The sequence below is a fragment of the Bufo bufo genome (genome assembly GCF_905171765.1).
Source record: "Bufo bufo chromosome 2 unlocalized genomic scaffold, aBufBuf1.1 SUPER_2_unloc_1, whole genome shotgun sequence".
In the NCBI taxonomy this organism is placed as follows: domain Eukaryota; kingdom Metazoa; phylum Chordata; class Amphibia; order Anura; family Bufonidae; genus Bufo; species Bufo bufo.
Window position 1 is genome coordinate 1,242 of NW_024399972.1, and position 72,089 is coordinate 73,330.

General features: G+C 49.7%; 4 protein-coding genes across 4 annotated transcripts; 2 read left to right on the forward strand and 2 right to left on the reverse strand.

Annotated features, from left to right (window-relative positions):
- The first annotated feature begins 20,461 nt into the window (after window positions 1-20,461).
- Window positions 20,462-20,773, forward strand: LOC120982818 (histone H4). The gene has a single exon (XM_040412999.1). The coding sequence runs from the start codon at window positions 20,462-20,464 to the stop codon at window positions 20,771-20,773; it is 312 nt and encodes a 103-aa protein (XP_040268933.1).
- Window positions 20,774-23,258: 2,485 nt separating this feature from the next.
- LOC120982811 (histone H2A type 1-like) lies at window positions 23,259-23,716 on the reverse strand. Its single transcript, XM_040412992.1, has one exon. The coding sequence runs from the start codon at window positions 23,650-23,652 to the stop codon at window positions 23,260-23,262; it is 393 nt and encodes a 130-aa protein (XP_040268926.1). The 5' UTR covers window positions 23,653-23,716; the 3' UTR covers window position 23,259.
- Window positions 23,717-59,744: 36,028 nt separating this feature from the next.
- LOC120982807 (histone H2A type 1-like) lies at window positions 59,745-60,207 on the reverse strand. The gene has a single exon (XM_040412989.1). It carries the CDS (start codon window positions 60,141-60,143, stop codon window positions 59,751-59,753), a length of 393 nt encoding a protein of 130 aa, XP_040268923.1. The 5' UTR covers window positions 60,144-60,207; the 3' UTR covers window positions 59,745-59,750.
- Window positions 60,208-61,527: 1,320 nt separating this feature from the next.
- On the forward strand, window positions 61,528-61,915 carry LOC120982815 (histone H2B type 2-F). Its single transcript, XM_040412997.1, has one exon. The coding sequence runs from the start codon at window positions 61,528-61,530 to the stop codon at window positions 61,906-61,908; it is 381 nt and encodes a 126-aa protein (XP_040268931.1). The 3' UTR covers window positions 61,909-61,915.
- The last annotated feature ends 10,174 nt before the right edge of the window (window positions 61,916-72,089 follow it).

Consider the following 72,089-nt stretch of genomic DNA (forward strand, 5'->3'; position numbering starts at 1 on the left):
CACATTCCCGTAGGCGGGCGCCTACAGCACTTTCTACCTTGTTGGCAGGATCATATCCAGGACAGTTGGGTCCTGCGTGTAATTTCTCAGGGCTACCTTGTGGACTTGAGCAGTCCGCCTCCGGACAAGTTCGTCCAAACAAGGCTTCTTCCCAGCAACAAGCAAAAGATTCTAGAAAATTAAGTGCTAGAATACTTCCAGAAGGGGGCCTTAGAAGAGGTTCCTCTCCAAGAGAGGGGAACAGGTATCTACTCCCCAGTTTTCCTGCTACCCATGAATACCGGAGGTTGGAGGATGATTATAGATTTGAGGTTCTTCAACCGTTTCATAAAACAAAAGAAGTTCCGTATGGAAACTATCCAGTCGGTGACCAATCTTCTTATGCCGGGAGATTTCTTGGCAACCTTAGACCTCAAGGATGCTTATCTCCATATTCCCATCCATCCTGGGTCCAGAAGATTCTTAAGGATCGTGGTAAACATCGGGGGGGGGGGGGGGGGTCCTAAAACATTTTCAGTTTCTGGCCCTCCCGTTTGGGATTTCTTCAGCCCCACACACTTTCACCAAAGTGGTGGTCTCTGTGGTGGCCGCGCTAAGGCTTCAGGGCCTGAGTATAGTATCATACCTGGACGACTGGCTCCTCAGAGCTCCTTCCCAAGCGATCCTGTCCCAACACATCCAACAGGCTGTCACATTCCTGCATCTGTTGGGATGGATAATCAATTGGGACAAATCCCAACTTCAACCAGCCACCTCGGTAAGGTTCCTCGGGTTCATGGTGGTTTCAGTCAGGATGACGATTCATCTCACTCCCGAAAGAAGGCAATCCGTGCAACAGACAGCCCGTTCTCTTTCTGTACCAAAACAGGTAACAATTCGAACATGGATGAAAATGTTGGGACTAATGTCTTCAACCGCTCAGGCGGTACCTTGGGCATTATGGCATCTACGTCCGCTCCAGTCAGAAGTACTAGCCAAGTGGAATCACAGTCCAGTGGGACTCAATTCCGTGCTCTCCCTGCCTTACAAAGTCTGATCCTCTCTAAGGTGGTGGTCCCACCTCAAGGACGGCAAGTCCCTGATCCAGCCCTCTTGGATCATACTTACTTCAGACGCATCCCTAGTAGGCTGGGGTGCGCATCTTCAGGACATGACAGTCCAGGGAACTTGGACACCTCAGGAGAGGTTATTGTCATCAAATCTCCTGGAGATCAGAGCAATCAGACTAGCTCTTTTTCATTTTGCTCCCTTCATTCGAGGGAAGGCAGTGAAGGTACAATCAGACAGCATGACCGCTGTGCTGTATATCAACAAGCAGGGAGGCACGAGGTCACAAAGTCTCCTGAGAGAGATAGGGGTGATATTGGATTGGGCAGAACTGAACCTCACTCACTTATCAGCCTGTAGCGGAGAGCGGATATTCCACAGCGAATCTCCACTTAAGATCCCAGTGAGGCTCAGGAACAAGTCTTATAAATCCATAGAGTAGTAATTCCAGCAGGCAAAGTAATCCAATAATATCTCAACAGCAATCCCAATGACTGGACGACACACAGCATCAGGAGCAGAACTCACTTTATTTTGACACAGCACACCTACTTTAAACCCCCCAACAGCCCCATTTACATACAATAGGGCACATAGAAGATTATGGTACAAGGAAGGGTAGGACCAGACAATAGCAAGGGCTGATGGGAGATGGCGGAGGGACAGAAAAGCAATGCATTTAACATAGTAAACATTGCAGTTTACAATACATAGCAATACAATTAACCGAATGCCGTTTTACATGAATTAAACAGGCCAGGCTAAATACAATCCGCTACACTGCTCCCCCTTGCCCACAAGCCGGCATACACAGTCTGATCCAGCACGGATCGGCTTGGGGATGTCCGGGGTGCTCACGGATAATTTCTCCAAATCAGTTTGTCTCGACAACCCGTCAGCGTTTCCATTTTGTTTGCCCGGGCGGTACTGAATATTAAAGTCAAAAGGCTGCAGCGCCAAACTCCAGCGCAGCAGCCTGGCATTGTCCCCAGCCACCCGGTTCAGCCATACTAACGGGTTGTGATCCGTGAGCAGGGAAAAGGCCTGTCCATATAAATACAGCTGTAACTTCTTTAGGGCCCACACCACAGCCAGGCATTCCTTCTCGATGGCGGCGTAGCTTACTTCTCTGGGTAATAGTTTGCGACTGATGTAAGCCACGGGAGGTTCTCCGCCATAAGCCCCAACTTGGCTCAGCACTGCCCCCAATCCAAACATAGAAGTGTCTGTGTGAACAAGAAAACGTTTAGTTGGATTGGGAGCTGCCAAGACAGGGGCGTTAATAAGTGCATTTTTCAGATGTTGGAAGGCCTGCTCACACTCCGGGGTCCAGGTTACTTGGCGGGGAAGATTATTACGGGTCAGGTCAGTAAGGGGTTTGGCCAGGGCGCTATAATTGGGGCCAAACTTTCTGTAATATCCTTCTGTCCCTAGAAATGCCAACACCTGAGTCTTAGTCCTAGGGGTAGGCCATTGGGCTACAGCCTCTACTTTGGCTGGTTCTGGCTTCTGTTTCCCACAACCCACTCGATGGCCCAGGTACTGTACCTCGGCCATTCCTATACTGCATTTGGCCGGTTTCAACGTCAAACCGGCCTCCCTAATCCTGTCTAGAACCGCTCCTATATGGGTCAAGTGCTCCTGCCAGGTATTGCTAAAAATTGCAATATCGTCGAGGTAGGCACAGGTGTAGTCCTGGAACCCATCTAGAAGTCGGTCCACCATCCGCTGGAACGAAGCGGAGCATTTTTCATCCCAAATGGCATAACCTTAAAGTGGTATAGGCCGAATGGGGTGACAAAGGCTGACTTAGGGATGGCGTCCGGAGCCAGGGGTATCTGCCAGTACCCCTTACACAGATCAATAGTAGTGAGGTATTGGCCTCTGGCCATCTGGTCTAGCAGTTCATCTATCCTGGGCATCGGATAAGCGTCTGATACAGTCTTTTCATTCAACCTCCGGTAGTCTACGCAGAAGCGGGTCGTACCGTCTCGCTTCGGTACGAGGACTACCGGAGATGCCCAGGGGCTGTCTGAGGGCTCAATCACCCCCAGCTGGAGCATCTCGTCGATCTCCTTACGCATATTCTCTCTCACCGCTTCAGGGATGCGGTACGGGGTCTGGCGCATGGGTAGTTGCCCAGGGGTTTCTACTCTGTGAGTGGCCAGAGGAGTGTAACCAGGCACATTGGAAAAAGTCTCCTGCTTCTCTCTTAGCAGCTGTTGTACCTCGGTACGTTCCTGTGGGCTCAACCGGTCCCCCAGTACAACTTCTCCTAAATCCCCAGACAGCTAACCGTCCCCCAGTAGATCCGACAGGGGAAGACTGTCAAACTGTTAAGAGCTGGGTGCACAAATAGCGGTCACCTCCTCTGAGCATTCCTGCTAGGGCTTCATCATGTTCACATGGAGCATGCGTCGCCCTCCGGTCCCTGCGCAGGGGCCAATTATATAAGTGGTGTCACATCTCTGTTCCACCACTTTATAAGGGCCTTGCTAGGCGGCCTGTAACTTATCATGTCGGACAGGTTTCAAAATTAAAACTTTCTGCCCAATCTGGAAGCTACGGTCCCTGGCGCCCCGATCGTACCATGTGCGCTGGTACCGTCTTGGTTAGAGCTTCCAAGCGATCTCGGAGCGCCAACACATATGGTACAATGGGGGTGCCGTCTGCGCTCCTGTCTCCCTCCCAATGCTCCCTAATTAAGTCCAGCGGTCCCCTTACTCTCCTCCCAAACAACAATTTGAATGGGGAGAATCCTGTGGATTCCTGCAGCACCTCCCGGTAACCAAAGAGGAGGTGAGGCAGGAATCGTTCCCAGTCTCGGTGGGTCTCAGCAAAGGTTCGGAGCATTTGTTTTAAGGTGCCATTGAATCGCTCGCAGAGCCCATTGGTCTGAGGATGGTAGGGGGCACTGATTATAGGTCTGATTTTGCAAAATTTCCAGAGGTGCTGGGTGACCTCTGCAGTGAATTGAGTACCCTGATCCGAGATGATCTCCCTGGGTAACCCCATCCGGGAGAAAATCGGCATCAGGGCCTCTGCCACGGTTTCTGTGTGGATGTTTGTCAAGGCTACGGCCTCTGGGTAGCGGGTGGCGTAATCCACCACCGTCAAAATATACCTCTTGCAAGAGGGGCTAGGTTTCCGGAGGGGACCTACTATATCTACGGCTATTCTATGGAACGGTTCCTCGATTATAGGTAGCAGGTGTAACTTTGCTTTCCGCCGGTCCCCCCTCTTCCCTACCCTCTGGCACGTATCGCAGGTGCTGCAATATTTGCATACTTCCTGGCTAATTCCTGGCCAAAAGAAACTTTGGGTCAGCCGATATCTAGTACGACTGACCCCCAAATGTCCGGATAACGGAATATTGTGCGCTATCCGGAGCAGTTCGGCTCGGTACCTCTGTGGTACAACTAGCTGTCTCATAATGATCGGGTCTGACCCAGCTACCTGCTTGTCTGACTCCCTGTATAATAGCTGCCTATCCCATACAAATCTTTCCCCCTCCGCCCCCGGTTGGTCAGAGGTGACTTTGTCTCTATATACCTGTAGAGTAGGGTCAGTGATCACCTCTGCCGCAAATTCGTCAGGAGGGGCCCAAGGGACACAGTCTAGGGAAGGGGAAGGTTGTCTTACCTGGACCTCCGGCAGTGTGTTGTAGTCCTGGGTGCGGGCCTGTTGCCTGGTGACCACTGGATGTGCTTCCTCAGTGGTTGTGGTTTGCGGCTCAAACGCAGATGTGACCTTTCCCAGGTCATTTCCCAGTATCACCTCTGCGGGTAATTGGGGCATCAACCCCACCTCCACAGTCCCTGACCCCGCACCCCAATGCAAATGAACCCTTGCTGTATTCAGACGATATACGTCTCCCCCAGCAACCCTGACAGCCACAGTCTTATTGGTTTTAGCTTTGTCCGTGACCAAGTGGCTTTGGACCAAGTTGCTCCCGAATCTCTGAGTCCCTGCATAGGTTTCCCCTCCAGGTATACTGTTTGCCTGTGGTGCTGCCGATTATCCGCCTGTGCTTGTAGTGGGTTGGGTTGGCTTCGTGGAGTACTTCCCACTGTTCTATAGTGGTGACTGGAACTGCAGAGCCATAAGCGGTGGGTGTCTCCTCCTGATAGTGGTGTGCTGCTGCTCTCGGTGGTGGTGGTGGTCCTGGTCGGATCCAGGTGGATCGGTCTCTAAGCTGCGGGCATTCCCGCTTGTAGTGTCCCCACCTCTAGCACTGGTGGCATTGCACAGAGGAGGGTGGGCGAAACCTCGGTTGAGCCGCTGTAGGAGCTGGTGGGGGTAGCGGTCTCAGTGGTGTGTTGGTGCTAGCTGAAAATTGGTTTCCCCCTAGAGGTCGCACAGCTGGTTTAACACCCACAAGCTTGTGCTGCCTGCGGGCATCCATATAGTCATCGGCCTTTTTAGCTGCTTCTGTGATAGACGCGGGGTTACGGTCTTTCACCCATTCCTGCAGGTCTGCGGGTATCCCATCATAGAACTGTTCTAGTAGCAGCATTTGTAATAGGTCCTCCATGGACCGTGCCTGGTTCGCCTGTACCCATCCGAGGGCTGCCCTTTGTAAACGGCAAGCCCATTCTGCATGCCAGTCTTTTTCTGCTTTTTTCAATTCCCTGAACTGTCTCCGGTATGCCTCTGGTGTCATAGCATATCGGGCCAGGATAACCTCTTTGACACGGCTGTAATTCCTCATTTCGGTATCTGGTATCGTACGGTAGGCTTCAGCTGCCCTCCCAGTTAACCGTCCTGCTAGGATGGGTACCCAATCTTCCATATGTATTTTATGTAACGTGCATAGTCTTTCAAAGTCTTAGAGGAATGCATCTATATCTTCCTCCGCTTCTACATACATTTTAAATGCCTGGTATGGGATTTTTGGCTTAACCTCTTGCACCATAGACACTGCTGGGCTTGGTGTTTGTGGTCTCCTTTGCCGCGTTATAAATTCTTGAACCTCTGTCATTGTCTTGGAGATAATTTCCACTGGTGGGTTCTCCCCATAAAATGACAGTCTGAATTGGAGCTGCCTTTGGAACTCTGCTTGCTCTGTTCCGTCCGTCTCGTCCCTCTGTGACCGAATCATCCTCTGTTCGGATTTCTGCCATTATTTCAGAGATAAGTGTTGCCTTTGTTTTGTTGCTGGCTGAAATACCTCTTGCTTCCAGAAGATCTTTAAGTGTGGATCGTTTTAAAGTGGAGTAATCAATCTCCATTAACCCTTGTTCCTCTGTGCGTCTGGATCCCAGCGCTGCCAACCAATGTAGCGGAGATCTGATATTCCACAGCGAATCTCCACTTAAAGGGACTCTGTCACCACTTTCTAACCCCCCCTTTTAAAAGTATTGTTATCTCCATGGCGCCCCTGTGATTACAAAGGTGTTGTTAGAAGATAAATTCGCCGTCTCCTTTTGATAAAAAGAGCTTTTATCTAACCTGTCAATCTTCTTGATAAGGTGCCCAGGGCGTTTCTGTTGGTCTCAAGCTGCCGCCCGCCGCCGCCGCCGTTGGTGCCCAGCTCCTCCCCTGATGCTTTCAGCGCCGCCTGAATGTAATGAAATACGCCTCCGGCTCTCGCTCAGTGCCCCCTCCTCCTTTTCAAAGATCCCGCGCGTGCGCACAGGCCTGTGCCTGATGCGCCCGTGCGGACATTTACAATCAGCCTCATTGAGCGAAGTGCGCATGCGCGCACTTCGCTCAACCTCCTCATCAGACGAGCACTGCACCTCCTCCCCCATGACCAACGCCCTGCCATTAAATTGCCCCAAAAAAACGTCCCAAACCTCCAGATCCCTCCTCAATTCTTTTCCAAGCCGAATAAAATGGTGGCCCGACACCACACCTGCTGTCACCGCCGCCAACCTCCTACAAAATATTCTGCCCATCGGAATAATCCTACAAGCAAAATTCAACTTCCCTAATAAGGATTGCAACTCCCTCAAACGAATCTTCGCCCCCCCCCCCCATCCTCGCCGACCGCACCGCAGACCGCACATCAATCAATTTGTCCTCAGGTAACCATGCAGCACGCCAGACCTGCAGGGTATAGCGAAGTGAGGTCACGGTTATGGGCAATCGAGGGTTACTCACTGTATTGGAGAACCCTGGGCAGGCATGCGGCAGTGAAAGAGAGGTAGACACAGTTCCTCTGGGGCACACTCGGTATGTAGGGACCAGGCCTGATGGTGGATGAGGTGCCCTGGATGTTACAGGTATTTTGTGTACCTGGGGCAAGGTCCCTTTTGGATTCGTGACGCCAGTGCCTGTAACGGTGGCACACCGATTTATAGTTGGAATAAGTGAGGTACACAGGTGGTATAGTGAACCAGTCCAACTTTGTACAGCAAGATAGTTATACAGTCCTTTAGATCACAAGCTTCACAAGCAGGCTTATTCCACAAGATGGCAGGTATTGATCATGCAAGATACTCAGAGGGTAAATCCACAACACACTCAGAATCAGGTTGTACCTTTCCTCAGAAATAGCGTACACTGTCCTTTTCTAGAACTCCTGTCTGGTTTCAATCCCAAGGCCCGGATGCCTAAATGGTGGCTTATATCCTTGGTAAATATATCTTCCTCCCGTATAAATCCTTGCTTTTCTTTATAGTTCCTCTGCCTATTAATGTACTTATCTTGGCTGGAAATATCCTTACTTGGCTTGAGAATGACTTTGGGTTTCTCCCAGGAGGTTCTGTCCTGCTACTGGGGTGACTCAACTGAGCTAATCCTAGCCTCAGGAGCTTCAGGAAGACGAAGTAACTCCTCTAGTCCCCTGGAATGAACTAACTTCCCCTGTCTGGGCCTACCTATATATATCTAGGGCTCTCTGGCTCCCTCTAACGTCTGGGAGGCTAAACTGCACCCTGACAGGCCTGACACCCAGTTAACACAGGGAAAATGCATACACATGACATTAAATGCAATTAAGACACATTAACCCCTTTTGTGCAGTGCCCACCTTTACCTAGTGGGACACTACACCTACATTCCATCCGAACCGTATCCAGCACTATGCCCAAAAAACATAACTCAGTAGTGGGGCCGACCGCCTTCTCAGCCGACAACGGCACCCCGAACCCTCTAAACACCGACTGCAACGAAGCCAACAGCAACCCACACACCCCGGAACCAGCCGGCCCCAAACAAAGGAAGTCATCCAAATAATGAATGAGTAACTGACACCCCGCCACCTCCTTCACCACCCATTCTAAGAAGGAGCTAAACTTCTCAAAATAAGTGCAAGAGATCGAACACCCCATCGGCAAACACCCGTCCACATAATACCCCCCTCCCTAAAACATCCCAACAAGCGCAAACTATCTGGATGAATCGGCAACAGACGAAACGCGGCCTCAATGTCCGCCTTTGCCAACATCGCACCCGGCCCCAACTTCCTAACCCAACTAACCGCCGTATCAAAAGATCAAAAGAGGTGTAAACAACCGAACACAATTCTGGATCAATCCCATCATTTACCGATGACTCCTTTGGGAAAGATAAATGGTGAATCAGCCGAAAAGCATTCGGCTCCTTCTTTGGAACCACCCCAACGGAGAAACCACCAAGTTCCACAAAGGTAACTCCACAAACGTCCCGTACATTCTCCCTAAACTCACCTCCTTAGCTAGCTTCTGAGAGACCACTTCCGGGTGCATCAAAGCCGACCTCAAATTCTTACCTCTTCCACCCCCAACATCCTCACGACAAGACGGAATCACAAACCCCTCCTCAACAGCTCCGCCCCCACCCTATCCGGGTACCTACTTAAATACGGCCCCATCACGTCCACCCTGACCGGAGTCCGCCCCTTTTCCAACCGTCTCTCCACCCCTTGGCCTATGCCCCCGGAAACACCGGCTGGCCCCGTGGCTCCCCCCACACCCCGAACACTCGTGCTTAAACTTCCATTTTTGACCGAACTTGCAACTCCCCTCATTGAACAAAAAGCACAAGCCCTTTGCCGAGGCAGCGGAGGAGGAGGAACCATGTTCACAGCAGGGTGGCACCCAGACCAGCTCATGGCCATCACTGGTGCGTGGCTGGGGGGATACAGAGGATACAGACGATACACCTCCCACAGAGGACAGCTTTTCGTTGCCTCTGGGCAGCCTTGCACACATGAGCGATTACATGCAACGCAACGACCGCCGAGTTGCCCAGATTCTAACTTGTGCTGATTCCTGGGTGGCCACGCTGCTGGATCCCCGTTACACGGACAACGTACCGTCCTTAATTCCCTCACTGGAGCGTGATAGTAAGATGCGCGAGTACAAGCGCACGCTGGTAGACGCGCTGCTGGTGGCATTCATTGTCCCCATTGACTTCAATGGGGTTTGGGTTCGGGGTCAAGTTCGGGTCCCGAACTCGAACTTTTTTGTGAAGTTTGGCCGAACCCGAACATCCAGGTGTCCGCTCAACTCTATTTGTCACTAAACATTTTGGAAGGAAAGGCGAGTTCTCTCAGGGGTATCTGTGCCCCCAGCCGCACCGAGCACCCGCTCTGGCCGGGCAGGAAAGCATGTCCATGGAAAACTCGCCCAGTTGGGGCCACACATCAAGTTTGCATGCCCAGAAGTCCAGGAGATCTTGGATCATGGGTTACAGGGTGCAGTCCAAGTATGTCACCGCCTGCTGGTTCAGGTTCTGCTGGATGTCCTGCTGCTGGAGCTAGGCGGTTTCTTCAGAGGGCGGCTGAAGAAAGCTGCTCATTATAGACGGAAGTTGATGCATATGATGCTGGTGATGCTTCTATCCCCCCCATCCCCCCCACACACAACAGCCCCCACAGTAAGACCTTAATGAGGACCGCCTGGTAATATGGAGGCTGTACTATAGTGTGAAGGCTGAAATCTGTAGGCTGTAATATCATGTGGAGGCTGTAATATCATGTGGAGACTGGTAATATGGAGGCTGTAATGTAATGTGTAGTGTTGAATTTCGAATTTTTATCGCGAATATAGGCACTTCGAAAATTCACGAATATTTCGAATATAGTTATATATATTCGTAATTTCGAATATTCTAATTTATTTTCTGATTATTTTCCGTTTTTTTTTTTTTTTTTATCAGTACACATGATCCCTCACTGCTTCTAGCTTGTGGGCCAATAAGAAGGCTGCAATATACTTGACTTTACGAGTAGTAGTGTTTGCGAATTTTGCTCTATATTTGTTTTTTTTTTATATTCGATATATATTGCTATATATTCTTGTTTTAGAATATTACGAATATTCGAAAAAATCGAATATAGAGCAATTTAGCTAATATAGTGCTATAATCTTCTTTGTCTAATAGTTGTAAGTTGAAAAATTCTCAATAAAAAATTTGAAAATTCGAAAATTCGAATTCCGAAAATTCGCATATTACACAATCATTACCTTTCCGATTTTTCAAGAAAAAAAATCGTGAATTTTCGAATTGTCGACGAATATTCTACAAAATATTAGCGAAATATCGCGAATCCGAATATGACCCCTGCCGCTCATCACTAGTAATGTGGAGGCTGTAATATAATATGGATGCTATAATGTAATATGAAGGCTATTGTGGCGAAAATAACCTCGCCACTGGGTTTTGGAGGGGCCTGGTTGCCAGCCTCTTGCCCCAGGATTATGGGCCCTCTGATCAGCCCATGCAAAACTTAAACCCCATGGCGATTTGACTGTGTTTGTGGCATCTGAGCGCTCAGATCCAAGCCATATGGGGATATGTGGGGTTTTGAGGTGTGTGACAGAACCATCTGTCTGTGGAATTGTATTGTATGTTATGTGAGGGTACCCAGTTAGCTCATTTTATTGTATTCATGTTGTCTGAGTGCCATTCACCTAATGATATGCCCTAAGACTTGAGCTATCTGGGAATAGGTTAACTGTCTGTGTTTGCTGTGAGGGTGTGACATTGTGTGTTTGGGTGGTGACTTCTGTCCTGTTGTTCCCACATGTGTATTGGTGATTTCCCTTTCATCCTAACCACCAGCACAAGTGGGGTATTTGCCCCTGTGAAGCTGGTCAGGACAGGCGGAATTTTTAATGAACACAAAAAATTTCTGCCTAAGTATCCTAATTAGTAATTAATTAATTAAGCCCCTACCCCATATAACCCGGCCCCTAACTGGACGGGGTTGCTTTTTTATTGTCCTGTGGACTCCAGGAAAGGCTAGACTCCTTACTGGAGTCTCCCATTGTTAGCCATAGAGTTATTATATGGTTATTATAATCTTTAATTTTGCCTTTTCGTTTTTTCTAGGTATCCTGAACCTGCCCTCTCCTACCTCTGTGGGAGCGTGCCTCCGGTGGATCACTTCGGAGTCCATCTGTGTTACAGTCATATCAGATGCAGGGGGAGATGGCGGCGGTTTGGCTTCCTGCCTTTCACCTCGTGTGCCGCTGAAGCGGTCGCTTCGTTCCTCCGGCGTCTCGCGAGTACCGGAAGTGCGTCATTGTCGTCACTTCCGGTCAGCGGCTCCGACCTCCAGCGCTGTGTTCAGCGCTTCCCCTGTTCAAAATACACCTTAAGTTCGTGCCTCAGTTTTGCTGGGGCACCTAACGGGGGAATTAGGAAGGTTATGTTATATTTATTAAAATTGTACCTTTTAACCGGGAATCCACCCCCAGGGTGGGGGAGTGATTACAATCTCCTCCCCCTTGCTCTATTTAAGGCCCCTGTGTGAGGCAGGTCAATGTTGCTCTCAGTTTTCTGAGCTCAACTGACTTCTGCTGTTGGTTACTCCTGCGCTCAGGAAGTTTTCCTTGAAGTCACCTTGCTTTCTAAGTCGCACTTAGTCCCCTCAACCACGAGAACGTTCTTGGGGTTTGTGATCGATTCACAACTGATGACCCTGTACCTATCCCCACAGAGGAGGGACAGAGTAATAAAAGCCGCACAGTCTCTTATACCGCCCAAACGAGTCTCCATAAGGGTTCTTATGAGGATGTTAGGCCACATGTCAGCATCTGCAGAGGCAGTTCCTTGGGCCTTATGGCACTTACGCCCCCTTCAGGGGGAGGTCTTAGCAGCTTGGAGTCGCAAGCCCAAAGACCTAGACAGAATGCACTCCCTGTCGGTAGAAGTCCGTTCTTCGCTCAAGTGGTGGAAGAACCTAAAAGATGGGAGGTCTCTGATCCAACCTCGTTGGGTCACGCTGACCACGGACGCTTCACTGCGGGGCTGGGGGGCCCATCTGGAGGACAACCCAGTACGAGGTACTTGGAATCCCCAGGAGAAAATCCTCTCATCCAATTGGAGAGAGCTGAGAGCGGTCAAACTAGCCCTCCTTCAGTTTGCTCCTCTCATCCGCAGTCAGGCGGTGAGAGTCCGGACAGACAACACAACTGTGGTCGCTTACCTGAACAGACAGGGAGGGACGAAATCCCAAACCCTCCTGAGGGAGGTGGGTTCTATTCTCTCTTGGGCAGAGGTCAACCTGTCCCACCTAATGGCAGTCCATATCAAAGGGGATCTACCAGGGAGTCGGGGTCTACCAGTTCCAGGGGAGTGGTCCCTGAACAAGAGTATCTTCTCCACGATTGTCCAGCGGTGGGGCACCCCGGAAATCGACCTGATGGCTACCCGATTGAACGCCAAGGTGAGCAAGTTCTGTTCCCTTTACAGGGAGGACAACCCGGTAGCAATAGACGCTCTGTCCATAACCTGGAGGTTCAGGCTGGCATACATCTTCCCTCCAATTTCCATGATACCGAGGGTATTGATGAAGATCAAGCAGACCTCGGTGATCGCCATCATGCCATTCTGGCCAAAGAGGTCTTGGTTCACCCAGCTCATGCAGATGAGTCAGGGCAATTATTGGAGACTTCCTCTAATACAGGACCTTGTGTCTCAGGACACAGGTCCCTGTCTAGATCTGAGGAGGCTCAATCTGACAGCCTGGAGATTGACAGGTCCCTTCTAGAAGCTAGAGGGTTATCTGTGGAGGTCCTGAGAACAATTTCTCACTCCAGAGCGGAATCTACAAGCAAGAAGTATTCTAGAATCTACAGAATATTCCTGCAATAGTGTAATGACAGAGAGGTAGTTGCCTCAGACCCTCCTCTCTCCGCTATTCTACAATTCCTCCAGGATGGTCTAGACAAGGGTCTAAGCCCATCTACACTCAGAGCTCACGTCTCTGCCTTATCAGCATGCCTTGGCAGACCGATTTCTCAGGACCCCCTAATCAAAAGGTTCCTGAAGGGAGCCGAGAGGCTTAAACCCAGAATCCTGAGACCAGTCCCACAGTGGGACTTAACAGTGGTTCTAAAAGGGTTATGTGTTTCCCCCTTTGAGCCTTTGAATGAGGTAGACTTGAGGTTCCTATCCCTAAAGATCACCTTCTTACTGGCTATCACATCAGCTAAGAGAGTTGGGGAACTTCAGGCTCTGGGGGCTTCTGAGCCCTATTTAAAATTCCTTCAGGACAAGGTCCTGTTAAGGTTTTTGCCAACCTTTTTACCAAAGGTTCCTACTTTTTCTAATATCAATCAGACGATATGTCTGCCCACTTTTTCACCGGCTGCGACTTCTCCCGAGGAGTAAAAGCTCCGTACATTAGACATCTCAAGAGGTCTTAGGATATATTTGGACAGAACAAGCGAATTCAGAAGGTCGGAAAACCTCCTTCTGACCTATTCAGGGAAGAACAGGGGTCTGAAGGCCTCCAAACCCACTCTGAGCAGGTGGATTAAAGAAGCAATCCGTCTGGCCTTTCTGTCCCAAGATTTGACGCCTCCTTCTTTTGTCTCCGCCCATTCTACCAGGGCTGTATCCACCTCTTATGCAGAGAAGAAGCTGATCCCCTTAGATCAGATTTGTGCAGCCGCTTCTTGGAGTTCTCTGAACACCTTCATCTCGCATTATCGTCTAGAGGCTAGGCAGGCGGAGGGAATGGCCTTTGGACAATCCGTTTTAAGTGCCGCCCTCTCCTGAGAGGGGAGTAGGGAGTCCTCCCAATTTGGGTGAGGTTTCTTGCTACTTCCCCACTTGTGCTGCTGGTTAGGACGAAAGGGATGCGTCAATTTTGACGTAAATTTGTTTTCCCTTAGTCCTAACAGCAGCACACAAATATCCCTCCCCTTGTGTGATTATTATCATTTACTTGTTATAAAGCAACCCCGTCCAGTTAGGGGCCGGGTTATATGGGGTAGGGGCTTAATTAATTAATTACTAATTAGGATACTTAGGCAGAAATTTTTTGTGTTCATTAAAAATTCCGCCTGTCCTGACCAGCTTCACAGGGGCAAATACCCCACTTGTGCTGCTGTTAGGACTAAGGGAAAACAAATTTACGTCAAAATTGACGCTTCCCTTTGTCCTGAGAGATAATTGAATTTCTCCTCGGGTGTCTCCAGGGCAGAGAGGAGGAAACCATGATGCATTGTGGGGATGTGTTGTGTCTGTGTATCCTGAGTGCTACGTATCTGTCCTGTGTCACAGTCTTCCTTCTGGTCCCCTAGAGGCGTGTACACCAGATGGGGACCTGCATAAATACGGGCGGGTAGCCCTCAATAAAGTGTTCCTGTTTTACACTCAACATAGAGCCTCGTCTCATGTCTGTGGGGATTGCTATACTTGTATACTCCCCTGGCTATTACTCCTAGCTCTTGTAAGAGCTGTTCCTGGTTCCTGTGGTGGTATCTGTGTCGAGCGGAGTGCTTGGAGTCCTCGGGAGGCACTGGGAGCATTTATCAACGGAGCTACCCGGTCGGGGTGCTAGGAGATCCATTACAGCTATAATATAATATGGAGGCTGTAATATAATGTGAAGGCTGTAATATAATATGGAGGCTGTAATATCATGTGGAGACTGGTAATATGGAGGTTGTAATTTAATGTGGAGGCTGTAATATAATGTGGAGCCTGGTAATATGGAGGCTGTAATATAATGTTGAGCCTGGTAATATGAAGGCTGTGATATAATGTGAAGCCTGGTAATATGGAGGCTGTAATGTAATGTGGAGCCTAGTAATATGGAGGCTGTAATATAATGTGGAAGCTGTAATATAATGTGGAGCCTGGTAGTATGGAGGCTGTAATAAAATGTGGAGCCTGGAAATATGGAGGCTTAATATAATGTGGAGCCTGGTAATATGGAGGCTGTAATATAATGTGGAGCCTAGTAATATGGAGGCTGTAATATAATGTGGAAGCTGTAATATAATATGGAGGCTATAAAATAATATGAAGGCTATAATGTAATGTGGAGGCTGAAAATATGGAGGCTGTAACAGAATGTTTAAGCTGTGATGTGATGTAGATGTGATGTAGAGGCCGGTAATACAGATGCTGTAATATAATGTGGAGGCCAGTAATGTAATATACTATAAAGACTGTAATGTAGAGGGCAGTAATATGGAAGCTGTAATATAATGTGTGATGTAATCTGGAGGCTGAATATATGGAGGCTGTAACATAATGTTTAGGCTGTGATGTAATGTAGAGGATGGTAATATGGAGTCTGCAATATAATGTGGAGGCTGCAATGTAATGTGGAGGCTGTAATATAATTTGGAGTCTGTAATGTAATGCAGAGGCTGGTAATATTAAGGCTGTGATGTAATGTGGAGGCTGGTAGTATGGAGGCTGTAATGTAATGTGGAGGCTGGTAGTATGGAGGCTTTCATATAATGTGGAGGCTGTGATGTAATGTTTAGGCCGTGATGAAATGTAGAGGCCGGTAATATGGAGTCTTTAATATAATGTGGAGGCCGGTAATTTAACATGGAGACTGTAATGTAGAGGCCGTTAATACGGAGGCTGTAATATAACATGGAGGCTGGTAATATTTAGGCTGTAAAATAATGTGGAGGCTATAATCTAATGTAGAGGCTGTAATATGTTGTTGAGGTTGATAATATAATATGGAGGCTGGTAATATAATTTGAGGGCTGTAATGTAATGAAAGGCTGGTAATATGGAGGCTGTAATATAATGTAGAGGCTGTTAGTATGGAGGCTGTAATGTAATGTTTAGGATGTGATGTAATGTAGAGGACGGTAATATGGAGTCTGTAATATAATGTGGAGGCTGGTAATTTAACATGGAGACTGTAATGTAGAGGCCGTTAATACGGAGGCTGTAATATAACATGGAGGCTGGTAATATTTAGGCTGTAAAATAATGTGGAGGCTATAATCTAATGTAGAGGCTGTAATATGTTGTTGAGGTTGATAATATAATATGGAGGCTGGTAATATAATTTGAGGGCTGTAATGTAATGAAAGGCTGGTAATATGGAGGCTGTAATATAATGTAGAGGCTGTGATGTAATGTGGAGGCTGTTAGTATGGAGGCTGTAATGTAATGTTTAGGATGTGATGTAATGTAGAGGACGGTAATATGGAGTCTGTAATATAATGTGGAGGCTGGTAATGTAACATGGAGACTGTAATGTAGAGGATGGTAATACGGAGGCTGTAATATAATGTGGAGGCTGGTAATATTTAGGCTGTAAAATAATGTGGAGGCTATAATCTAATGTAGAGGCTGTAATATGTTGTTGAGGTTGATAATATAATATGGAGGCTAGTAATATAATTTGAGGGCTGTAATGTAATGAAAGGCTGGTAATATGGAGGCTGTAATATAATGTAGAGGGTGTTAGTATGGAGGCTGTAATGTAATGTTTAGGATGTGATGTAATGTAGAGGCCGGTAATATGGAGTCTGTAATATAATGTGGCGGCTGGTAATTTAACATGGAGACTGTAATGTAGAGGCCGTTAATACGGAGGCTGTAATATAACATGGAGGCTGGTAATATTTAGGCTGTAAAATAATGTGGAGGCTATAATCTAATGTAGAGGCTGTAATATGTTGTTGAGGTTGATAATATAATATGGAGGCTGGTAATATAATTTGAGGGCTGTAATGTAATGAAAGGCTGGTAATATGGAGGCTGTAATATAATGTAGAGGCTGTTAGCATGAAGGCTGTAATGTAATGTTTAGGATGTGATGTAATGTAGAGGACGGTAATATGGAGTCTGTAATATAATGTGGAGGCTGGTAATGTAACATGGAGACTGTAATGTAGAGGATGGTAATACGGAGGCTGTAATATAATGTGGAGGCCGGTAATGTAACATGGAGGCTGTAATGTAATGTGGAGGCTGGTCATTTTTAGGCTGTAATATAATGTGGAGGCTATAATGTAATGTAGAGGCTGTAATATGTTGTTGAGGTTGATAATATAATATGGAGGCTGTGATGTAATGTGGAGGCCATTAATATGGAGGCTGTAATTTAATGTAGATGCTGTAAATATGGAGGCTGTAATATAATGTTGAGGATGATAATATAGAGGCTGTGATGTAATGTGGAGACTATAATGTAATGTGGAGGCTTTAAATATGGAGGCTGTAATATAATGTTGAGGTTGATAATATAATATGGAGGCTGTAATATATTGTGGAAGCTGTAATATAATATGGAGGCTGTAATATCATGTGGAGGCTGGAATATAATGTGGAATCTGTAATATTATATGTAGGCTGTAATATAATATGGAAGCTGTAATATAATATGGAGGCCGTAATGTAATGTGGAGGCTGTAATATAACGTGTAGGCTGTAATATAATATATAGGCTATAATGTAATTTGGAGGCTGTAATATAATGTGGAAGCAGTAATATAATATGGAGGCTGTAATGTGGAGGCGGTAATATAACGTGTAGGCTGTAATATAATATGGAGGCTATAATGTAATGTGGAGACTATAATATAACATGGAGGCTATAATGTAATTTGGAGGCTGTAATGTAATGTGAAGGCTGTAATATTATATGGAGGCTATAATGTAATGTGGAGCCTGGTAATAGGGAGGCTGTAATATCTTGTGAAGCCTGGTAATATGGAGGCTGTAATGTGGAGGCTGGTAGTAGGGAGGCTGTAATGTATTACGGAGGCTGTCAATTAATATGGAGGCTGTAACATAATGTTTAAACTGTGATGTAATGTAGAGGCCGGTACTACGGAGGCTGTAATATAATGTGGAGGCCGTAAATGTAATATGGAGACTGTAATGTAGAGGCCGGTAATACGGAGGCTGTAATATAATGTCCAGGCCAATAATGTAATATAGAGGCTGTAATGTAATGTGGAGGCTGGAATATAATGTGGAAGCTGTAATATAATATGGAGGCTGTAATATCATGTGGAGGCTGGAATATAATGTGGAAGCTGTAATATTATATGTAGGCTGTAATTTAATGTGGAGGCTGTAATATAATGTGGAGGCTGTGATATTATGTGGAGGCTGTAATGTAATGTAGATGCTGGTAACAGGGGCGTAGCTAGAAATGCATGGGCCCCATAGCAAAAAAAAATTATGGGCCCCCCCCCCCCATAACAGTGTCCCTGACAGTGACTGACCCCCAACAGGGGGTGGAGGCCGACAACTATTGTAAGACGGACCCTGCGTTCCTTATGTAAGTGAGCTTAAAGGGAACCTGTCACCAAAAAATCACTTAATAAGCTGTTAATAGTACCTTTTAGTGCTGCAGAGTAGTTTCCTAATGCACTTTTTCTTCATTTAGCCTCCTTGAGAAATCGATGTTTTATTCAGCCGCTGCCCCGTGCTTCAAGTCAGGTTTGAAGTCAAGGGGGCAGCGGCCTAGGCGTCTCCAATCCTGCTCTCCCCGCCTCCCGCCGCCTTTATTGACACGCCGGATCTCAGTGCCGGGACCACGCTCCCAGCCCGCATGCGCAGTAAAGGGCTGCTGTAGCCTGTAGCGCAATCCCGGCTCCGGCTCGTACACTCAGCCGGCTTCAGTTTCGCTACTGCGCATGCGCCCGCCAGCCTTACATACTAGCGCAGTTACAGAAGATGCTGGGCACATGCGCAGTAGCGAAACTGAAGCCGGCTGAGTGTACGAGCCGGAGCCGGGATTGCGCTACAGGCTACAGCAGCCCTTTACTGCGCATGCAGGCTGGGAGCGCGGTCCCGGCACTGAGATCCGGCGTGTCAATAAAGGCGGCGGGGAGAGCAGGATTGGAGACGCCTAGGCCGCTGCCCCCTTGACTTCAAACCTGACTTGAAGCAGGGGGCAGCGGCTGAATAAAACATTGATTTCTCAAGGAGGCTAAATGAAGAAAAAGTGCATTAGGAAACTACTATGCAGCACTATAAAGGTACTACATACTAGTAGATACTTTGCACAAGTTTATTAGTTACAACTTAAAGGGAACCTGTCACCAAAAAAATCGCTTATTAAGCTGTTAATAGTATTTTTTGGTGACAGGTTCCCTTTAAGTTGTAACTAATAAACTTGTGCAAAGTATGTACTAGTATGTATACTACTATCTAATAATCCTTATCTATCACTTGACACTTCACTAACTTACTGGGGACAGTCAGGACTCCTCTCCACGCCAGACTTTTTCTTTTTACTGTGGCAGACTGCTGGCAGTGCACAAAAGATCAGAATCCATTCACTTCTGTATTGATGACTGATCCTGAAGATCAATTAGGCACACTGGGCGCGGGGGGGGGCGGGCAGGCAGGCTCCCGCTCTTCACATTCAAAATAGGCAGCCGGCGGCAGCGTAACGTGACGTCACTTCACTCCGTCACTCCGCACGTGCATGGCTGGCAGTGCAGGAGGCGGAGCACAGGGGTGTGATTAGGCTGTGCCCAGGCACACCTCGTGCGCACGCCTATGGGTACGCCCCTGTTCCGGCCCCCTCCACCACCTACCTCATCTTCTGCCCCGGGCCCGCCTGCTCCAGTCCTGAGTCCTGACTTGACGCGGCTTCCCCCCAGCCAGGCCTGAGCCGCGGACCGCCCACGCCCCACCCACTACACTGGGCGGGCGGTCGGGCCTGGCTGTCAGTGCCTGTGTGTGTGTTAATAAAAAAAAAAAAAAAAAAAAAAAAAAAAAAGAATGCGATCCGGACGGGCCCCCAGTGGCGTAGGGCCCCATAGCCACTGCTATGGTTGCTATGGCGATCCCTACGCCACTGGCTGGTAATATTTAGGCTGTATTATAATGTGGAGGAAGATAATGTAATATGGAGGCTGTAATAGAAACATAGATGTAATATGGAGGCTGTAATATAAGGTGGAGGCTATAATGTAATGCAGAGGCTGTAATAGAATGTGGAGGCTGGTAGTATGGAGGCTGTAATATAATGTTGAGGTTGATAATATAATATAGAGACTTTATTTTAATGCGAAGGATATGATGTAATTAACAGGCTGGTAACACGGAGGCTGGAAAATGAAAACCACCAGCACTTCTGAGCTCAGCCAATCAGAGCTGGAGGGCGGGGCCTGGAGTTCAGGAACAGCCCCGCCCCCAGAAAGGCAGCCTCTCCGTGCAGTTCTCTTTCAGGTCCGCCCATGCTCCATATAAAGGAGGGCTCTGGGCTGAGCAGTCACTGCTCTCTGCTCCTCACACCTAGAAGATGTCTGGTCGCGGTAAAGGAGGGAAAGGGCTCGGGAAAGGCGGCGCCAAGCGGCACAGGAAGGTGCTCCGTGATAACATCCAGGGCATCACCAAGCCTGCCATCCGCCGCCTAGCTCGCAGGGGAGGCGTCAAGCGCATCTCCGGCCTCATCTATGAGGAGACTCGCGGGGTGCTGAAAGTCTTCCTGGAGAACGTCATCCGGGACGCCGTCACCTACACCGAGCACGCCAAGAGGAAGACCGTCACCGCCATGGACGTGGTCTACGCGCTCAAGCGCCAGGGCCGCACTCTCTACGGCTTCGGGGGTTAATGCTGCCGCCGCCTCCGTCCTCACAGCACAAAGGCTCTTCTCAGAGCCGCCGACATCTTCCCGGGGAGAAGCTACAATTCCTTCTGCGCTCCGCCATTGAGGGGTTAACACCGCCCGCACATCAGGAGATCAGCGGCGCCCTGTGCTCAGTACAGCCGGAGGTCTACAATACAGAAAGCCCCCAGTGATCGGTGTAAATCCCGAGCCCCGGGTGTTCTCCACCGCTCCTGTCCCCGCAGCTACGAGACGAGCTGTGCTCGGAGTCTGAGGGGTTAATCCACCAATGAGCGGCGCTGGTACAGGTCACATGACCGGCTTCTCCTGTAAATCAGCAGCTCAACTATAGGCGGGAAATTCAAATGAGCGACGAGATCCTGAGCTCTTCCAGAGAAGGGGGCGGAGCTATAGAACAAGTGCTTTACAGTGATTGGCTGATCTCTGGCTTTTGAAATTCCCGCTCAATTACAGTCCGGTCAGAATTCAGCGGCCGTGGAGGAGCAGTCCATTACACACAGGGGCACTTGCCGCTCCTGACATGCTGCGAGTACGGGCAGACATTGCTGCTGTAGAGGGTTCGTCCCTGTGTGTAATGGACTGCTCCTCCACGGCCGCTGAACGGGAATTTCAAAAGCCAGAGATCAGCCAATCACTGTAACGTACTTGTTCTGTAGCTCCGCCCCCCATAGCCTGCTCAGTATTAACCCGTCAGTGGCCGCCTTCTCCCGCCCCCCACCGGAGAAGGGGAGAACAGTCCCGTATTCACTGTGCGGAGAAGAGCGGCTTCATCGCTGCGCTGGTGTCCAGGGATAGAGCGCACGACCCCCCTGCACGCACAGTACACTCAGCGGCGGCATCACTACCAGCAGGGGGCGGGGCGCAGTGAGGGGCGGGGCCCCCCTGATAGACTGAAGAGAGCGGCGCTGACAGGGTTAACCAGCCCCCTATTCCTGCCCGCAGAAGAGCCGGAGCCCCCGCCCGCTGTGAGCGGAGAACGAGGGCAGAAGGGCGGAGTGGAGCTCGTCTGAGGAGGAGGCGGTGGGAAGAGACTGACCTCCCGCTTCATGTAGGAGGGGCTTATTACCTGGAGAAACGCCCATCAGCTGGGACTGGCGGATAGGATGAGCTCCGCCTCTTGTGAACGATGATTGGTAAGTTTTGGCGGGCACATCACTGTACGAATAAACCAATAGGGATGTAGGGGTGTGGTTTACATGAGCCAATGAGGACGAGGCCGGGAGTATAAATGATCTGCGCGGTCCGTTCTTCACCTCATTCTCTTGCTGTGTACAGATCGCTGCAGAGCCATGGCCAGAACCAAGCAGACCGCACGTAAGTCCACCGGCGGGAAAGCTCCCCGCAAGCAGCTGGCCACTAAGGCCGCCAGGAAGAGCGCCCCCGCCACTGGCGGAGTCAAGAAGCCTCACCGCTACCGGCCCGGGACCGTCGCTCTCCGGGAAATCCGGCGCTACCAGAAGTCCACCGAGCTGCTCATCCGGAAGCTGCCCTTCCAGCGCCTGGTGAGAGAGATCGCCCAGGACTTCAAGACCGACCTTCGCTTCCAGAGCTCGGCCGTCATGGCCCTGCAGGAGGCCAGCGAGGCTTACCTGGTCGGGCTCTTCGAGGACACCAACCTCTGCGCCATCCACGCCAAGAGGGTCACCATCATGCCCAAGGATATCCAGCTGGCCCGCAGGATCCGAGGGGAGAGGGCTTAGATCTGCGCCCCGCACCCAACAAAGGCTCTTCTCAGAGCCACCACCTCCTCCAGAGACGAGCTCCACTCCGCCCTTCATTCTCCACCTCTGCTCACAGGAGGCGGGTTAACCCTTTCAGCACTCTGATTAGTAAGAGCAGTTCCTTTATTTAGAAAGCGCTCTCTGTATCTCCCCCGTCTATCAGGGACTCGCTGAACGTGACCGATAACCGCCTCCATCCTCCCTGCCCACCGCCATCTCCACTCAGCTGGGGGATCGAGAAGGGGGCGGAGCTATAGGACAAGTGCTTTATAGTGATTGGCTGATCTCCTGGCGCTTGAAATTCCCGCTCAATTACAGTCCGGTTAGAATTCAGCGGCCAAACCCTCTACAGCAGCAATGTCAGTATAATGCCCAGATCAGGGCCCCCAGCCCCCCACTCAGTATAATGCCCAGATCAGTGCCCCCAGGCCCCCCCACTCAGTATAATGCCCAGATCAGGGCCCCCAGCCCCCCACTCAGTATAATGCCCAGATCAGGGCCCCCCCTTCCTGTTCTAGTCCTCAGTCCGGTCACCACTGATCCAACACTTATTACCTATCCGGCTCCGGTTCACTTGTCAGCAACTGAAGCCAAAGATCCAAACTTCCCATCTCTAGTCAGGAGCGGTAAGTGCCCCTGTGTGACGCCTCCTCCTCCACAGCGGCATCGCCAGCTCAGTCGTACAGAGCATGTGGGGGGCTCTTAGAAGAGCCTTTGGTTCCGGGGGGCACAGCAGCAGCACAGCCGGGCTCACTTGCTCTTGGCCGCCTTGGTGCTCTCGGTCTTCTTGGGCAGCAGCACGGCCTGGATGTTGGGCAGGACGCCTCCCTGGGCGATGGTGACGCCGCCCAGCAGCTTGTTGAGCTCCTCGTCGTTGCGCACGGCCAGCTGCAGGTGGCGGGGGATGATGCGGGTCTTCTTGTTGTCGCGGGCGGCATTGCCGGCCAGCTCCAGGATCTCGGCGGTGAGATACTCGAGCACAGCGGCCAAGTAGACGGGAGCGCCGGCGCCCACCCTCTGGGCGTAGTTGCCCTTGCGGAGGAGCCTGTGCACACGGCCGACCGGGAACTGGAGCCCTGCCCGGGAGGAGCGGGTCTTGGCCTTAGCCCGGACTTTGCCTCCTTGTTTGCCGCGTCCAGACATGGTTCTCTTCTCTGTACAGATGAGACTGACAGCCCCGCTCCGCCCGTCACCTCTTATACCCGGATGGCGCAGGAGAACTCCTCTGTGATTGGCCGAATCCAAACCCAGTTTTCAGCGCTAAATCCTGCAGCCAATGAGGAAGCAGATGACCTGGAAAGGCTTGTGAGGACACGCCCCCTTTTCTCCACCAATTGCCGGCCGCCCCCATAGCCCCGGTGTATCCCCGAGTGCCCGGCTCTGTGGATCCATCCAGCCGCTCGTCCTTCACTACCTCCTCCTCCTCAAGGGTCCAACCACTACTCCCCCCATCCTCCTCAGTGTCCAATCACTACTCCCCCCATCCTCCTCAGTGTCCAATCACTACTCCCCCCATCCTCCTCAGTGTCCAATCACTACTCCCCCCATCCTCCTCAAGGGTCCAACCACTACTCCCCCCATCCTCGGTGTCCAATCACTACTCCCCCCATCCTCCTCAGTGTCTAATCACTACTCCCCCCATCCTCAAGTGTCCAATCCCTACTCCCCCCATCCTCAGTGTCCAATCACTACTCCCCCCATCCTTCTCTCTGGCCAATCACTACTCCCCCCATCCTTCTCTCTGGCCAATCACTACTCCCCCCATCCTCCTCAGTGTCCAATCACTACTCCCCCCATCCTCCTCAGTGTCCAATCACTACTCCCCCCATCCTCCTCAGTGTCCAATCACTACTCCCCCCATCCTCCTCAGTGTCCAATCACTACTCCCCCCATCCTCCTCAGTGTCCAATCACTACTCCCCCCATTCTCCTCAGTGTCCAATCACTACTCCCCCCATCCTCCTCAGTGTCCAATCACTACTCCCCCCATCCTCCTCAGTGTCCAATCACTACTCCCCCCATCCTCCTCAGTGTCCAATCACTACTCCCCCCATCCTCCTCAGTGTCCAATCACTACTCCCCCCATCCTCACTGGCCGATCACTACTCCCCCCATCCTCCTCAGCAGTGGCGTAGGGATCGCCATAGCAACCATAGCAGTGGCTATGGGGCCCTACGCCACTGGGGGCCCGTCCGGATCGCATTCTTTTTTTTTTTTTTTTTTTTTTTTTTTTTTTTTTTTATTAACACACACACAGGCACTGACAGCCAGGCCCGACCGCCCGCCCAGTGTAGTGGGTGGGGCGTGGGCGGTCCGCGGCTCAGGCCTGGCTGGGGGGAAGCCGCGTCAAGTCAGGACTCAGGACTGGAGCAGGCGGGCCCGGGGCAGAAGATGAGGTAGGTGGTGGAGGGGGCCGGAACAGGGGCGTACCCATAGGCGTGCGCACGAGGTGTGCCTGGGCACAGCCTAATCACACCCCTGTGCTCCGCCTCCTGCACTGCCAGCCATGCACGTGCGGAGTGACGGAGTGAAGTGACGTCACGTTACGCTGCCGCCGGCTGCCTATTTTGAATGTGAAGAGCGGGAGCCTGCCTGCCCGCCCCCCCCCCGCGCCCAGTGTGCCTAATTGATCTTCAGGATCAGTCATCAATACAGAAGTGAATGGATTCTGATCTTTTGTGCACTGCCAGCAGTCTGCCACAGTAAAAAGAAAAAGTCTGGCGTGGAGAGGAGTCCTGACTGTCCCCAGTAAGTTAGTGAAGTGTCAAGTGATAGATAAGGATTATTAGATAGTAGTATACATACTAGTACATACTTTGCACAAGTTTATTAGTTACAACTTAAAGGGAACCTGTCACCAAAAAATACTATTAACAGCTTAATAAGCGATTTTTTTGGTGACAGGTTCCCTTTAAGTTGTAACTAATAAACTTGTGCAAAGTATCTACTAGTATGTAGTACCTTTATAGTGCTGCATAGTAGTTTCCTAATGCACTTTTTCTTCATTTAGCCTCCTTGAGAAATCAATGTTTTATTCAGCCGCTGCCCCGTGCTTCAAGTCAGGTTTGAAGTCAAGGGGGCAGCGGCCTAGGCGTCTCCAATCCTGCTCTCCCCGCCGCCTTTATTGACACGCCGGATCTCAGTGCCGGGACCGCGCTCCCAGCCTGCATGCGCAGTAAAGGGCTGCTGTAGCCTGTAGCGCAATCCCGGCTCCGGCTCGTACACTCAGCCGGCTTCAGTTTCGCTACTGCGCATGTGCCCAGCATCTTCTGTAACTGCGCTAGTATGTAAGGCTGGCGGGCGCATGCGCAGTAGCGAAACTGAAGCCGGCTGAGTGTACGAGCCGGAGCCGGGATTGCGCTACAGGCTACAGCAGCCCTTTACTGCGCATGCGGGCTGGGAGCGTGGTCCCGGCACTGAGATCCGGCGTGTCAATAAAGGCGGCGGGAGGCGGGGAGAGCAGGATTGGAGACGCCTAGGCCGCTGCCCCCTTGACTTCAAACCTGACTTGAAGCACGGGGCAGCGGCTGAATAAAACATCGATTTCTCAAGGAGGCTAAATGAAGAAAAAGTGCATTAGGAAACTACTCTGCAGCACTAAAAGGTACTATTAACAGCTTATTAAGTGATTTTTTGGTGACAGGTTCCCTTTAAGCTCACTTACATAAGGAACGCAGGGTCCGTCTTACAATAGTTGTCGGCCTCCACCCCCTGTTGGGGGTCAGTCACTGTCAGGGACACTGTTATGGGGGGGGGGGGCCCATAATTTTTTTTTGCTATGGGGCCCATGCATTTCTAGCTACGCCCCTGCTCCTCAGTGTCTAATCACTACTCCCCCCATCCTCAAGTGTCCAATCACTACTCCCCCCATCCTTCTCTCTGGCCGATCACTACTCCCCCCATCCTCCCGATCAGTGATCTATAATGAGGTAATAATCCGCCTCGGACATGAGGCTTCCATGTATTCACACAATGCGGCAGCTCCGTCCTAGAGAAGGTGGGGGCTCTGAGAAGAGCGGGGGGCGGAGCAGCAGGAGGGGCGGGGCTCACAGCCATCTAATCAGCCGAGCCGGGGGCGGAGCAGCAGGAGGGGCGTGGCTCACAGCCATTCAATCAGCTGAGCCGGGGGGCGGGGCTCACATTTATCTATTCAGCTGAGCCGGGGGCGGAGCAGCAGTAGGGGCGGGGCTCACATCCATCCATTCAGATGAGCCGAGGGCGGAGCTAGTCCACGGCCGCTGAATTCTAACCGGACGGTAATTGAGCGGGAATTTTAAAAGCCAAGGTACTAGTTCTATAGCCCCGCCCCCATAGCCTGCTCAGTATTAACCCGTCAGTGGCCGCCTTCTCCCGCCCCCCACCGGAGAAGGGAGAACAGTCCCGTATTCACTGTGCGGAGAAGAGCGGCTCCATCGCTGCGCTGGTGTCCAGGGATAGAGCGCACGACCCCCCTGCACGCACAGTACACTCAGCGGCGGCATCACTACCAGCAGGGGGCGGGGCGCAGTGAGGGGCGGGGCCCTGATAGACTGAAGAGAGCGGCGCTGACAGGGTTAACCAGCCCCCTATTCCTGCCCGCATTGGAGCCGGAGCCCCCGCCCGCTGTGAGGGCCCGATGGCTCCGCTGCGGGGGCTCGTTCCCTCTCTTCCCGGCCCTCGTCCCCATCCCAGGGCTCTTTCCCACAAGGTGGGGCCGCTGGAAGCTGCTTGGACGCTGCGGGGAGGAGCTGGAGCCGCGGAGAGGCCGGGAGGGTAACACAGGCGGCGGCCTCCGCTCCCTGCCGGCTCCAGTGCTCCGTGTCCCCGCACATTCCCCGCCGCAGTGATGCCGCCTCATGTGTGTACAGGGCTCTCAGGGAGCAGAGATGCGTCTTGTGGTCAGGGCTCCTGGCTGCAGCAGTGGGGGTGCCGGTACAATGGGGCAGAGTATGGCCCCGCCCCCCAGAAGTGTGGACCCCCGGAAATATTCTGGGGAGTAAGAAAAGTAGAGAAAACTGTCCCTATAATCCCCCCCATTGCACCTCCGTAATCTCAGTACAATACGGCAAAGTATAGTATAGTGCAGTATAGTATAGTACAGCACAGTATAGTACAGTATAGTATAAGACAGTGTAGTATAGTACAGCACAGTATAGTATAGTGCAGTATAGTATAGTACAGCACAGTATAGTACAGTATATTATAGTATAGTATAAGACAGTGTAGTATAGTACAGCACAGTATAGTATAGTGCAGTATAGTATAGTACAGCACAGTATAGTATAGTACAGTATAGTATAGGACAGTATATTATAGTACAGCACAGTATATTATAGTACAGCACAGTATATTATAGTATAGTACAGCACAGTATAGTATAGTGCAGAACGGTATAGTACAGGACATTATAGTATAGCATAGTATATTATGGTATAGTATAGAACAGTATTGTACAGTACAATATGGTATAGTACAGTATATTATAGTACAGTATAGTATATTATAGTATAGAACAGTATTGTACAGTACAACACTGTATAGTACAATATGGTATAGTACAGTATAGTATAGCACAGTAATGTATATTATGGTATAGTATAGAACAGTATTGTACAGTACAACACTGTATAGTACAGTATAGTACAATATGGTATAGTACAGTATATTATAGTATAGTGCAGCACGGTATAGTATAGTATAGAACAGTATTGTACAGTACAACACTGTATAGTACAATATGGTATAGTACAGTATATTATAGTACAGTATAGTATATTATAGTATAGTACTGTATATTATAGTATAGTACAGCACAGTATATTATAGTACAGTATATTATACTACAGTATAGTACAGTATATTATAGTACAGTATAGTATAGCACAGTATATTATAGTACAGTATATTACAGCACAGTACAGTATATTATACAGCACAGTATATTATAGTACAAAACAGTATAGTATAGTACAGTATAATACAGTATACTATAGTATAGTAAAGTGTAGTACAGCATAATATAGTACAGTATATTATAGTACAGTATATTATAGTTCAGTATAGTACAGTATATTATAGCACAGTATAGTATAGCACAGTATAATATAGCACAGTATTGTATGTTATAGTACAGTATATTATAGTACTGCATAGTATAGTACAGAATCGTATAGTACATTATATTATAGTACAGTATTGTATAGCACAGTATATTATAGTACAGCATAGTATAGTGCAGTATTGTACAGTATAGTATAGCACAGTATATGATAGTACTGTACAGTATAGTACAGCACAGTATAGTATAGTACAGCACAGTTTATTATAGTATAGTACAGCATAGTATAGTACAGTATAGCACAGTATATTATAGTACAGCGCAGTAGAGTCCAGTATAGTACAGCACAGTATTGTACAGTACAATATATTATAGTACAGTATTATACAGCATAGTACAGTATATTATAGTACATTATATTATAGTACAGTATATTATAGTACAGCACAGTATTGTATAGTACAGTATATTATAGTATAGCATAGTACAGTACAGTATATTATAGTACAGTATAATACAGTATAGTATTGTACAGTATATTATAGTACGGTATAGTACAGCACAGTAGAATACAGTATATTTTAGTTTAGTACAGTATATTATAGTACATTATATTATAGTACAGTATAATACAGCATAGTATAGTACAGTAGAGTACAGTATATTATAGTCCAGCATAGTATAGTACAGTATAGTATAGTACAGCACAGTATATTATAGTCTAGTACAGTACAGTATAGTACAGCATAATATAGTACAGTATATTATAGTACAGCACAGTATAGTACAGCACAGTATAGTACAGCACAGTATAGTACAGTATATTATAGTACAGCATAATATAGTACAGTATAATACAGTATAGTATAGCACAGTATAGTATAGTACAGCACAGCATAGTATAGTACAGTATATTATAGTACAGTATAGTATAGCACAGTATAGTACAGCACAGTATAGTACAGTATATTATAGTACAGCACAGTATAGTATAGTACAGTATATTATAGTACAGTATAGTATGGTACAGTATAGTATATTTCAGTATAGTACAGCACAGTATGGTACAGTATAGTACAGCACAGTATAGTACAGTATATTATAGTACAGCACAGCATAGTACAGTATATTATAGTACAGCACAGCGTAGTATAGTACTGTATATTATAGTACAGTATAGTACAGCACAGTATAGTACAGCACAGTATAGTGCAGCACAGCATAGTATAGTACAGTATAGTATAGTGCAGTATATTATAGTACAGTATAGTACAGCATAGTATAGTACAGCACAGTATAGTACAGCATAGTATAGTACAGTATAGTACAGCACAGTATAGTATTGTACAGCATAGTATAGTACAGTATAGTACAGCATAGTATAGTACAGCACTGTACAGTACAGCACAGTATAGTACAGAATAGTATTGTAACGGATCTCCTAGCACCCCGACTGGGTACCTCCGTTGATGGATGCTCCTAGTGCTTCCCGAGGGCTCCACATAATAAATGGAATAGGACAGCACCACTTCCTGGAACAAATAGTCCGTGGTATTTCGGCGGTGCTCGTGGCGTCAGCTCCCGGCCTCAGGGACCCCTCGAACGTAGAAAAAAACTTTAGAAAAGTCGCGGCACTCTTGTTCTTGAATCAAAGCTTAGCGTTTAATCACACTGAAAGGATACAGCAACGTCTCGACACACAGGTCTTTCTCAGCTACATGTGGTTTACAAGTGAAGTTCAATACTTATATAGGTGTAACATTCAATCCGGATTGGTTGAGGGGTTGTCCCCCAGAAAGGTCACATCCTCCCCTTACATATTCACCCAATCGTGTTCTAAAGTGATAATAACATTCAGTAATAAAACAGCATAACCATCTCAGCTGTGTATATAAAATCGTTAATTTCTAACGATAATTTGTTTTCCCTTAGTCCTAACAGTGGCACAGATGGGGTATTCTGCCCTTGTGGTCTGGTTAGGACAGGTGGAAGTTTTAATGAAATAATAAAAAACTGACATATACACGCCCTCCCTGCCCCCAATAAAGAGGGGAGTGACCCTCCGGACATCGTGTAATTACAAGTAGACAAAAATAACCACAATTACTAAAAAAGGGGGGGAAATTTGTGTGCCACTGTTAGGACTAAGGGAAAACAAATTATCGTTAGAAATTAACGATTCCCTTACGTCCTAACCAGTGGCACAGATGGGGATTTAGCAAGTAGAAACCCCCATGGGAGGGTCCTCATGCCTGGCGGAAGATAACACTGTCCGGCCAAATGAGGAATAACTATGTATTCTAGTATCCACTCCATAGTGTGAGATAAAAGTGGAGTGAGAACTCCAAGAAGCTGACTTACAGATCACGTCCAATGGGATCGAGCTTCTCTCTGCAAAAGAAGTGGCCACTGCTCGAGTAGAGTGGGCCCTTACAAATTCAGGGGGCTCCGAGCCCTGAGACATATAAGACTCCCGAATTGCCTCTTTAATCCAGCGACTGATAGAGGGCTTAGAGGCTTTCCTCCCCTTATGGGTACCGGAAAAAAAGGATAAGGAGGTTTTCATCCTTCCTAAATACCTTGGAGCGTTCCAGGTAAATCCTAAGACATCTCGAAATGTCGAGGGTATGGAGCCCTCTTTTCTCAGAGGAGGGGGGTGGAGCCAACGTTGGCAGGGAGATCACCTGGTTAATATTGTCAAAGGAAGGAACCTTTGGGATGAAAGTAGGCAAAAATTTGAGAAGTACCCGATCCTGCAGGAACTTTGTATAAGGCTCAAAGGCAGAAAAAGCCTGGAGTTCCCCAACTCGCTTTGCAGAGGTAACAGCCAACAAGAAAGTGATCTTCCAGGTCAGGAACTTGAATCCCGCCTCCTCTAGGGGCTCAAAGGGGGGAGATGATAACCCCCTGAGCACGACCGATAAATCCCAAACAGGGATAGGTCTGATTACTGTAGGCTTTAATCTTGAGGCTCCCTTTAGTAATCTCTTGATAAGGGGGTCTTGAGAAATAGCTCTGTTGAGACAAGCAGAGATTGCTGAAATCTGCACTTTAAGGGTAGCTGGTGATAGCCCCCTGTCCAGACCGTCTTGAAGAAATTGGAGAATTATCGGGATGGGAGCTTCAGCGGATGTTTGCTGATGCCTTGTACACCAGGATGAAAAGATCTTCCAGATTCTGGAGTAGGCCTTATTGGTAGCTTCTGATCTGGAGTGCTCTAAGGTTCTCAAGACCAGATCCTGATAGCCCTTCTATCCTTGGAAGGGACTGGTCAACCTCCAGGCCGTCAGGTTGAACATTTGAAGATTTGAGAAGATCTGGGTGTCCCCCGACACCAGTACTCTCTCTGGGGGAAGCCTCAGAAATTGACCCCGACTCATCTGTAAGAGTTGGGTAAACCAAGCTCTTTTCGGCCAGTATGGGATAATGGCGATAACTGACGCTTGGTCCTGCCTGATTTTCATCAAGACCCTTGGTATCAAGGAAATTGGAGGGAAGATGTAGGCCAGCCTGAACCTCCATGGGATTGACATAGCATCTATAGCCACCGGGTTGTCCTCCCTGTAAAGGGAGCAATACCTCTCCACCTTGGTGTTGAACCTCGTTGCCATGAGATCGATCTCTGGCATGCCCCACCTGAGCGTTATCTCCTTGAAGACCTCTGGATGAAGTGACCATTCTCCGGTTGGAAGACCTCGGCTCAGGCGATCCGCAATCACATTGAGAACTCTGCGAATGTGAACAGCTGATAAGTGGGTGAGGTTCAGTTCTGCCCAATCCAATATCACCCCTATCTCTCTCAGGAGACTTTGTGACCTTGTGCCTCCCTGCTTGTTGATATACAGCACAGCGGTCATGCTGTCTGATTGTACCTTCACTGCCTTCCCCTGAATCCACCATGAACCCCAGGAACCTTACCGAGGTGGCTGGTTGAAGTTGGGATTTTTCCCAATTGATTATCCATCCCAACAGATGCAGGAATGTGACAGCCTGTTGGATGTGTTGGGACAGGATCGCTTGGGAAGGAGCTCTGAGGAGCCAGTCGTCCAGGTATGATACTATACTCAGGCGCTGAAGCCTTAGTGCGGCCACCACAGAGACCACCACTTTGGTGAAAGTGTGTGGGGCTGAAGAAATCCCAAACGGGAGGGCCAGAAACTGAAAATGTTTTAGGACCCCCCCCCCCCCGATGTTTACCGCGATCCTTAAGAATCTTCTGGACCCAGGATGGATGGGAATATGGAGATAAGCATCCTTGAGGTCTAAGGTTGCCAAGAAATCTCCAGGCATAAGAAAATTGGTCACCGACTGGATAGTTTCCATATGGAACTTCTTTTGTTTTATGAAACGGTTGAAGAACCTCAAATCTATAATCATCCTCCAACCTCCGGTATTCTTGGGTAACAGGAAAACTGGGGAGTAGATACCTGTTCCCCTCTCTTGGAAAGGAACCTCTTCTAAGGCCCCCTTCTGGAAGTATTCTAGCACGTAATTTTCTAAAATCTTTTGCTTGTTGCTGGGAAGAAGCCATTTTTTTTTTGGACGAACTTGTCCGGAGGCGAACTGCTCAAGTCCACAAGGTAGCCCTGAGAAATTACACGCAGGACCCAACTGTCCTGGATATGATCCTGCCAACAAGGTAGAAAGTGCTGTAGGCGCCCACCTACGGGAATGTGGGGAGAAGGGAGACTGGGATTTCCATTCAGACCGGCTAAATACCTAGAGCCTCGAGGAGGCCCGCAATCAGAGCGCCGAGGACTTCTTGGGGGTTCTAGAACCCAGAGAGGATTTTTCTCCTCTACGGGAGCCCCAAATCATCTGGGCTCTGGGTTGAGGTTCCGCCCTGGAACCAAACCCCTTGCCCCGACTACTAAAGGACTGCTGGGGAAGGGACTTGCCCTTCTTGTCCGACAGCCCTTCCATTATTTGGTCAAGCTCTGCACCAAAGAGTTTGCCGGGTTCATATGCCATGGCACAAAGATTGTGCTTTGAGGTCGTATCGGCCTTCCAAGGTTTCAACCAAAGCGGACGCCTGCCCGCGGTTGAGAGAGCCATGGACTTAGATGCCAGCTTCAACTGTTGTGGAGCTGCATCACACAGGAAGTCTATGGCAAGGCTGGCCGTCTTACATGAGGCCAGAATGTCGTCCCTAGAGACTCCCTGGTCTAGGTCAGACTGAATCTGGGTGAATCTTGTTTTCAGAAAATTCACCACTTCAGACGAAGAAATCGCAACCGAGGCGGAGGCCGAAGCTGAGGAATAAGCGCGCCTAAGGGCGCAATCCGCCTTCCGATCCATTGGGTCTTGCAAACTTGACCCGTCGTCTGATGGGATCAGGGTCCTACTCGATAGCTTTGCAATCGCCATGTCCACCTTGGGGACAGGCCCCCAGGAAGATACTTGATCTTCTTTGACCGGAAACACTGCCTTGAATCTTTTGGTCAACACTGGACCCTTCTCCGGCTTTCTCCATTCCGTCTTCATCAGAGACAGGAGAGAACCATCTGCTTTAAAGGCCCTAGGCCCCCTAGAGGCAGAGGATGAGGCTTCCCCCGGATCAACGTCCTGGTCCCCCGACCGGACGGATTTTAGTAGCCGCTGGGCTTTCTCCAGCGGAAAGAAATATGAAAACCCGTCCTCCTCATCCGAGGAGGAAGAGGCTGAACCGTCTCTCGCCTCCTGACATCACCCGATGGGGGGAGGAGGGACGATGGTGTTTAGAAACCAGGGTATTCTTCAGCTCTTGTATGGAGGAGTTCACCTGGTTCATATTGGTCTCCATATAGCCCTTTACCCAATCGACAACGTCGTGGACCGATGGCTCCAGCTGGGGGAGTGTCTTGGCCCTACAGGGTGGGCACCGGGAAAAATCGTAGGAGTCCTCCAGCACGATCTGGCAGTCATGGCACTGCAGGTGACGTCTCTTGCCAGCGGACTTCCTGCTGGGCTCTCGCTCACCTTCCCCGGTAGAAGACAAGGCTGAAAAATAGAAGAGATATGAATTTAAGCATAATTCAAGAAAAAAAGACCTTTAATTGCAAGCTTCAGGATCTTTACCCAGAAGATCCTAGCAAGCTCTATTATAAAGGAAAAAGTTTTTCAGCAATACAGAGGTTTGCACTCAAACAACTTTAGCACCAACCACACGACTCAAGGTTAACAGAAAACTGCGCTCTAGGAGACTGAACCTGGAGCCTGACCATGTTTAAATAGGGTGTTTGGGCGCCAAACGGAAGCCCCGCCCACAAAGGGGCGGGGTAAACCTCTAAAGCCTATTCCTTAGATCTTAGTAAATAAAAAACAACCATCCTCTGGAACCCAGAGAGGGACCCCTGAATCATATAAAGGCACCCAACAGCCCTAAACAGAGAAATACTCCCCGGCCGACACTACTGTGATCGGCCGGAGAAAAAAACTGAAGTGACGTCACCTGACGTCACTTCCGCAAGATGGCGGCGCCCAGCAGAACATGCGGGACGCTGCTACCGCCGCTTCAGACCCCGAATGAGGTAAGACTGAACTCCAGCTAAGGAATCCTAGATCTCAGGCGGCGTAGGAGGAGCGGAACCCGCTCCCAGAGGGAAAAAATATAAAACACTCTCTCCACCGAAGGGATGGAGGAGTGAACCACCCGTCCTGTCTTGTCCGCAGGACAGAAAAAAACACGATGTCCGGAGGGTCACTCCCCTCTTTATTGGGGGCAGGGAGGGCGTGTATATGTCAGTTTTTTATTATTTCATTAAAACTTCCACCTGTCCTAACCAGTCCACAGGGGCAGAATACCCCATCTGTGCCACTGGTTAGGACGTAAGGGAACCTACCCTGCACCTGAGCCGAGTATCCATCCGGCAGTATGCGTGTAATGAGTGGCGTCTCGTCTCCCAATTGTCTCTGCGCATGCGCGAGTTGTAGAACGAGATTCCCGGAAATCACATATTCGACATAGCGGTCACATGATAGGGAGTCCCGAAACTGTGCAAGCGCCCTCAATCACATGACGAGTCATGTGATAGAGCCTCCCAACCGTATCCCGGCAACCCAAGGTCCTAAACCAAAGCTAATGTGTTGTAAAGGATACTATAGGGCTGAGGATAGGATCCATTATGGGAGCGAAATACGGTAAATATCAGTCGTGCCACTCATTTCACGCATCATGAAATAGAGAATATGAACTTAGACTAAATGGCAATAATCGCCCATGTGCCAGCAACACTGGAAGCAGCCAATAGTGGATTCCCCATAGACAGTTTAGCGCTGCAATGGCAATCATTGTAACCTAGCAGGACTGTGTTCTGGGCGAAGTGTGGAATGGACTATAGTTAGTTACAGACCCCCTTCCATGCTGACGGAGCACCATCGCAAGGTTCATCAATCGCAAGGTTCAAACAATGCAGCCCCATAGCTAAAGCCATGTAGTCATGAGCATCCCCCGCACAACTCCCTATGGTTTCCACCACCAGGATGTGCTGGGGAAACACGCACACGTACACTTTTGGAAGGGGAATACTAGGGCCGACATACCCCCCACCCCGGTCAAGGGGAGATGAAATATATAGGCACCTGCCTGAATACGTCATTTCCTGGAATCAGGACAACGGAGCGAGGCGCAGGCGTAGCGCAGTGAGAACTGACTGAGGGGGAAGTGGAAGACTAGGATAGGGTTAATTTACTTGGGGGGTGGAGTGTTGCTGGGGACGTGCAGTGGGGCGGTGCTGCAATTTTGCGGGCCGTTTATATTCTGGGCTGTGGTGGGGGGCGGCACCAGAGGCCATTATTGTTCTGGAGAAGTTGGGGTGAAGTTGCGTGTGCAGGCGAGTTTAGGATCATGGCGGCGCTTGAGGAATTGCTGGTGGCGGTGCGGGCAGCAGCAGAACAGCATGGTTCTGACTGGCTGGTAAGTAGTCTGCACTCTCCCCTCTGGCGACTGCGGGGGGAGAGTGAGGGCTAGGAGATCGGTACCTCCCGAGCGCTTAAGCCCGGAGGTGACACCCCGGTTATGGCATCGGCTTAGGAGCCCCCCTGGTAACCCTCCGCTCGCACCGGCTGGAGTGACAAGTGTCCCTGCTAGCCGCGCAGCGGGAGGAATTCGGCGCAGCGTCGCGCGCCTGCGATTGAGTTGCGGAGTGGTGGCCCGGGTACAGCCTTCATCCAGCGATGCGAATCGGGGTTTGGCGCATGCTCGAGGCCGTAGTGTCAGGGCTCGGGCGGCCGGCGGTGATGGTGGTCAAGGTGATGCGGTCTCACTTACCCCAGGTGAGGACCGGTCGGCAGCGTCTGCGCACAGGAGGCATCGCAGAGTCCTGAGTTGGAGGCTGCACGTTCGGCTGGTGTGGGTGCAGCAGCGGGGGATTCGTCCTGGAGGCTGCGAGCGGCTCCGCGGTCTCTGTCTGCAGGCCGGCGGCAGGGGTCAGGAGCGCAGCCGCGAGGTGCTGGATCAAGAATGTCGCCACCTGCTTTTACCTCTGAGGTGCTGGGCAGGGATATGCGGAGGATTGCGCTGGCTGGGGGAATGGGCTTGGCCCCGCCCCCAGTGCAGCTGGTGGACAATTTGAATATGAGAAGGCCGGTTGCGGCTCATGGTGGGACTTCCGTGGAGCTGGGGTTTGGTGGGCCTGAAGCTGAGGATGTCAGTGGTCTGCGGCTGCCTGGAGGTGGGCTTGCTTGCGGGGACGTGATTCCGTTGCAGCCACGGCAAAGGGACGTTGGTGGGGGTTTCGTGGATGATCAAGCGCTGAAGGAAGGTGAAGTCAGCCAGGAGGCTTGGGAGATCGAGGACTGGATGGACGATGCAGTCGGCGCATGTCCTTCTACATCCAGGTCGGCGATCGAGTCTTCGCTGAGAAGTACACCGGCGCGGTCGGCGGCTGCTGGGAGGACGCCACAGGGACAGCCAGGTGAGAGGATGTCGGGTCAGGATCCTGTTGTGGGGGTGGGTGGGGGGTCCATACAGGGGAGGACGGGTTAGCACGGGAATTATTGGCGGGTATGTGGACTTTGTTGTCACATTGGAAGTCTTGAGCAGGTTTCGTCTCCGGCCGCGGTATGGGCTGCTGCGCTTGCGGTTGGTGACGGGGAGCGTCTGTGTGCGGCTGGTGTGGGGGGCTCTCCTGCCGTCGGGGTGGGTGCGGCGGCTGTTGTAGTCGCCGTGAGTGGGGGTAGTCAAGCTGCTGGGGAAGAGGTCAGATTGGCGGACGCTGCTAAGGGCGAGGTCTATGTGTGCTTTGAAGGGTCGTTGGGAGCTCATTTGGAGGTCAGGGAGAAGTTTTGGAAAGACGAATACGTAGAGATATTCTCGTTGCTTCCGTTGGATAAGTTTCAATTGGACAGGGTGAAGCCAGAGTAAGAAGGAGGAGGAGGAGAAGCGGAGATACAGGTTGATTCCGCGTACTTTTTTAAATTGGCTGCAGGCTTTTGCTATTCTGGCTAGTGTGGTGGGTGAAAAGGTGCCAGAACATTGTTCGGCTCTGTTTTGCTACATGGATGCCATTGGGGAGGCGTACCGGACGTATGGAGGGGTGGCGTGGCTCAGGTATGATGAGCAGTTTCGCCAGAGGAAGGCGGTCAGGCCTAGTATTCGTTGGGATCATAAGGATATAGGTCTGTGGATGCGATTGATGACGGCCCCAAAGGGGGTGAGCCAGCCCTTTCAATGGGTGGCCGGGGGTTCCTCGGCGTCTGAGTCAGCAGGGGGGGTCAGAAAAGGTTGTTGTTGGCAATTCAACGAGGGATACTGCAAATAACTTTCCGACTGTCGTTTCAAACACGAGTGCTCCGGCTGTGGCGGTGCCCATAGCTTGGCGCGGTGTTTCAAGCGTGGTAGAGGAAGAGGATTCTAGGTTGCGCAGAAAAGGGGTGACCCCGGTGAGGGTGGACGTGATGGAGCCGTTTCTAGAGAGGTACCCAAATAGGGAAGCTGCAGCTTTATTGTTGGCTGGGTTTCAGGACGGTTTTAGGATTCCGTGTTCGGCAGTGGGAGCGGGAGTTGCGGTGCGTAATTTGTCCTCGGCTTTGCAGCGGCCGGAGGTGGTTTCGGAAAAAATTGCAAAAGAGGTGGGAGCTGGGAGGGTGGTAGGTCCCTTTGTCGAGTATCTGTTGCCGGATTTGTGGGTTTCACCTTTGGGGTTGGTCCCGAAGAAGGAGCCCAACAAATTTCGGCTCATTCATAATTTGTCCTACCCGGTGGGGTGTTCTGTGAACGACGGTATTGATGACGAGTTATGCTCGGTGTCTTATACGTCATTTGATGAGGCGGTTAGGTGGGTGCGTCTTTTTGGGCAGGGTGCTTTGTTGGCTGTAACGGATCACCTGGCACCCCTAGACTGAGTACCTTTGTTGACGGATGCTCCTAGCGTTTTCCTGAGGTTTCCAAGCACTCTGGCAGACACCACAATCACCAAACCGAAGAAGCCTATAAATCCTCTTCAAGCATATGAATGCTGTAGGCAGTTGAATAGGAAACCATACGAATAGGTTTACACTCCAAGCAGTCAAACTGGGACAGCATGCAATAAATCCTCCCCCAAGAATGAGACGACACTTCACCTTGAGGGTTAAAACAGGAACTCACTTCATTTAGACACAGCACACCTACTTTAAACTCCCCAACAGCCTCATTTACATACAATAGGGTACCTAGAGGACTCTGGTACAAGGAAGGGTGGGGGCCAGACAATAGCAAGGGCTGATGGGAGATGGAGGAGGGACAGAGCAGCTGGTTTAAACTAGTGTCCCTGCGACAACACATTGCTGGAGAAACAATGGGACAGGAAAAAGGGGGAGGAGAAGAGGCACAGAACAACAATGCCTGTAACATAGCAAACATTACAGTAAGAGCAAGATATATACAGTCCACAACACACAGCAATACAATTTAACCGAACCCATAATAACATACATAATATTAAAGACGGCCTGAATGCAATCTGCTACACAGTCTTATAGGGGCATTATTCCTAAAAGTCATAACATGTCCACGGATGGCCATTAAAGGGCCAGTAGCAGTAATATAAAATACCACATGCCCAAATATTGCATTCAAACGTACCAATTTACCAGGGGCCATAGTCAGCAGGTAGAAGGCGGGCAGCAAGGCCTCTCCAATGCCCAGTGGCGAGGCGGGTTCCGCCACATTGGCAAAGACGGATATTGAGGCTGCATTCCGCTTGTTGCCGATTCACCCGGATAGTTTTCGTTTGCTTGGTTTTAAATGGGAGGGACAGTTTTTTGTGGATTGTTGTTTGCCTATGGGATGTGCTATCTCGTGTTCGCTGTTTGAGACGTTTAGTTCTTTTTTGGAATGGGTAGTGCGGCAGGAGGCGGGATGGAGTTCTGTTTTGCATTACCTTGACGATTTTTTGTTTTTAGGGCCGGCTGGGTCGAGGGTGTGTTCAGTTTTGTTGCACACCATGGAGCGGGTGTCTGCAAGTTTTGGGGTACCGTTGGCGCCTGAGAAAACAGAAGGCCCTTCTACGACGATGATGTTTTTGGGGATTGAGATTGATAGCGTAGCTATGGAGTGTCGGTTGCCTTTGGACAAGGTGGAGGACTTGCGTTGTGAAGTGAGTTTGCTGCGGAATGCAAAGAAGGTGCAGCTTAGATTGGTACAGTCCATTTTAGGAAAATTGAATTTTGCCTGTAGGATTTTGCCTATGGGTAGGGTTTTTGCAGACACTTGTCGATGGCCACAGCGGGAGTGAAGGCCCCGTTTCATTTTGTGCGGCTGTCTGCTGAGGTGCGTGCGGACTTGGAGGTGTGGGAGCGTTTTTTGAGGGAGTTTAACGGCCGTTCGGTGTGGATGGAGGCGCCTATTTGTAATGTGGATTTGGAGTTGTTTACGGATGCGGCAGGTTCGTGTGGTTATGGGGCTTTTTGTCAGGGTCAGTGGAGCGCTGGGTCTTGGCCGGAGGAATGGAGGGTGGCTGGTTTGCTGGGGAACTTGGCTTTGTTGGAGTTGTTCCCTATTGTTTTGGCTACCGAGTTATGGGGGGATTTGTTGAGGAATAAGAGGGTGCGTTTCTGTTGCGACAATTTGGGGGTAGTGCAGGCAGTGAATAGTCAGTCGGCAAATTCGCCCCCGGTGGTGCGGTTACTTCGTCATTTGGTTTTGAACGGTTTGAAGTTAAATGCTTGTTTTGTGGCAGTACATGTACCTGGAATTGATAATTCCATTGCTGACGCTCTTTCTCGTTTCCAGTGGGATCGTTTTCGCAGTTTGGTTCCGGGCGCGGAGGTGACGGGTCTGCTGTGTCCTCAGTGGCTCTGGAGGGTGGCCTTGGGGTCTCGCTAGATCTGGTTCAACGGTCCGTGAGTAGCAGTACGTGGTCGGCTTATTCTTCTGTGTGGTCGCACTGGGAATGTTTGATTGAGCAGGTGGGGGGATGCAAGGGGGTTGAGGATTTTCACTCGTTGTTGGTTTATTTTGTGGGTCGGTCGTTTAGCGATGGTCTGTCTTTTTCTGTTGCTACTAAGAGGGTGGCAGCGGTGGCTTTTTGGTTACAGATGCGGGGTTTGGCTGATGTGTCTCGGAGTTTTTTGGTGAGACAAGCTTTGAAGGGGTATCGTCGCAGTGTGGTGAAGAAGGATTCCCGGCGTCCGGTGTCTTTTCAGGTTCTGCAGTTGTTGTAGGATCGGGCGGGGAGTGTGTGCAAGTCAGGGTATGAGGTGTGTTTGTTTAGAGCAGCTTTTGCCTTGGCTTTCTTTGGGGCCTTCCGGGTTTCTGAGCTGGTGGCTGCTAGTCGGGTGCGTGGGGGTGGTTTATTACGGGAGGATGTGAGTATTTGTGAAGATGGATTGCGGTGTGTGTTGCGTAGGTCCAAGACAGACCAGGTGGGCAAGGGGGTGTGCATTTTGTTGCGGCCTCTGCCGGGATCGGTGGTGTGCCCGGTTCGTTGTTTGGAGGAGTTTTTGGCCCTTCGACCGTGTGGGGGTGCAGGATTGTTGGTACATTTGGATGGCTCGGCTTTGTCCCGCTATCAGTTTGTGGCGGTTTTTCGTAAGTGTTTGACAGCGACGGGTTTTGTGGCGAATGAGTTTGCGTCTCATTCTTTTCGTATTGGCGTGGCGACAGAGGCTGCTAGATGGGGTTTGGGTGAGGATGTTATTATGCGGATTGGCCGGTGGGAGTCTGCGTGTTTTCGCTCATATATTCGTCCTCACTTGTTGTGAGGTTGGTGTGGAGGTAGTGAGCTTAGTTTGTTAGTGTATGGTTATTTGCATGTTTGGGTAACTGTTTTTCCTTTGTTTGTTTGCAGGTTCGCATTCTTGTTTGGCGTGGATTTTTGGCCATTCTTATGTATACTGGGGAGCGTTAAGAGCAGATGTGCGGAGAAGTGGTCGGCAGTTGGGTTTCCAGCCGGATGAGTTGCAGGTCCGGTGGATTGGTTTGCGGGGTATGTTGTGGGGGCGTGTGTTGCCTGAATTTCATGCTTTTGCCTCCTTGGACAGGTGCCCGAACATTGTGGTTTTGCATGTGGGCGGGAATGACTTAGGTGTTCGCCGCTCGAAGGGATGTCATCCGGGACATAAAAACTGGATTTGTTGCGTTTAATGGAGGAGTTCCCGGATTTGTTGGTTGTGTGGTCGGAGGTGGTAGCTAGGAGTTTGTGGCGTTTTGCGAGGTCAGTGGACCGCATCAACAAGGCCAGGGCGAAGTTGAATAAGGAGGTGGGGCGCTTTGTAAGGCGGCAGGGCGGTTTTGTGGTTCGCCACAGGGAGTTGGAGGTGGCTTCGCCTCAATTCCTTAGGTCTGACGGGGTGCATCTTGATGAGATTGGTATTGATTTGTGGGCTCTGGGGCTTCAGGAGGGTTTGGAGACATCGTTCAGGGTGTGGCGGGACGTCCATAGGTGAGGTGTCTCCTATGTGCGTCTGTGGCAGGTTAACGGGGTGTCCTGGAAGGCAATACTATGTTTAGTAGGTGTATGACACCTTGGAACGTGCATCTATGTGGTTCGGTAAGCTGAAAGCTGGGGGCTCTTGTTGGGCTGAAAGGCCTACAGGGATAGAGGAATATATGGATTTTGGAGGATTTGGTGCCCTTGGGTCGGCGAGTGCGGCCGAGGGTAAGGATGAAGATGTGTGGAGTAAAGATCGCAGCTTGCTAGGGTTGCCTTCTAGGATCCTTCCGCAAAGTGAATGTTATTACATTGTATTTATATGTTTGTACTTATTGGTTGATATTTATTAATGTATACTTTAAAATGATGTTGGAGTATTATTGCTGTTTAATAAACGGCTGCTATGGCCTTTACACCAAGAATTATGGTCTACGTGTGTTAATGGGGTTGGAAGGAGTTGTGGGTGGTGTGAAGGGTCTGGAAAGATCTTACCTCCCTAAGTCATCTCGTTCTACATCTGGCGCATGCGCAGAGACAGACGTTAGACGCCACTCACCGCACGCATACTGCTGGATGGATACTCGGCTCAGGTGCAGGGTAGGTTTTATATACACAGCTGAGATTGTTATGCTGTTTTATTACTGAATGTTATTATCACTTTAGAACACGATTGGGTGAATATGTAAGGGGAGGATTTGACCTTTCTGGGGTCAACCCTTCAACCAATCCGGATTGAATGTTACACCTATATAAGTATTGAACTTCACTTGTAAACCACATGTAGCTGAGAAAGACCTGTGTGTCGAGACGTTGCTGTATCTTTTCAGTGTGATTAAACGCTAAGCTTTGATTCAAGAACAAGAGTGCCGCGACTTTTCTGAAGTTTTTTCCCGAGGGCTCCAAGCACTCCGCTCGACACCGTAACCACCACAGGAACAAGGACCAGGAACAGCTCTTACAAGAGCTAGGGGTTATAGCCAGGGGAGTATACAGCGTATAGCAATCCCCCACACATGAGACGAGGCTCTATGGGGAATGTAAAACAGGAACTCTTTAATGGGTTATTTTTCAGACTTTTATGCAGGTCTTCCAGCAAGGGACACTCCCTGGGGACCTTGTAGAAGACTGTGACAGTTTATATATTAGCCAATCACATGCATTTACAGTATTGAAACCTTCCCAGCAATTGTACACAAAAGCCCCTTCCCTCTGTCTGTAACACAATCAACAAAATACAATTACCAAACATAATGGGCTAACTTAGTCACTCACAGGCAGAAAACACACATTTTTCCCAAAACACAGAAAACACCTCAAAACCCCACATATCCCCATAATCCCCAGATCTGAGCAGGGGTTCCCGAATTCCATGGAAGTCACATTTGGCCGACCGCAATCATGGCTTTCCTGCCCACAACAGTTCCATAGATTTAGGGTGTGCGGCCGGTCTGTCTTCTCTTTTAAAGTTAGTATATGGGCCATAATCCTGATGCAAGAGGCCCCTCCAAAACCCAGTGGCGAGGTTATTTTTGCCACACATCTCCCCCTCCCAGGGAAGACTAACCAGACACCTGACCTCACGCCGGTCGGTACCTGAGTTAGTCTGGCAGCCCACCCACAACCAAATACTGGACCAGTTGAATTCGGTAGCCTGTCTCTGTCCAGTGAGTCCACCAAGGTTGTGTTAGTAACTGGTACTCCCGGTCTCTGTGTTTCTTCCTGGCTTGGAATGGAAGTTGCTTTGTAAGCAGGGATCAGCGGTACACTGCCCTGGTGCCAGCGCATCAGCTAGGCTAGCCTGTGGGGAGTCAGCCTCTGGACAAGAGGATAGGGGAGGACAGAGGCAGACTGCGCTTTGCCCAGATGCCATTGTAGTGTCCCACTAGGTAAAGGTGGGCACTGCACAAAAGGGGTTAATGTGTCTTAATTGCATTTAATGTCATATGTATGTATTTTCCCTGTGTTAACTGGTGTCAGGCCTGTCAGGGTGCAGTTTAGCCTCCCAGACGTTAGAGGGAGCCAGAGAGCCCTGGTTATATATAGGTAGGCCCAGACAGGGGAAGTTAGTTCATTCCAGGGGACTAGAGGAGTTACTTCGTCTGCCTGAAGCTCCTGAGGCTAGGATTAGCTCAGTAGAGACACCCCAGTTGCAGGACAGCACCTCCTGGGAGAAAGCCACAGTCAGGATCTCCAACAAAGATAAGTAACACTGATGGGCAGATGCTATCTAGAAAGAAAAGCAAGGATTTAATACGAGAGGAAGATATATATATATATATATATATATATATATATATATATACCAAGGATTTAAGCCACCATTTAGGCATCCGGGCCTTGGGATTGAAACCAGACAGGAGTTCTAGAAAAGGACAGTGTACGCTATTTCTGAGGAAAGGTACAACCTGATTCTGAGTGTGTTGTGGATTTACCCTCTGAGTATCTTGCATAATTACTACCTGCCATCGTGTGGAATAAAGCCTGCTTGTAAAGCTGTGATCTAAAGGACTGTGTTAACATCTGTATGTACAAAGTTGGACTGTTCAGTAAAGCAACGTTTGGTTCACTATACCACCTGTGTACCTCAATTATTCCAACTATAAATCGGTGTGCCACTGTTACAGGCACTGGCGTCACGAATCCAAAAGGGACCTTGCCCCAGGCACTCAAAATACCTGTAACATCCAGGGCACCTCATCCACCATCAGGCCTGGTCCCTACATACCGAGTGTGCCCCAGAGGAACTGTGTCTACCTCTCTTTCACTGCCGCATGCCTGCCCAGGGTTCTCCAATACAGTGAGCAACCCTCGATTGCCCATAACCGTGACCTCACAATCGCTATACCCTGCAGGTCTGGCGTGCTGCATAAATTGGCGTCACGAACAGGATAACGGACATTCCTCTGCCATTGCGGATATAAAACTGTGTGCTGAAAATTGCCTTAAAGTGACCAAGCCCTATTGTTTTATTCAAAATTGCTGGGCCAAAGAACTGTGCGAATTAGCGGTGTGAAGATAGTGTTTTCTGGACTGTTTGCTGCTTATTTGAGTCACCGCTTGCTGTCAGTGAATAGACAGCCATTTTGCCACTTAAAACTGAGGTGGATTGCGAGTGCGCCCGGTGAGCTGTTTGGCGCGAAAAAAAAAAAGAGGACTTTGGCGCGAAAAGAACCAGGCGGAGTCATCACCCAGCCGGCGAGGAGGAAGAACGCCGCCCTGTCTGGAGGAAAAGGTGCCGCCTACCTGAGTCCCGGAGCTACGAGAGGCCGCGCCCACCTGCTGACGCTGTACGCAGGACGTCCGACGCCCGTAGCCACGCATCTCGCGAGACTTGGAGCGAGCACCACCGGAGTGAGTACCGACTTAAAACTTTTGCTGGCTCCCCCGATCACCTTACCGGAATCTTCCCGACCCCTGCCAGGGTACCGGAGGGACTCCCTTTAGTAGCCAAAGACTTTTCTGAAAAAAAGTTATTACCATTGCCGCTCCGGTCCGCTCCGCTACATTTAAAGGGCCATACCCACCTAGCAACACCATGTCTACACCGGAGGAAATCGGACAGGTGGCCCCAGTTGTGCCTTCTGGAGTATCCCCAGCCGACCCTAGGGCCCCTGCCGCCGCGGCACCGCCAAGCCTGATGCCGCTAACTATGCCGTATTATTTTGGGGCCCCCTGGTTCCCATGTTATTCAGGGGAAGCCCACAAGTTAAAGGACTTTAGGGAGCAGATACTGGCCTTGTTCCGGCTTTATCCCATAAATGCCGAACAGCAAATGGAGATCCTCCTAGCTCAGTTGGAAGGGGCCGCCCGCAGGGAAGTCATGTCGTGGCCCCGCTCTGAGAAAATTAGCCTGGAACATATCTTTGATCGCTTGGGCACCACGTTTGAGGCCAGAACGGTGTCAGAAGTTAAAATGCGTTTCTTCAGCAGAAAGCAGCAGCCTGGAGAGTCGCTCCGCGATTTTGCCCTGTCCTTACAAGAGACACTGAGAGCGGTAGTCCAAGTGGATCCTAAAGAAGCTGAGGATCAGGACCGGACTCTTAGAGAGCAATTCATTGCGGGCGTAAGTAATGAGCATTTAAAGGGCCAGCTACGCATGTTGTCAGCTCAACACCCCCACTGTGCATTTCTGGACTTTAAGGAATTGGCCATCAGTATATTAGGCCAGAACCCTGCTCCAGGGCCAGCAGCCTCCTATGAACCCCAGGCTTGTCAGCCAAAGACTGTTAATGTGGGGTCTGCAGGGGTCAGTCAGGCCACCCAAGCTCCAGTCACAGATGTAGTGGCAGCCCTCATGGAGCAAGTGAACCATCTTACTCTAAGTCTGGAGAAGGTGTGCAAAAAGATAGAGGAATGGGAGAGACCATTGTTACTAGAAGATGAAGGTCCTTTTCCTCCAAGGCTCCCACCTGCATATGGAGACGTATACCCAAAAGAGCCTGATGGGCGACCGAGGTACAGGCCCAGAAGTAGAAAACAGCCTGTCTGCCACCACTGCAAGAAATATGGACATACTGAATCAATGTGCTGGCAGTTAAACGGGCAACTCCTGAGGCAGAGGACCGCCCCTCGGGAGGTAGAACAGTAGGTCCAAAGGATCCAAGCTGGATGCCTAAGTATGTAGGATCCCGTCCAAAAGTCAATATATGTATCAACGGGATACCCCTTGAAGCCCCGTTGGACACTGGGTCACAGGTCACCACCATTAAACGGCCTGCCTTTGACAAGTTCTGGGATCCAAGTCTCCTCACCCAGCCACCAGAGTCCTGGCTAGATATCATTGCCAGCAACGGTAAGCCAGTGAAAGTGCATGGGTATTGGGAACCTACCCTTCAGGTGGGAGAAGCCACCCTGCCACAGCAAGGCGTGATTGTGGTACAAGCGGGAGATAAAGGAGGACACCCTGTGATCTTAGGGACTAACGTTCTGAAAAATTGTTACTCTGAAGTGCTTGACGCATTAAATCAAACTATATCTTCAGCCTCACCTGCTTCCAGAAGAGTTATCCAAAAGACTATTAGTGTGCTGAGTGCTCAACAAAAGTTTGCCAACAAGAAAGGAGAAATTTGCACTGTCCGGATCCGGGATAACCGGCCGGTAATTCTGCCTCCAAATTCCCAGATCATCCTGTGGTGCCGTGCGGTGTTAGGGATCCAGGGCCAGGACTATCAGGCCCTAGTGGAACCTATTCCCTTTGAAAATCATCCCTTCGTACGGACAGCCAAGAGCATGGTGACTGTGTCTCAAGGTAAAGTGCCTGTCCGCTTAATTAACTTTGGTGATCATCCCGTTACTCTCCTTAAACATTGCCTCGTTGCTCAGCTTTTCCAGGTGTCTTTCCAGGATGTAATCCGTCTGCCTGCCACGGAGGCGTTCCAGACCACACAGAGCAGCAGCACCCTTTCCACATCCTGGTGGGAAGAACTACATGTGGGGGACGAATCTACCCCAAAGGAGCAGATAGAGGGAGTCCTGAAGCTGGTGAAGGAGCACCACCAGGCTTTCAGCAAACACTCCACGGACTACGGAGAGGTCAGTGTAATCAAACACACCATACCCACCGACTCCCATCCTCCTATTAAGGAGAGGCACAGACCCATACCACATACTACCTATCAGTCTGTGAAAGAGATGATAAAAGAGATGAAAGACTCTAATATAATCCGGGACAGCCATAGTCCCTGGGCTGCACCCCTAGGTCTTGTCCGAAAAAAAGATGGCAGCATAAGGTTCTGCGTGGATTACAGAAAAATTAATCAAATCACCCACAAAGATGCATATCCATTGCCACGCATTGAAGAGTCCTTGACTGCTCTGGGGTCATCAGCCTATTTCTCTACCTTGGACTTAACCAGTGGATACTGGCAAGTACCCATGGCCCCAGAAGATCGAGAAAAGACTGCTTTCACTACACCTATGGGCCTGTTTGAATTCAATTATATGCCGTTTGGACTGTGTAACGCTCCAGGAACGTTCCAGAGGCTGATGGAACGTTGTTTAGGCCATAGGAATTTTGAGACTGTACTCTTATATCTGGATGACATCATTGTATACTCCAAGACGTATGAGGACCATTTAAAGCACCTGGGTGAGGTGTTTCAAGTTCTTGCTAAATATGGCCTCAAAATCAAGCCATCCAAGTGCCACCTACTGAAACCAGCGGTCAAATACCTTGGGCACGTTGTCAGTGCCGAAGGAATACAGCCTGATCCTGATAAACTTGCTGCTGTCCGCAACTGGCCTACTCCGACGACCGTAAAAGAGGTGAGAAGCTTTCTCAGTTTTGCAGGGTACTACAGGCGTTTCATCCCGCATTTCTCACAAATTGCGGATCCCATCCAGGAACTGTTGAGGGGGCATCCAAAGAAGAGCCCGAAAACCCCTATTCCTGTTGAATGGAACCAAGAACCAGAAATTGCCTTTCAACTCCTAAAGAAGAAGTTGACTGAACCCCCTGTTCTGGGTTACCCAGATTATCAGAAGCCGTTCCTCCTCTACACGGATGCCAGTAAAAGAGGCCTGGGGGCCGTGTTGGCTCAAGTGCAAGACAACAAAGAAAGGGTCATTGCCTACGCCAGCAGATCCCTGAAGGGAGCTGAAAAGAATGACCAGAATTACAGTTCTTTCAAGCTGGAGTTTCTTGCCTTAGTGTGGGCTGTGACTGAAAAGTTCAAAGACTATCTCGCTGCCACACCGTTTGTTGCCTTCACGGACAATAATCCCCTGGCGCATCTGAACACGGCCAAGTTAGGGGCACTGGAGCAAAGATGGGCCTCCCGCCTTGCCAACTATGACTTTACTGTGAAGTACCGGGCAGGCCGCTCCAATGATAATGCTGATGCCCTGTCGCGGCTTCCCACTACAGAGGCCCCAGATGAGCTAAAAGATGCCTGGGAAGAAGTGGAAATGCCTGCGTTCTACAATAAATTCGCCCAGCAGGATAATATCCGTACTGAAAATCTCCCTGCTGCTGATCCTCCCTCATCAGATGATCCTGAGTCCAGAGGCGATCAAGAAAGATGGATTAAGCTCCAGTCTGAAAGTAGAGTCCTCGGTGAACTGCTCGACTTCCTTACCAGTGGGAAAATCCCTGAGAGAATCCGCAGGAAGAGTGCAGACCCAGAACTAGTGAGACTGTGGAGACATCGCCACCAATTATTCCTTCAAAGAGGTCTGTTGCTCAGAAGGAGTCTGGATCCAGTGTCCTGTGATAGAGTTTACCAAATTCTCCTGCCACGTCGGGATGCCAGTCTGGTACTGGACATGTACCACAACCAGTCCGAACACTTCGGTGTGCAAAAGACTGAGGCTACCATACGGAGGAGATTCTATTGGATTTACATTTCATCCGAACCGTATCCAGCACTATGCCCAAAAAACATAACTCAGTAGTGGGGCCGACCGTCTTCTCAGCCGACAACGGCACCCCGAACCCTCTAAACACCGACTGCAACGAAGCCAACAGCAACCCACACACCCCGGAACCAGCCGGCCCCAAACAAAGGAAGTCATCCAAATAATGAATGAGCTACTGACACCCCGCCACCTCCTTCACCAGCCATTCTAAGAAGGAGCTAAACTTCTCAAAATAAGCGCAAGAGATCGAACACCCCATCGGCAAACACCCGTCCACATAATACCCCCCCCTCCCAAAAACATCCCAACAAGCGCAACAGACGAAACGCGGCCTCAATGTCCGCCTTTGCCAACATCGCACCCGGCCCCAACTTCCTAACCCAACTAACCGCCGTATCAAAAGAGGTGTAAACAACCGAACACAATTCCGGATCAATCCCATCATTCACCGATGACCCCTTTGGGAAAGATAAATGGTGAATCAGCCGAAAAGCATTCGGCTCCTTCTTTGGAACCACCCCCAACGGAGAAACCACCAAGTTCCCCAAAGGTAACTCCACAAACGTCCCGTACATTCTCCCTAAACTCACCTCCTTAGCTAGCTTCTGAGACACCACTTCCGGGTGCATCAAAGCCGACCTCAAATTCTTACTCTTCCACCCCCAACATCCTCACGACAAGACGGAATCACAAACCCCTCCTCAAACCCCCTCCGCAACAGCTCCGCCCCCACCCTATCCGGGTACCTACTTAAATACGGCCCCATCACGTCCACCCTGACCGGAGTCCGCCCCTTTTCCAACCGTCTTTCCCCCCCTTGGCCTATGCCCCCGGAAACACCGGCTGGCCCCGTTGCTCCCCCCACACCCCGAACACTCGTGCTTAAACTTCCATTTTTGACCGAACTTGCAACTCCCCTCATTGAACAAAAAGCACAAGCCCTTTGCCGAGGCAGCGGCAAAACCCGACTGCCCGCCCCCCCCCCCTGCTCCGCACGAAAAGGCTGCCCCTGTCTACCAGCCCCCATCACCCTCATCCACAGCCCTATGTCTTTATGGTCCCACCGCATACTGGAGCGGACCGCCTTCCTCTGACGAAACTGTTCGTCATAACGCAACCACCCGTAACCTCCATACACCCGATAAGCCTCCCCTATCGCATCCATGTAGCAAAACAGAGGCGAACAACTATCTTGCGCCTTCTCCCCGATCACACTTGCCAAAATAGCAAACGCCTGAAGCCAATTGCTAAAAGTACGAGGTATCAGCCTATACCGTTTCTTCTCCTCCTCCTCCTTCTTACCCAAATCCTTCCTAATAACATCCAAATTAAAGCGCTCCAACGGGAGAAGCGAAAAAATATCCACGTACTCCCCCTTCCAAATTCGCTCCATCACATCCTGCTTCAAATGCGCCCCCAACGGGCCCTAAAAGCACACATACACCTCGCCCTTTGCCGCATCATCAACCCTCGGCCTATCTTCCTCACCGTCTACCTGAGTCTGCACTGAAACCCCCCTCCCCCCACTCGCCACCAACCCGGGGCCCACCACCCCCCCCGAAACCTGCCCAGATCCCCCAGCCACCGCTTCAACCTCGCTCCCCCTCCCTAAACCCCAAGCTTGCAAAGGCCCTGCCCCGCCGTGTCCTACACCAGCCAAACCGCACAGCAACCGCCCTAAACCACCAAATAAATCAGCCTGACCACCCCCGCTGGCCCCCAACCCCACACCTTGCAATAATGTAAACAGTGTCCCCAAGGTTGCCTCACCTGGCTGCCCGGGCGCTGTGAACCCCGCAGCCGTTGATCCGGATTCCCGCCGCTCCACTTCCGATCGCACCATCCTGGACCCCGCTTCCGGTAATCCTCCACTGTAGCCCGGCGACCCAGCACTCTCAGGGCTGGCCGCGTCTTGTTCAGCCCCCGCCATCTGCTCACCCGACTCCTCAATAAGACCAGCCGCCGGCTGTCCGTCATCTATCAGGGGCCTGTGCACCCGCTCCGCCTCCCGGTGCACAGCCCCGCAGCCCCTCGCTCCACTTGCTCTCCCACTTCGAGCAGGCCTCCCCCCAGGCCTAAGAGGGCAGCCTGCAGTACCTGGTCCTGCATTCCCGCCGTCTGCAGCCGCACGCGATGAAGGCTGCCGCCCCCCTCCCTTCACTGAGTCCCGCCGTGCATGTGGATTCCTCCCGAGCCGAGAGGACTTAGGGAGGGGTTGAGAGTGTCCCCACGGCCCGGAGGGTCCCTAGAGGGGCTCCTAACTCGGCGCTGGACTCTGGGGGTGTCCTCCTCAATCAGGCGCGCCGGCGGCCTAGCCTGCCGCAGCCGTTTTTCCTCTGACGGCGGGCAAACTGCACCCGCCGCCTCCCCCTGCAACAAGCCAGCTACCTGGTCTTCAAGCCAGCCTTGACCACGGACCTCCGCCGCTGCCCGCAGCCTCTCCAGGACTTCCTCGACACCCGACATGGTAAGGTTGGAGCTGGAGAGGATGCCGAGATGTCCGCTCTCCTGCTCCTCTTCCCCCGAAATGGCGCCGGTCCGCTTGCTCCGCCCCCTCTTTAAACTCCGCCCCACTCCACGCCACTCCACCCCCTCACTATCCTAACCCCTCCTAGCCACTCCTCGGCCCCGGAGCCCAAAACCCCTCATGCAGGCCTACCTCCAGCGTCCGGCCTTTCTTGACCAGGCATTTAAGTGCAAAGCACGAGCTGCAGTGGAGAAGACACCTCAAAAACCAAGAAAGGTCTCTGACTCCTCCTGCTTCCTCTTCTGCTGCAGTCGTGGCCTCTTCATCCACCTCTGGAGTGACAGTGCCACCTGCCACCCCGCAAGCAGAGGATCTGCAGGCAACACCACCACCTGGGTCACCAAGCATCTCCACAATGTCCCACGGAAGCGTTCAGCTCTCAATATCCCAAACGCTGGAGAGGAAGAGGAAGTACCCCCTACCCACCCACGATCCCTGCCCTGAATGCCAGCATTTCTAAATTACTGGCCTTTGAAATGCTGTCATTCCGTCTGGTGGAGACGGAGAGTTTTAAAGGCCTTATGGCGGTGGCTGTCCCACAGTATGTTGTTCCCAGCCGCCACTACTTCTTCAGGAGAGCCATCCCTTCCCTGCACAACCAAGTGGTAGACAAAATCAGGTGTGCACTGCGCAACGCCATCTGTGGCAAGGTGCACCTGACTATGGATACGTGGACCAGTAAGCACGGTCAGGGCCGTTATATCTCCATAACAGCACACTGGGTAAATGCAGTGGCGGCTGGGCCTGAGGCGGATAGCAGTTTGGCGCATGTCCTTCCACCACCGAGGATTGCAGGGCGCTTCAGTTTGCCTCCTGTTGCTTCCTCCTCCTACTCCGCTTCCTCATCCTCTATCAGCTCCTCATCCGGTCAGCGTAACCCCTTCACCACCAACTTCAGCACAGCCAGGGGTAAACGACAGCAGGCAGTGTTAAAACGTATCTGTTTGGGGGACAAACCCCACACCGCGCAGGAGCTGTGGACGGGCCTTGAACAACAGACCGATGAGTGGTTGGTGCCGGTCAGCCTCAAGCCCGGCCTGGTGGTGTGCGATAATGGGCGAAATCTCGTAGCAGCTCTGGGACTAGCCGGTTTGACGCACATTCCTTGCCTGGCGCATGTGCTGAATTTGGTGGTGCAGAGATTCCTTAAACATTACCCTTATATGTCAGAGCTGCTGCATAAAGTGCGGGCCGTCTGTGCGCGCTTTCGGCGTTCTCACCCTGCTGCTGCTCGCCTGTCAGCGCTGCAGCGTAACTTCGGCCTTCCCGCTCACCGCCTCATATGCGACGTGCCCACCAGGTGGAACTCCACCTTGCACATGCTGGACAGATGTGCGAGCAGCAGCAGGCCATAGTGGAGTTTCAGCTGCAGCACGCACGGGTCAGTCGCACTGCGGAACAGCACCACTTCACCACCAATGACTGGGCCTCCATGCGAGACCTGTGTGCCCTGCTGCGCTGTTTCGAGTACTCCACCAACATGGCCAGTGCTGATAACGCCGTTCTCAGCGTTACTATCCCACTTCTATGTCTCCTTGAGAAAACGCTGCTGGCGATGATGGAAGAGGATGTGGCCCAGGAGGAGGAGGAGGAAGAGGGATTATTTCATAGGGTTTCCGGCCAGTTATTCACAAGTGGCTCCGAGGGTGGGTTCCTGCACCCACAAACCCAAGGTACACAATTGTCTAGTCAGGGCACAGTTCTGGAGGATGAGGAGGTGGAGGATGAGGAGATGGAGGAGGAGGAACCATGTTCACAGCAGGGTGGCACCCAGACCAGCTCATGGCCATCACTGGTGCGTGGCTGGGGGGATACAGAGGACACAGACGATACACCTCCCACAGAGGACAGCTTTTCGTTGCCTCTGGGCAGCCTGGCACACATGAGCGATTACATGCTGCAGTGTCTCCGCAACGACCGCCGAATTGCCCACATTCTAACTTGTGCTGATTATCATGTGGAACTTGAGGCTGTAATATCATGTGGAGACTTGTAATATAATGCGAAGGCTGCAATATAATGTGGAGGCTGTAATATCATGTGGAGGCTGTAATATCATGTGGAGACTGGTAATATGGAGGCTGTAATGTAATGTGGAGGCTGTAATATAATATGGAGGCTATAATGTAATGTGAAGGCTATAATATAATATGGAGGGTGTAATATAATGTGGAGGCTGTAATATAATGTGAAGGCTGTAATATCATGTGGAGGCTGTAATATCGTGTGGAGACTGGTAATATGGAGGCTGTAATTCAATGTGGAGGCTGTAATATAATGTGAAGGCTGTAATATAATGTGGAGGCTGTAATATAATGTGGAGGCTGTAATATAATGTGGAGACTAGTAATATGGAGTCTGTAATATCATGTGGAGGCTGTAATATCATGTGGAGACTGGTAATATGGAGGCTGTAATTTAATGTGGAGGCTGTAATATAATATGGAGCCTGGTAGTATGGAGGCTGTAATAAAATGTGGAGCCTGGTAATATGGAGGCTGTAATATAATGTGGAAGCTGTAATATAACATGAAGGCTATAATGTAAAGTGGAGGCTATAAAATAATATGAAGGCTATAATGTAATGTGGAGGCTGTAATATAATATGGAGGTTGTAATTTAATGTGGAGGCTGTAATATAATGTGGAGCCTGGTAGTATGGAGGCTGTAATAAAATGTGGAGCCTGGTAATATGGAGGCTGTAATATAATGTGGAGCCTGGTAATATGGAGGCTGTAATATAATGTGGAAGCTGTAATATAACATGAAGGCTATAATGCAAAGTGGAGGCTATAAAATAATATGAAGGCTATAATGTAATGTGGAGGCTGTAATATAATATGGAGGCTATAATGTAATGTGGAGGCTGTAATATAATGTGGAGCCTGGTAATAAGGAGGCTGTAATATAATGTGGAAGCTGTAATATAATATGGAGGCTATAATGTAAAGTGGAGGCTGTAATATAATGTGGAGGCTATAAAATAATATGAAGGCTATAATTTAATATGGAGGCTGTAATATAATATGGAGGCTGTAATATAATATGGAGGCTATAATGTAATGTGGAAGCTTTAATATAATATGGAGGCTTTAATATAATGTGGAGCCTGGTAATATGGAGGCTGTAATATAATGTGGAAGCTGTAATATAATATGGAGGCCGTAATGTAATGTGGAGGCTGTAATATAACGTGTAGGCTGTAATATAATATGGAGGCTATAATGTAATGTGGAGGCTGTAATGTAATTTGGAGGCTGTAATATAATGTGGAAGCAGTAATATAATATGGAGGCTGTAATATAATATGGAGGCTATAATGTAATGTGGAGACTATAATATAACATGGAGGCTATAATGTAATGTAAAGGCTGTAATGTAATGTGAAGGCTGTAATATAATATGGAGGCTATAATGTAATGTTTAGCCTGGTAATAGGGAGGCTGTAATATCTTGTGAAACCTTGTAATATGGAGGCTGTAATATGTTGTGGAGGCTGTAATAATGTGGAGGCTGGTAATGTAAAGGCTTTAATATATTGTGGGGCCTGGTAATATGGAGTCTGTAATATTATGTGGAGGCTGTAATATAATAGAGGCTGTAATGTAATATGAAGGCTGTAATATAATATTGAGGCTGTTATATAATGTGGACGCTTGTAATGTAATATGGAGGCTGTTATATAATGTGGAGTCTGTAAGATGAAGTCTGTTAGATCATGTGGAGGCTATAATGTAATGTGGAGGCTGTAAATAAGGAGGCTGTAATATAATGTTGAGGTTAATAATATAATATAGAGGCGTTAATATAATGCAGAGGATATAATGTAATTTACAGGCTGGTAATATGGAGGTTGTCAATTAATGTGGAGGCTGAAAATATGGAGGCTGTAACATAATGTTTAAGCTGTGATGTGATGTAGATGTGATGTAGAGGCCGGTAATACACAGGCTGTAATATAATGTGGAGGCCAGTAATGTAATATAATATGGAGACTGTAATGTAGAGGCCGGTAATACGGAAGCTGTAATTTAATGTGTAGGCCAGTAATGAAATATAGAGGCTGTAATGTAATGTGGAAGCTGGTAGTATGGAGGCTGTAATGTAATGTAGAGGCTAGTTATATGGAGGCTGTGATGTAATCTGGAGACTGAATATATGGAGGCTGTAACATAATGTTTAGGCTGTGATGTAATGTAGAGGACGGTAATATGGAGTCTGCAATATAATGTCGAGTCTGTAATGTAATGCAGAGGCTGGTAATATGGAGGCTGGTAGTATGGAGGCTGGTAGTATGGAGGCTGTAATATAATGTGGAGGCTGGTAGTATAGAGGCTGTCATATAATGTGGAGGCTGTGATGTAATGTTTAGGCCGTGATGTAATGTAGAGGCCGGTAATATGGAGTCTGTAATATAATGTGGAGGCCGGTAATTTAACATGGAGACTGTAATGTAGAGGCCGTTAATACAGAGGCTGTAATATAACATGGAGGCTGGTAATATTTAGGCTGTAAAATAATGTGGAGGCTATAATCTAATGTAGAGGCTGTAATATGTTGTTGAGGTTGATAATATAATATGGAGGCTGTAATATAATTTGAGGGCTGTAATGTAATGCAGAGGCTGGTAATATGAAGGCTGTAATATAATGTAGAGGCTGTGATGTAATGTGGAGGCTGTTAGTATGGAGGCTGTAATGTAATTTTTAGGATGTAATGTAGAGGACGGTAATATGGAGTCTGTAATATAATGTGGAGGCTGGTAATGTAACATGGAGGCTGTAATGTAATGTGGAGGCTGGTAATTTTTAGGCTGTAATATAATGTGGAGGCTATATTGTAATGTAGAGGCTGTAATATGTTGTTGAGGTTGATAATAGGTAATATGGAGGCTGTGATGTAATGTGGAGGCCATTAATATGGAGGCTGTAATATAATGTTGAGGATGATAATATAGAGGCTGTGATGTAATGTGGAGACTATAATGTAATGTGGAGGCTTTAAATATGGAGGCTGTAATATAATGTTGAGGTTGATAATATAATATGGAGGCTGTAATGTAATTTGGAGGCTGGAAAATAATGCGGAAGCTGTAATATATGTAGGCTGTAATGTAATGTGGAGGCTGTGATATTATGTGGAGCCTGGTAATGTAATGTGGAGGCTGTAATGTAATGTAGAGGCTAGTAGTATGGAGGCTGTAATGTAATGTAGAGGCTGGTAATATAATGTGGAAGCTGTAATATAATATGGAGGCTGGAATATAATGTGGAAGCTGTAATGTAATGTGGAGGCTGTGATATTATGTGGAGCCTGGTAATGTAATGTGGAGGAAGATAATGTAATATGGAGGCTGTAATAGAAACATAGATGTAATGTGGAGGCTGTAATATAAGGTGGAGGCTGTAATATAAGGTGGAGGCTGTAATATAAGGTGGAGGCTATAATGTAATGCAGAGGCTGTAATAGAATGTGGAGGCTGTAATATAATGTTGAGGTTGATAATATAATATAGAGACTTTATTTTAATGCGAAGGATATGATGTAATTTACAGGCTGGAAAATGAAAACCTACAGCACTTCTGAGCTCAGCCAATCAGAGCTGGAGGGCGGGGCCTGTAGTTCAGGAACAGCCCCGCCCCCAGAAAGGCCGCCTCTCCGTGCAGTTCTCTTTCAGGTCCGCCCATGCGCCCGCTGTGAGCGGAGAACGAGGGCAGAAGGGCGGAGTGGAGCTCGTCTGAGGAGGAGGCGGTGGGAAGAGACTGACCGCCTGCTTCATGTAGGAGGGGCTTATTACCTGGAGACACGCCCATCAGCTGGGACTGGCGGATAGGATGAGCTCCGCCTCTTGTGAACGATGATTGGTAATGGAAGTTTTGGCGGGCACATCATTGTACGAATAAACCAATAGGGATGTAGGGGTGTGGTTTACATGAGCCAATGAGGACGAGGCCGGGAGTATAAATGATCTGCACGGTCCGTTCCTCACCTCATTCTCTTGCTGTGTACAGATCTCTGCAGAGCCATGGCCAGAACCAAGCAGACCGCACGTAAGTCCACCGGCGGGAAAGCTCCCCGCAAGCAGCTGGCCACTAAGGCCGCCAGGAAGAGCGCCCCCGCCACTGGCGGAGTCAAAAAGCCTCACCGCTACCGGCCCGGGACCGTCGCTCTCCGGGAAATCCGGCGCTACCAGAAGTCCACCGAGCTGCTCATCCGGAAGCTGCCCTTCCAGCGCCTGGTGAGAGAGATCGCCCAGGACTTCAAGACCGACCTTCGCTTCCAGAGCTCGGCCGTCATGGCCCTGCAGGAGGCCAGCGAGGCTTACCTGGTCGGGCTCTTCGAGGACACCAACCTCTGCGCCATCCACGCCAAGAGGGTCACCATCATGCCCAAGGATATCCAGCTGGCCCGCAGGATCCGAGGGGAGAGGGCTTAGATCTGCGCCCCGCACCCAACAAAGGCTCTTCTCAGAGCCACCACCTCCTCCAGAGACGAGCTCCACTCCGCCCTTCATTCTCCACCTCTGCTCACAGGAGGCGGGTTAACCCTTTCAGCACTCTAATTAGTAAGAGCAGTTCCTTTATTTAGAAAGCGCTCTCTGTATCTCCCCCCGTCTATCAGGGACTCGCTGAACGTGACCGATAACCGCCTCCATCCTCCCTGCCCACCGCCATCTCCACTCAGCTGGGGGATCGAGAGAAGGGGCGGAGCTATAGGACAAGTGCTTTACAGTGATTGGCTGATCTCCTGGCGCTTGAAATTCCCGCTCAATTACAGTCCGGTTAGAATTCAGCGGCCAAACCCTCTACAGCAGCAATGTCTGCCCGTACTCGCAGCAGGGAGGAGTGGAGGCCAGCAGCCAATCAGAGGCGCACACGGTCCAGGGAGTCGTGCACTGAGTCTAAGAATCCAATGATCCGACTTCTATCCTCGGAGTCACTAGAACAATACACGGAGTCTCTGACCGGCTGCAGCAGTATAAAGCCCCCGCAGTGCTGTCCATAGAACAGAGCGCCTCCAGCAGCGCCCCCCACTCAGTATAATGCCCAGATCAGTGCCCCCAGCCCCCCACTCAGTATAATGCCCAGATCAGGGCCCCCAGCCCCCCACTCAGTATAATGCCCAGATCAGCGCCCCGCACTCAGTATAATGCCCAGATCAGGGCCCCCAGCCCCCCACTCAGTATAATGCCCAGATCAGGGCCCCCCCTTCCTGTTCTAGTCCTCAGTCCGGTCACCACTGATCCAACACTTATTACCTATCCGACTCCGGTTCACTTGTCAGCAACTGAAGCCAAAGATCCAAACTCCCCATCTCTAGTCAGGAGCGGTAAGTGCCCCTGTGTGACGCCCGGCCCACCAGAGCACAGGACGCCTCCTCCACAGCGGAGATCAGCGGCATCGCCAGCTCCTCAGTCGTACAGACCATGTGGGGGGCTCTTAGAAGAGCCTTTGGTTCCGGGGGGCACAGCAGCAGCAGAGCCGGGCTCACTTGCTCTTGGCCGCCTTGGTGCTCTCGGTCTTCTTGGGCAGCAGCACGGCCTGGATGTTGGGCAGGACGCCTCCCTGGGCGATGGTGACGCCGCCCAGCAGCTTGTTGAGCTCCTCGTCGTTGCGCACGGCCAGCTGCAGGTGGCGGGGGATGATGCGGGTCTTCTTGTTGTCGCGGGCGGCATTGCCGGCCAGCTCCAGGATCTCGGCGGTGAGATACTCGAGCACAGCGGCCAAGTAGACGGGAGCGCCGGCGCCCACCCTCTGGGCGTAGTTGCCCTTGCGGAGGAGCCTGTGCACACGGCCGACCGGGAACTGGAGCCCTGCCCGGGAGGAGCGGGTCTTGGCCTTAGCCCGGACTTTGCCTCCTTGTTTGCCGCGTCCAGACATGGTTCTCTTCTCTGTACAGATGAGACTGACAGCCCCGCTCCGCCCGTCACCTCTTATACCCGGATGGCGCAGGAGAACTCCTCTGTGATTGGCCGAATCCAAACCCAGTTTTCAGCGCTAAATCCTGCAGCCAATGAGGAAGCAGATGACCTGGAAAGGCTTGTGAGGACACGCCCCCTTTTCTCCACCAATTGCCGGCCGCCCCCATAGCCCCGGTGTATCCCCGAGTGCCCGGCTCTGTGGATCCATCCAGCCGCTCGTCCTTCACTACCTCCTCCTCCTCAAGGGTCCAACCACTACTCCCCCCATCCTCGGTGTCCAATCACTACTCCCCCCATCCTCCTCAGTGTCCAATCACTACTCCCCCCATCCTCAAGTGTCCAATCACTACTCCCCCAATCCTTCTCTCTGGCCGATCACTACTCCCCTCATCCTCCCGATCAGTGGTCTATAATGAGGTAATAATCCGCCTCGGACATGAGGCTTCCATGTATTCACACAATGCGGCAGCTCCGTCCTAGAGAAGGTGGGGGCTCTGAGAAGAGCGGGGGGCGGAGCAGAAGGAGGGGCGGGGCTCACAGCCATCTAATCAGCCGAGCCGGGGGCGGAGCAGCAGGAGGGGCGTGAATCACAGCCATTCATTCAGCTGAGCCGGTGGGCGGGGCAGTAGGCGGGGCTCACATTCATTTATTCAGCTGAGCCCGGGGGGCGGGGCTCACATCCATCCATTCAGATGAGCCGGGGGCGGAGCTTGTCCACGGCCGCTAAATTCTAACCGGACGGTAATTGAGCGGGAATTTCAAAAAGCCAAGGTACTAGTTCTATAGCCCCGCCCCCATAGCCTGCTCAGTATTAACCCGTCAGTGGCCGCCTTCTCCCGCTCTCCACGACCGTCCTACTGGAGAAGGGGAGAACAGTCCCGTATTCACTGTGCAGAGAAGAGAGGCTCCATCGCTGCGCTGGTGTCCAGGGATAGAGCGCACGACCCCCCTGCACGCACAGTACACTCAGCGGCGGCATCACTACCAGCAGGGGGCGGGGCGCAGTGAGGGGCGGGGCGGTTATCAGCCGAGCAGCGAGGCCCTGATAGACTGAAGAGAGATGTTAGCCCCGCCCTTCGGCTCAGCTGAATGGATGGATGCGAGCCCCGCCCCTCCTGTGCTCCTCCCCCCGGCTCATCTGAATGGATGGATGTGAGTTCTGCTCCGCCCCCCGGTTTAGCAGAATGGATGTGAGGCTGCCAATTGGGAGAAGTGGAGACACCACATGACCTTCTCCTCCAGTAGATCGGCGCGCAGTCAGCAGCAGCTCATTTGCATGGCCCGTGTATAAATACCGCTGCGGTGGCAGGAGGAGAACAGACGAGATTTTGTCTTCAGTCAGAATGCCCGATCCCGCCAAATCCGCCCCAGCGCCCAAGAAGGGCTCCAAGAAAGCCGTCACCAAGGTTCAGAAGAAGGACGGCAAGAAGCGGAGGAAGAGCAGGAAGGAGAGCTATGCCATCTACGTCTACAAGGTGCTGAAGCAGGTCCACCCCGACACCGGCATCTCCTCCAAGGCCATGGGCATCATGAACTCCTTCGTCAACGACATCTTCGAGCGCATCGCAGGGGAAGCCTCCCGCCTGGCTCACTACAACAAGCGCTCCACCATCACCTCCCGGGAGATCCAGACCGCCGTGCGCCTGCTGCTGCCCGGAGAGCTGGCCAAGCACGCCGTCTCCGAGGGCACCAAGGCCGTCACCAAGTACACCAGCGCCAAGTGAGCGCCGCTCTCCGGACCCAAAGGCTCTTCTCAGAGCCCCCACCCTGTCTCCAGCGGAGCTGCTCCCGTGTCTCCCCGCTCTCACAGTGGCTGCGGTTTTCCTCCCTGTCAGCTGGATGAGATGCGGTAACGCTATTGGAGGTTACAATACAATCTCCCACCATCCTCCGTGAGGAGAGGATGAGCTCTGCGGCCGCTCAATGCAGGGAGAGAGGAGGCTCCGCTCCTACAAGCACATAACGGCTAAAGGGGTCCAGAGCTCTGCTCCTATTGGTTGGGAAACCTCAGGATCTCGTCGCTCCTTTGAATTTCCCGCCTATACAGGTGGAGCCGGTCATGTGACCTCTACCAGCGCCTCTCATTGGCGGGACGGATTAACCCCTCAGTCTCCGAGCACAGCTCGTCTAATAGCTGTGGGGAGAGGAGCGGTGGAGAACACCCGGGTCTCGGGATTTACACCGATTATTGGGGGGTTTCTGTATTGGAGTCTCCGGCTGTACTGAGCACAGGGCGCCGCTGATCTCGGACATTTGTCCTGCTTCTTCTCAGAGCCCCCACCCTGTCTCCAGCGGAGCTGCTCCCGTGTCTCCCCGCTCTCACAGTGGCTGCGGTTTTCCTCCCTGTCAGCTGGATGAGATGCGGTAACGCTATCGGAAGTTACAATACAATCCTCCATGCCCATTCACTACTCCCATCATCCTCAGTGTGGCGCTCCCTGGAGAGAGGCTGTGCGGCCGCTCAGTGCAGGACAGGAGGACGAGGCTCCGCTCCTAGGTGCACATAACGGCTGAGGGGTCCAGAGCTCTGCTATTGGCTGGCAGAGCTCAGGATCTCGTCGCTCATTTGAATTTCCCGCCGGCTGATTTACAGGTGGAGACGGTCATGTGACCTGTACCAGCGCCGCTCATTGGCGGGATGGATTAACCCCTCAGTCTCCGAGCACAGCTCGCTCGTCTAATAGCGGTGGAGAACACCCGGGGCTCGGGATTTACACCGATTATTGGGGGGTTTCTGTATTGGAGTCCCCGGCTGTACTGAGCACAGGGCGCCGCTGATCTCGGACATTTGTCCTGCTTTGCGTCCCCTAATGTGCGGGCGGTGTTAACCCCTCAATGGCGGAGCGCAGAAGGAATTGTAGCTCCTCCTCCCCGGGAAGATGTGGGCGGCTCTGAGAAGAGCCTTTGTGCTGTGAGGACGGAGGCGGCGGCAGCATTAACCCCCGAAGCCGTAGAGAGTGCGGCCCTGGCGCTTGAGCGCGTAGACCACGTCCATGGCGGTGACGGTCTTCCTCTTGGCGTGCTCGGTGTAGGTGACGGCGTCCCGGATGACGTTCTCCAGGAAGACCTTCAGCACCCCACGAGTCTCCTCATAGATGAGGCCGGAGATGCGCTTGACGCCTCCCCTGCGAGCTAGGCGGCGGATGGCAGGCTTGGTGATGCCCTGGATGTTATCACGGAGCACCTTCCTGTGCCGCTTGGCGCCGCCTTTCCCGAGCCCTTTCCCTCCTTTACCGCGACCAGACATCTTCTAGGTGTGAGGAGTAGAGAGCAGTGACTGCTCAGCCCAGAGCCCTCCTTTATATGGAGCATGGGCGGACCTGAAAGAGAACTGCACGGAGAGGCTGCCTTTCTGGGGCGGGGCTGTTCCTGAACTCCAGGCCCCGCCCTCCAGCTCTGATTGGCTGAGCTCGGAAGTGCTGGTGGTTTTCATTTTCCAGCCTCCATGTTACCAGCCTGTAAATTACATCATATCCTTCGCATTAAAATAAAGTCTCTATATTATATTATCAACCTCAACATTATATTACAGCCTCCATACTACCAGCCTCCACATTCTATTACAGCCTCTGCATTACATTATAGCCTCCAGATTACATTACAGCCTCCATATTACATCTATGTTTCTATTACAGCCTCCATATTACATTATCTTCCTCCACATTATATTACAGCCTCCATATTACCAGCCTCTACATTACATTACAGCCTCCATATTACCAGCCTCTACATTACATTACAGCCTCCATGCTACCAGCCTCTACATTATATTACAGCCTCCACATTACATTACCAGGCTCCACATAATATCACAGCCTCTACATTACATTACAACCAACATATAATATTACAGCTTCCGCATTATATTCCAGCCTCCATATTATATTACAGCTTCCACAATATATTACAGCCTCCATATTATATTATCAACCTAAACATTATATTACAGCCTCCATATTTAAAGCCTCCACATTACATTATAGTCTCCACATTACATCACAGCCTCTATATTATCATCCTCAACATTATATTACAGCCTCCATATTTACAGCATCTACATTATATTACAGCCTCCATATTAATGGCCTCCAAATTACCTATTATCAACCTCAACAACATATTACAGCCTCTACATTACATTATAGCCTCCACATTATATTACAGCCTAAAAATTGCCAGCCTCTACATTACATTACAGCCTCCATGTTACATTACCGGCCTCCACATTATATTACAGCCTCCGTATTACCATCCTCTACATTACAGTCTTCATGTTACTTTACCAGCCTCCACATTATATTACAGACTCCATATAACCGTCCTCTACATTACATCACATCCTAAACATTACATTACAGCCTCCATACTAACAGCCTCCACATTACATCACAGCTTCTACATTATATTACAGCCTTCATATTACCAGCCTCTGCATTACATTGCAGCCCTCAAATTATATTACAGCCTCCATATTATATTATCAACGTCAACAACATATTACTGCCTCTACATTAGATTATAGCCTCCACATTATTTTACAGCCTAAATATTACCAGCCTCCATGTTATATTACAGCCTCCGTATTAACGGCCTCTACATTACAGTCTCCATGTTAAATTACCGGCCTCCACATTATATTACAGACTCCATATTACCGGCCTCTACATTACATCACGGCCTAAACATTACATCACAGCCTCCACATTATATGACAGCCTCCATACTACCAGCCTCCACATTACATTATATTACAGCCTCCACATTACATCACAGCCTTAATATTACCAGCCTCTGCATTACATTACAGACTCCAAATTATATTACAGCCTCCACATTACATTACAGCCTCCACATTATATTGCAGACTCCATATTACCGTCCTCTACATTACATCACAGCCTAAACATTATGTTACAGCCTCCATATATTCAGCCTCCAGATTACATCACAGCCTCCATATAACTAGCCTCTACATTACATTACAGCCTCCATACTACCAGCTTCCACATTACATTACAGCCTCTATATTTCATTTCTGGCCTACACATTATATTACAGCTTCCATATTACCGGCCTCTACATTACAGTCTCCATATTATATTACATTACTGGCCTCCACATTATATTACAGCCTCTGTATTACCGGCCTCTACATCACATCTACATCACATCACAGCTTAAACATTATGTTACAGCCTCCATATTTTCGGCCTCCACATTACATCACAGCCTCCACATTAATTGGCAACCTCCATATCATTAGACTATAAATTACAATATATCCTCTGCATTATATTAACGCCTCTATATTATATTATTAACCTCAACATTATATTACAGCCTCCTTATATACAGCCTCCACATTACATCATAGCCTCCACATGATATTACAGACTTCATACTATATTACAGCCTCCACATAATATTACAGCGTCCATATTACCAGCCTCCACATGATATTACAGCATTCATCTTACAGACTCCACATTATATAACAGCCTCCATATTACCGGCCTCCACATTATATTACAACCTCCACATTACATTACAAGCGTCCACATTATATAACAGCCTTCACATTACATTACATTACAGCCTCAATATTATATTACAGCCTTCATATTACATTACAGCCTCTATATTATATTACAGCCTCCACATAATATTACAGACTCCATATTACCAGGCCCCACAATATATTAAAGCCTTCACATTACCAGCCTCCACATTATTACAGCCTCCACAACATATTATTAGGCTCCACGTGATATTACAGCCTCCACAAGATATTACAGCCTCCATATTACCAGGCTTCACAAGATATTACAGCCTTCCTATTACCAGGCTCCACATTACATTATAGCCTCCATATTATATTACAGCCTTCACATTACATTACAGCCTCCACATTACATTATAGCCTCCATATTATAGTCTCCACATTACATTATAGCCTCCATATTATATTACAGCCTACACGTTATATTACAGCCTCCACATTACAGCCTCCATATTGTATTACTGCTTCCACATTATATTACAGCCTCCAAATTACATTATAGCCTCCATATTATATTACAGCCTACACGTTATATTACAGCCTCCACATTACATTACGGCCTCCATATTATATTACAGCTTCCACATTATATTACAACCTCCATATTGCCAGGCTCCACATTATATTACAGCCTCCATATTACCAGGCTCCACATTATATTACAGCCTCCTTATGACCAGGCTCCACATTATATTACAGCCTCCACATTACATTATAGCCTCCATATTATATTACAACCTCCACATTACAATATAGCCTTCATATTATTTTATAGCCTCCACATTATATTACAGCTTCCACTTTACATTATAGCCTCCATATTATATTACAGCCTCTACGTTATATTAAAGCCTCCACATTACAGCCTCCATATTGTATTACTGCTTCCACATTATATTACAGCCTCCAAATTACATTACAGCCTCCATATTATATTACAGCCTACACGTTATATTACAGCCTCCACATTACATTACGGCCTCCATATTATATTACAGCCTACACGTTATATTACAGCCTCCACATTACATTACGGCCTCCATATTATATTACAGCTTCCACATTATATTACAGCCTCCTTATTGCCAGGCTCCACATTATATTACAGCCTCCACATTACATTACAGCCTCCATAATATATTAAAGCCTCCACATTACATTATATCCTCCATATTATATTACAGCCTCCACATTACATTATAGCCTCCATATTATATTACAGCCTCCATATTACATTATAGCCTTCATATTATTTTATAGCCTCCACATTATATTACAGCCTCCACTTTACATTATAGCCTCCATATTATATTACAGCTTCCACATTATATTACAGCCTCCATATTACCAGGCTCCACATTATATTACAGCCTCCATATTACCAGACTCCACATTATATTACAGCCTCCTTATGACCAGGATCCACATTATATTACAGCCTCCACATTACATTATAGCCTCCATATTATATTACAGCCTCCACATTACAATATAGCCTTCATATTATTTTATAGCCTCCACATTATATTACAGCTTCCACTTTACATTATAGCCTCCATATTATATTACAGCTTCCACATTATATTATAGCCTCCATATTATCAGGCTCCACATTATATTACAGCCTCCATACTACCAGGCTCCACATTATATTACAGCCTCCACATTAAATTACAGCTTCCACATTATATTACAGCCTCCATATTACCAGGCTCCACATTATATTACAGCCTCCATATTTCCAGGTTACACATTACATTATAGCCTCCATATTATATTACAGCCTCCACATTACAATATAGCCTTCATATTATTTTATAGCCTCCACATTCTATTACAGCCTCCACTTTACATTATAGCCTCCATATTATATTACAGCCTCCATATTACATTATAGCCTTCATATTATTTTATAGCCTCCACATTATATTACAGCCTCCACTTTTCATTATAGCCTCCATATTATATTACAGCTTCCACATTATATTACAGCCTCCATATTACCAGGCTCCACATTATATTACAGCCTCCATATTACCAGGCTCCACATTATATTACAGCCTCCTTATGACCAGGCTCCACATTATATTACAGCCTCCACATTACATTATAGCCTCCATATTATATTACAGCCTCCACATTACAATATAGCCTTCATATTATTTTATAGCCTCCACATTATATTACAGCTTCCACTTTACATTATAGCCTCCATATTATATTACAGCATACACGTTATATTACAGCCTCCACATTACAGCCTCCATATTGTATTACTGCTTCCAAATTACATTACAGCCTCCACATTACATTATAGCCTCCATATTATATTACAGCCTACACGTTATATTACAGCCTCCACATTACATTACGGCCTCCATATTATATTACAGCCTCCATATTGCCAGGGTCCACATTATATTACAGCCTCCACATTACATTACAGCCTCCATAATATATTAAAGCCTCCACATTACATTATATCCTCCATATTATATTACAGCCTCCACATTACATTATAGCCTCCATATTATATTACAGCCTCCATATTACATTATAGCCTTCATATTATTTTATAGCCTCCACATTATATTACAGCCTCCACTTTACATTATAGCCTCCATATTATATTACAGCTTCCACATTATATTACAGCCTCCATATTACCAGGCTCCACATTATATTACAGCCTCCATATTACCAGGCTCCACATTATATTACAGCCTCCTTATGACCAGGCTCCACATTATATTACAGCCTCCATATTATATTACAGCCTCCACATTACAATATAGCCTTCATATTATTTTATAGCCTCCACATTATATTACAGCTTCCACTTTACATTATAGCCTCCATATTATATTACAGCTTCCACATTATATTACAGCCTCCATATTACCAGGCTCCACATTATATTACAGCCTCCATACTACCAGGCTCCACATTATATTACAGCCTCCACATTAAATTACAGCTTCCACATTATATTACAGCCTCCATATTACTAGGCTCCACATTACATTACAGCCTCCATATTACCAGGCTCCACATTATATTACAGCCTCCATATTTCCAGGTTACACATTACATTATAGCCTCCATATTATATTACAGCCTCCACATTACAATATAGCCTTCATATTATTTTATAGCCTCCACATTATATTACAGCCTCCACTTTACATTATAGCCTCCATATTATATTACAGCCTCCACATTACAGCCTCCATATTACCAGTCTCCACATGATATTACAGCCTCCACATAATATTACAGCCTACAGATTTCAGCCTTCACACTATAGTACAGCTTCCATATTACCAGGCGGTCCTTATTAAGGTCTTACTCGGGGGGCTGTTGTGTGTGGGGGGGATGGGGGGGATAGAAGCATCACCAGCATCATATGCATCAACTTCCGTCTATAATGAGCAGCTTTCTTCAGCCGCCCTCTGAAGAAACCGCCCAGCTCCAGCAGCAGGACATCCAGCAGAACCTGAACCTGCAGGCGGTGACATACTTGGACTGCACCCTGTAACCCATGATCCAAGATCTCCTGGACTTCTGGGCATGCAAACTTGATGTGTGGCCCCAACTCGGCGAGTTTTCCATGTACATGCTTCCCTGCCCGGCCAGAGCGGGTGCTCTTGTGCGGCTGGGGGGCACAGATACCCCTGAGAGAACTCGCCTTTCCTTCCAAAATGTTTAGTGACAAATAGAGTTGAGCGGACACCTGGATGTTCGAGTTCGGCCGAACTTCACAAAACAGTTCGAGTTCGGGACCCGAACTTGACCCCGAACCCAAACCCCATTGAAGTCAATGGGGACAATGAATGCCACCAGCAGCGCGTCTACCAGCGTGCGCTTGTACTCGCGCATCTTACGATCACGCTCCAGTGAGGGAATTAAGGACGGTACGTTGTCCGTGTAACGGGGATCCAGCAACGCGGCCACCCAGGAATCAGCACAAGTTAGAATGTGGGCAATTCGGCGGTCGTTGCGGAGACACTGCAGCATGTAATCGCTCATGTGTGCCAGGCTGCCCAGAGGCAACGAAAAGCTGTCCTCTGTGGGAGGTGTATCGTCTGTGTCCTCTGTATCCCCCCAGCCACGCACCAGTGATGGCCATGAGCTGGTCTGGGTGCCACCCTGCTGTGAACATGGTTCCTCCTCCTCCATCTCCTCCTCCTCATCCTCCACCTCCTCATCCTCCAGAACTGTGCCCTGGCTGGACAATTGTGTACCTTGGGTTTGTGGGTGCAGGAACCCACCCTCGGAGCCACTTGGAAATGGCTGGCCGGAAACCCTACGAAATGACCCCTCTTCCTCCTCCTCCTCCTGTGCCACATCCTCTTCCATCATCGCCCTAAGTGTTTTCTCAAGGAGACATAGAAGTGGGATAGTAACGCTGATAACGGCGTTATCGGCACTGGCCATGTTGGTGGAGTACTCGAAGCAGCGCAACAGGGCACACAGGTCCCGCATGGAGGCCCAGTCATTGGTGGTGAAGTGGTGCTGTTCCACAGTGCGACTGACCCGTGCGTGCTGCAGCTAAAACTCCACTATGGCCTGCTGCTGCTCGCACAGTCTGTCCAGCATGTGCAAGGTGGAGTTCCACCTGGTGGGCACGTCGCATATGAGGCGGTGAGCGGGAAGGCCGAAGTTACGCTGCAGCGCTGACAGGCGAGCAGCAGCAGGGTGAGAACGCCGAAAGCGCGCACAGACGGCCCGCACTTTATGCAGCAGCTCTGACATATAAGGGTAATGTTTAAGGAATCTCTGCACCACCAAATTCAGCACATGCGCCAGGCAAGGGATGTGCATCAATCCGGCTAGTCCCAGAGCTGCTACGAGATTTCGCCCATTATCGCACACCACCAGGCCGGGCTTGAGGCTGACTGGCACTAACCACTCATCGGTCTGTTGTTCTAAGCCCATCCACAGCTCCTGCGCGGTGTGGGGTTTGTCCCCCAAACAGATACGTTTTAACACTGCCTGCTGTCGTTTACCCCGGGCTGTGCTGAAGTTGGTGGTGAAGGGGTTACGCTGACCGGATGAGGAGCCGGTAGAGGATGAGGAAGCGGAGTAGGAGGAGGAAGCAACAGGAGGCAAACTGAAGCGCCCTGCAATCCTCGGTGGTGGAAGGACATGCGCCAAACTGCTATCCGCCTCAGGCCCAGCCGCCACTGCATTTACCCAGTGTGCTGTTATGGAGATATAACGGCCCTGACCGTGCTTACTGGTCCACGTATCCGTAGTCAGGTGCACCTTGCCACAGATGGCGTTGCGCAGTGCACACCTGATTTTGTCCCCCACTTGGTTGTGCAGGGAAGGGATGGCTCTCCTGGAGAAGTAGTGGCGGCTGGGCACGACGTACTGTGGGACAGCCACCGCCATAAGGCCTTTAAAACTCTCCGTCTCCACCAGACGGAATGACAGCATTTCAAAGGCCAGTAATTTAGAAATGCTGGCATTCAGGGCAGGGATCGTGGGTGGGTAGGGGGGTACTTCCTCTTCCTCTCCAGCGTTTGGGAGATGGAGAGCTGAACGCTTCCGTGGGACATTGTGGAGATGCTTGGTGACCCAGGTGGTGGTGTTGCCTGCAGATCCTCTGCTTGCGGGGTGGCAGGTGGCACTGTCACTCCAGAGGTGGATGGAAAGCGCATGACTGTATAGGGAGGGTGCTTAGGGACTGATGGTCCTCCCCCTTCCCCCCTTTTCCCCTTAGGGGCATTTAGGATTCTGGCCCCGTCTCAGTAATGGTTAAGTAGGTTGCAGATTAGGGTCATTGAGGGTTAATCCCTGGGGAACCTCCTTAGACAGGATGGGGGCGGTGCAGAAAGTCCTGAAGGTCACATATACCTCCTCTCTGTCCTGGTCACTTCCTCTTGCAAGTGGAAGCAGATTGGCATGTACATACCCCTTTGCTCTGTCCACACCAGGAGTCCACAGGTGGTTCTGCCCTTTTGAGCTGCTTCCTGGTGAGTTACATGAGGAGGGATAGCTGCGCTCTGCCATCCTCCTCCCCTGTGCCTGCTTCTGGGGCTTTGTGCAGCTGCTGCTGCGGTATACATGCAGCTCCAGCGCTTCAGCGATGGTCCGGCGGTCTGCTCGCCGTTCCTCCTAACCCCCTCCCCCCCCCCGACTCTTATTATCCCCCAGCTTCCCGCGTGTGTGTGCGCCGTTCTTTCAACCCATCCTGTGATGTCTGTGGCACTGCGCTGTGTCTCTCCCCCCCCCCCCCCCCCTTTCCCAGCTTCTGTTCCATGGCGTTAGGGCTAAGCAAGCCGGGCGGGATTGTTGGTCTCCCTGGTAATGTAGGGCAATATGGGGTCCTCACCCCTC

Excerpts from the sequence above, each read along its gene's own strand:
- LOC120982818 (XM_040412999.1), top strand. The coding sequence starts at position 20,462 with ATGTCTGGTCGCGGTAAAGGAGGGAAAGGGCTCGGGAAAGGCGGCGCC.
- LOC120982811 (XM_040412992.1), bottom strand. The coding sequence starts at position 23,652 with ATGTCTGGACGCGGCAAACAAGGAGGCAAAGTCCGGGCTAAGGCCAAG.
- LOC120982815 (XM_040412997.1), top strand. The coding sequence starts at position 61,528 with ATGCCCGATCCCGCCAAATCCGCCCCAGCGCCCAAGAAGGGCTCCAAG.
- LOC120982807 (XM_040412989.1), bottom strand. The coding sequence starts at position 60,143 with ATGTCTGGACGCGGCAAACAAGGAGGCAAAGTCCGGGCTAAGGCCAAG.